Source organism: Fistularia commersonii, chromosome 34, assembly GCF_037954325.1.
Source record: "Fistularia commersonii isolate RoL2024-O1a breed Wild chromosome 34, RoL_Fcom_v1.0, whole genome shotgun sequence".
Taxonomy (NCBI): Eukaryota; Metazoa; Chordata; class Actinopteri; order Syngnathiformes; family Fistulariidae; genus Fistularia; species Fistularia commersonii.
In genome coordinates this window covers 4,541,446-4,601,991 of record NC_141317.1, presented here as the reverse complement: position 1 = coordinate 4,601,991, position 60,546 = coordinate 4,541,446, and the positions used below count along the sequence as shown (strand labels likewise).

General features: G+C 42.8%; 3 protein-coding genes across 8 annotated transcripts; 1 reads left to right on the top strand and 2 right to left on the bottom strand.

Annotated features, from left to right (window-relative positions):
- Window positions 1-1,743: 1,743 nt before the first annotated feature.
- On the bottom strand, window positions 1,744-42,086 carry wnk3 (WNK lysine deficient protein kinase 3). 5 transcript variants are annotated; one of them, XM_086141635.1, is made up of 25 exons: window positions 41,457-42,086; window positions 32,939-34,052; window positions 22,575-22,747; window positions 21,744-21,964; window positions 21,082-21,239; window positions 20,338-20,426; window positions 20,042-20,261; window positions 19,525-19,825; window positions 19,326-19,444; window positions 19,017-19,217; window positions 14,926-18,381; window positions 14,618-14,661; window positions 13,441-13,576; window positions 13,222-13,338; window positions 13,035-13,136; window positions 12,902-12,950; window positions 12,661-12,813; window positions 10,521-12,568; window positions 10,082-10,328; window positions 8,253-8,338; window positions 7,434-7,777; window positions 5,868-6,103; window positions 5,701-5,787; window positions 5,459-5,622; window positions 1,744-5,228 (listed from the first exon to the last, which is right to left on the bottom strand). In XM_086141635.1, exons 2-25 carry the CDS (start codon window positions 33,638-33,640, stop codon window positions 4,662-4,664), a joined length of 10,020 nt encoding a protein of 3,339 aa, XP_085997761.1. In that variant the 5' UTR covers window positions 33,641-34,052; window positions 41,457-42,086; the 3' UTR covers window positions 1,744-4,661. The 5 variants fall into 5 exon arrangements, with proteins under 5 accessions (XP_085997761.1, XP_085997764.1, XP_085997765.1 ...); XM_086141638.1 differs by having other exon boundaries at window positions 8,253-8,335; XM_086141639.1 differs by having other exon boundaries at window positions 10,223-10,328.
- A 2,122-nt stretch (window positions 42,087-44,208) lies between these two features.
- fam3a (FAM3 metabolism regulating signaling molecule A) lies at window positions 44,209-50,717 on the bottom strand. The gene is made up of 10 exons (XM_086141942.1): window positions 50,388-50,717; window positions 48,483-48,514; window positions 48,281-48,388; window positions 48,044-48,067; window positions 47,801-47,927; window positions 47,410-47,468; window positions 47,260-47,310; window positions 47,091-47,175; window positions 46,136-46,262; window positions 44,209-45,357 (listed from the first exon to the last, which is right to left on the bottom strand). The coding sequence occupies exons 2-10, from the start codon at window positions 48,493-48,495 to the stop codon at window positions 45,259-45,261; spliced, it is 693 nt and encodes a 230-aa protein (XP_085998068.1). The 5' UTR covers window positions 48,496-48,514; window positions 50,388-50,717; the 3' UTR covers window positions 44,209-45,258.
- Window positions 50,718-50,970: 253 nt separating this feature from the next.
- idh3g (isocitrate dehydrogenase (NAD(+)) 3 non-catalytic subunit gamma) lies at window positions 50,971-56,117 on the top strand. Of its 2 annotated transcripts, none has more exons than XM_086141947.1 (13): window positions 50,971-51,057; window positions 51,294-51,341; window positions 51,640-51,654; window positions 52,716-52,813; window positions 52,903-53,018; window positions 53,135-53,195; window positions 53,274-53,406; window positions 53,942-54,075; window positions 54,164-54,266; window positions 54,349-54,495; window positions 54,590-54,684; window positions 54,788-54,848; window positions 55,230-56,117. In XM_086141947.1, exons 1-13 carry the CDS (start codon window positions 50,977-50,979, stop codon window positions 55,329-55,331), a joined length of 1,194 nt encoding a protein of 397 aa, XP_085998073.1. In that variant the 5' UTR covers window positions 50,971-50,976; the 3' UTR covers window positions 55,332-56,117. The 2 variants fall into 2 exon arrangements, with proteins under 2 accessions (XP_085998073.1, XP_085998072.1); XM_086141946.1 differs by having other exon boundaries at window positions 51,637-51,654.
- The last annotated feature ends 4,429 nt before the right edge of the window (window positions 56,118-60,546 follow it).

The following is a 60,546-nucleotide window of genomic DNA, read 5'->3' as shown; positions in this document are numbered from 1 at the left end:
ACCATAACAGGTTGTAAACGTCGGTAATTAACCAGGGATGAAAACACGGGCACGTCCTAACACCGAGAAACCGGGCTCAATTCATGCTAAGTAACTCACCGTGATGTGGCTTCGGCAAGGCCCGCTGCTGTAATCCCTACGCAAGCCCGGGGTAGCCGCGGCCTTATTATGCAACGTATTATTTTTAAAACAATTTGCTATACTACATTATTGCTTAACAGCTACGTAATGCCTGATTATGAAACCCAGGCCAATAACCGCCCCCTGGATCCGAAAATGATTCCCCAATTTCAGCTAAAAGAGCACAATAACTACCACTGGCTGTGTACTTAGACGCACCAACGCCATTTCATAGCCAAGAGCTTTGCGGTTGCTCCGTGCTTGTCCGCTGTTGAGGGAACAATAAAGTTTGAGTCAATTGTGGTGCTGCGTTCAGGGAACGCGAAAAACGGTTTCGACAAGAAAGCATCGGCAAAGTTGACTAACTATTGATCACCGAGGCGTTTTGAAAAACTGTTTTTTCAATGATCTTATAAGCACTTTTATAAGCGCTCCTTTGCCTATGTGTTTAGCTATGGAAGATATTAAATACAGCAGTATTTTATACACTTTAAATGAAAACAATCACAATGATATGTTTGCTCCTGCTCACAAAAACATTTTTAAAATGACTGTTAATATTATTATATACTATTATTATACTGTACTTATTCGGCTTTAGAGAATTCATGTATTTCGGGAATGGCTTGCCACATCGAGAGCGATAAGCGGGGCTACTTTGTTGTAATTATTTAACAGAAAAGATGCAATATATTTTAATTGTCAGACTGCTGAGGTTTAAAAATCAAAACACTAACATCTGCTTAATATTGGAGCAGGATTGCCTGACAAAGTATTTTTGATGTCACAAATTGACGGTCAAACTCTTACAGCGCGAGAGTACAGGACTGTCTCAGAAAATCAGAATATTGTGGTAAAGTTCTTTATCTTCTGTAATGCAATTTAAAAAAAAAAAAACTTTTTCATGATATTCTAATATTTTGATATAGGATTTATGATTTTTCTTAAGATGTAGGCCATAATCAGCAATATCAAAATAATAAAAGGCTTGCGATATTTCAGTTGATTTGTCATGAATCCAGAATGTATGACATTTTTGTTTTTGTAATTGCATTACAGAAGATAAAGACCTTTATCACAATATTCTAATTTTCTGAGACAGTCCTGTATATGTATCAATACATAATTAAAAGTACCACAATAAGATATTTCCATATTTCAAACAAAATGGGAACTGCCTGGTGTTTCCATTGTGAAATGCCAACCTTGGATGGGCCCCCACACATTATCAAAAACAAATTAAAACAGTTTGTTAATATCTTTGTCATAGCGGCTTCCGTGTATGTATTTAATCCTTATCAAAACGTCGCAGAGCTGTGCAAACACTGCAGCAATCAACCTTTTCCATTGATTACAAAGATCACCATGCCATGAGCATCCCGTCGCTAAGTGTATACAGTATAAAAACACACAGTGTCACAATGATGTTTGACATCATTTATTATGATTAGTTATAAAACATAAATAAAATCAACAGTTGAATTAGTTACAATTTACAGAGGCTAAGTCACCAGCAACATACTTTATATTTCTAGGTTGCTCTGTCCAAATGTCTTTTTTTTATCAGTGGTTCTCAGTCATGCCTTTCGGGGACTCCCCAGATTTTTGTTACTCACTTGTAACTTTTTTTTCTTTCTGTCTTTCTTTTTTCTTTTTAAACTGACTTGCAGTCTATAAGTAAGGTTTGATTACACTAGTCTGTTATGACTCAGAAAAAATGCAAAGAAGGACCAAATGCTCTTTGACTTAAGTGGCCCTGGCCTGTCAGGACTTTGAGAGGTATTTTAAAGAAGGGGAGTCCCGTGTAAACAGGGATGAAAACCAGTGGTTTCTAGTTTCAAATAACCTCTGATTTATAATGATGAGAACAAAATTTTACAATTTTGTACAACCCCATTTTTAAAATACAAAAATAATCTTTATCTTTTAGATAACATTTTGGTAACACTTCAAGGACAAAGCCAGCTCCAGATCATGAAACATGATAATCAAGCTGTACTGTGCGGTCAACATGTTAGTATCAGACATGACAGCAAAGAATCTCACCTTCACTAAAAATGTACTACATCTTTGTGAAAATGTAGGTTGAAAAGCAACAAATACAGGAAACCATTGTTATATTCTAGATTATGCAGTTGCCATTTGTGAACAACCATACCCTTAAGCACCAACTATTGCTCCTTCACCATTCACCTTTTAAAGGCCTTGACTAACATATAGCAGTCTGTAAAAACCGGAACATTTTCCAGAAACACTTTTTGATTTCAGTTTTGTTTCTTTTGTGTGTTGAATGACCTGGCCATTGATGGAAAATGTGTGAGTTAATTAAAACGGAGGAATGGAGCACATTTAGTTTATGTAAAACTTCAGCGGGTGTGCATAATGATAGCACGGTATAGCCCAAAGTTGTTGTTTTTTTTTCTTAAAACACATGGATTCACACTGACAGCCTGCGGTCAGAGACTAGAAGATTTACAAATGAAATAAAGAATTTGTTCGTCATCCTCAAGGAAAAAAAAAAAAAGTCAAAATGGAAGATCTCACAGCATTGTTGGACATCAAACCGGTAATGAGTAAATGGTTAATGATTTCATTTGCTTTGTCTCTTGGGTAAACAAGCCAAAGATGTAGGCAGAGTAAACAATTTTAGCAGGGTACAATAGTATTTCAGAGGCTGTTTTAAATGAAAGAAACTGGTTTTGCAACTTAAAAATGCTATATACTGCATGACTATTACAAAGTTGTGTCAAACAGAAGAAATTTACACTCACACACTCAAAAATGCAGAATTTGCAAAAAGGCAATATGAGAATAACCCATCTGATTTCGCCAGTCCATTATCAATTAGCAATTCTTTCCAAGATATTGTTGATATGTGGTGCTTTAATCGAATGCAAATATGTCTACTTTGAGAACATATTCTACAGAAGTAGATCCATTTACGTAATACGGATGTATTAGCTTGGTAATTGAAAATGTACATCAAGTGAAAGCAGCTTGCACTTGAGGAAGTCAAGTTTATTATAAGGTCATGCTGTGTTGGGCTGAGTACAGCCAGTTATTCACTGAACGTTTACGGCATATTTCAGTTCACCAGTATATGAAGAAGTCTTTTGAATTTATATTCCATCACTCATGGTGAGTCAGGCTGTTTCTATTTCAAGAGAGTTGAACCTAAAATGATACAAACATGTACATGCTGCACTGGTGCACGACAAGGCAACATCACATTTCGCATTGTCATAATGATGCCGGCCAATGGACTGCATATAAAGATGGAGCCACCATGTCTCCGATAAGACTTGAAAATTCTGGAACACAAACGCAGGTGTCCAAGCCATGTGGGAAGCCTCTCCATCACAATTCACATGACACCATAGCAACAAAATACTGCGGTAGTACAGGAAGTAAAGTAACAGCCATGGATATGTGATCATACTCGATTCTTGAAAATATGGGTTTAAGGTGTGGGTAGTCAGAGGCTGGTAGTAAGGTACCCTATCAGCCCTTCAGACTCAAGAAAAAAGGTTATTTTCTACCTTGATTAAAATCACGTTTCACCAGATTGACATTTTTTGGGGCGTCTGACAGTGTCTCATTTGCCACTTAAGAGGCGGCGGGATTTGTAACATATTTTGCAAGCTACACAAGAATCAAGATTTTCTGTCACATCTCTCATGGTTTCACACAGTCTGTGTATTGGCCAGATTACTCTATCGTGTCATGCTCCAACTTTTGATTGTGTTCTTTCACTGCCTGTTAAAACAGCTTGTGCTGTAAGCCGAGTTTTAAAAGATCATGAAAAGATCTAAGCATCTGATTTTCATCAACGTGCTTCTACAAAAATATTTTATGACTTACAAACAAACCAATACAATACATGCTGATCAATTTAGATGATCATTACTAATTGCACTTTTAAAAATTGACAGTCCTTTCACTGTGTGGACAAATGAAAACAAATAATGCCAAAATACTGGTAAATATTTTATCCCTCTAATCTCTTCTTGGGGAGAGTTTAGGTCCAACTCCGATGATGATGAACGAAAAACACCGATGGTAATATTTGTCAAAAGAAATCAAGGATATGTACTACGAAAAAGCCATAAATACCCACCCACACTCACAAATGCAGGTTAGCGGACTCAAACACACACACTCATACAGCCACATGCGTGCGCGCGCGCGCGCACACACACACACACACACACACACACACACACACACACACACACACACATACACGTACATTAATGAACTTGTACATCTCAACACTTAAACATGGCATTATTCATAAACCTCAGGGGCGGTGTTCCTTAATACCCTCTGTCTGTACATACTAGAATCTGTCATTTCTCACATTCACTCCCCATCTCATTCAGACGTGCACTGGAATCCGTACTGAAAAATCCTCGCAGTCGGAACACTTTCACGCATACACTGAACTAACACTCCAAACGCCTCTCGTTCATTTCCTTTCTGCTATAACTTGTATTACCATTTCCTACACCTTCACGACATCCTCAGACTTCATCTTGGTCTCACTTCTGTCCAAGGGGAAGTGTAGAGGTGGGGGGTGTCGGGTGAATTTTGGCACTGGCAGGTAAAGCAGCAGTTGAGCAAGAGGAGGAGCAGGTACAAGCTGAGGAAGAACAGGAGCAAAACGTCCCCCCAGTAGCAACACTACTATCCATTGGTGCAGTTGTACCACTGCTAGTTTGCAGAGACACAGCCACAGGAGATGTGGGCAATTGGGAAGGCAGCAGCGGTTGACTTTGAGGTGGAGACTGGGGCAGCTGGGCAATGGGTTGTGTCTGTGGTAGTGATTGAGACTGTATGGGGGTTTGCACCCGGGGCTGTTGTATCTGCTGGCAAAGTGCTGACTGCTGATAGCTCATCTGCTGGAGGGGGTGAGTCTGATGGAGGTGTAAACTGGGCTGCAACTGTGGCACTTGAGCCATGTGGGATTGCGGAGGGGGTCCCGGAGAGTGCACGGTAGGCAGGCTCCCACCGCCCGAGTAATGGGAGGGGCCTGCCGCAGGCACGTTGGCAGGAGTCGAAGGTGCCTGGGGGTTCAGTGGCGTCACTGGAAACCATCCTTGTGGAGCCTGAGGGAAAACCACAATTCGCTCCTTTGGTTTTTTTGTCTTGCAAGCGAGGAACATGTAAGATTGTACGTCATTGTAGCCGTATCTTTAGCCTGGCCAATTCAAATGAGTAAGCGTAACAACGGACCGCCAACGTCACTTTGGTAACAAACCACGACTTTGCGTTTGGCTTTTATTCCATTGTTTTAAAAAGGAAAGAAAACGACGCAAGGGTTTGCGATCCCACCCACCTCCGTCGTCTGGCTCCAGCCTGCCAAGTCCTGCACTTGCTGAATCTGCTTGATTTGATTTAGCGAGGGTTTGGGTGGCGTGGATCCCACCGTCTCCTTGGTCCAATTATCAACCAGTTTGTGCAGATCATCAGTGAATGTGCTTTTTCTTATAGGACTTTGATCTGTGGAAAAAATTGGAGAGTGAATACCGGTGGCGACTAAATCCCGCCTTGAATTGTCACTTTTAGGACAAATTGTACCTCTTTTAGCAGGCAGTGTGGCGTGGTGCTCTGGGTTGCACTGTCTACTCTGTTCACTGCCTGAAAAACTACTTGACTGCTGAATTCCTATACAAGGAGTGCAATGAACAGTTTACACCAGTTCAAACAGAGCTGCGAAGGAACAGAAGGGATTACCGAAACCGTACCAGAGTGAGTGACACCGTTGTTATCCATGTGAGAGTGAGGCCGGGGTCGAAGCTTGATCTTGGCGGGCCTGGGCCGGCGAGGGGAGAGTACGGGGAGCGCTGTTGGAAGAGGAGGAGTTCGAGAAAGGGAGGCAGGCAGACTCTGCCGTTGGTCTTTGAGGGAACGGAGCTGTCTGTACAGCTCCTGCAGTTCTCTGTTCTGTTGGGCCTGAAGTGAAACCACTTCCTTGATGTGCCTGTAACCGAGAAAATTCAAAACAAAGTGAGAGGTTCTTCTTAACTCACTCACGATTGCATATGCATGACTTCATTTTATCTTAAATGCTACACAAACATAATCTTTCTGATAAGATAAGATAAGATAAGATAAGATAAGATAAGATAAGATAAGATAAGTTATAGATTGATACCACCAAAGAGCTCCACTGAACGCCACAGGAGGTCTTTCCTACCTGAGGCTATCAGACTTTTTAATTCCTCTTCCTTCAGATATTCAAATCTTTGTGCTTTTTACGACCTTAAAACACTTGATAGCCTCAACTTTGACTCTTTATATTTTATTGTATTTCTTATTCTCCTCCTTCCTACTATTATCTATTATTGTTATGTTTTACTTGAAACTCTGGCACAACAATTTCCTTCGGGATAAATAAAGTTGTTCTTTTTCTTATTCTTATAAGATAAGATAAGATAAGATAAGATAAGATAAGATAAGATAAGATAAGATAAGATAAGATAAAATAAACTTTAGTGATCCCCATAGGGGAAATTCTTTTGTCACAGCAACGTAACAGTTATAAGTCTCAATGAATATAAATATAAATAGAGAGACAATTAGAAGGAATTAGAAAAAGCAAAAGACATCCGCAAATAAATACACAACAGAGAGAACAACAACAGCAGCAACATCAAGGATAAGAATGAACAGAATGAAAAACTAAAGACAATAAGGGTGAAAACAAACAATCAAAACTAAACGGCAACTAACAAGGGTGACAATAGCAATGAAAAAATAAAATAAATAAACAAAAATAGGATAAATATAGGACAACAGAGTGAGAGCATGACATGTGAATGGGGTAGTTGAGGTAGTGAGGTTGTGGAAGCAGCACAAATGCGCCTCGGGCCGCTCAGAGTTGTGTGCCGTCCAGACTGCAGTTATACAGTCTGATGGCCGTGGCCACAAAGGAGCGTCAGTTGTGGACCGGGGTGGGGTGAACCGTCGGCTGAAAGAGCTGCCCATCAGCCACAGCTCTCCGTGCAGGGGGCGAGAAGGATCGTCCAGGATAGCTCCCAGTTTGTCCTTCACCCTCCCCACTGCCACCGATCGGAGATGGTTCAGGTTCAGTCCCACCACCGAGCGGGACTTTCCTCACTAGCTTGTTGAGCCTGTTGACCTCACCAGTCCTGGCACTGCCCCACTGGCACACGATAGCCAAGAAGAGTGCACTGGCTACCATAGACTGGTAGAAGGTCTTGAGGAGCCCGCTACAGACGCCAAACGACTTCAGTCTCCTCGGGAAGAACATCGTGCTCTGACCCTTCCAGTCGAGTGCAGTGACTTACTTTTCTCTGAGTTTGTGCAGTTCCCTTCTCAAGTCCTCATCCTCCAGCTCGCTCTCATCGCCGTCATCATCGTCACTGCTTCCAAAGGGCGAGTGGCTGTGCCCGAGACCCCGAGTCGAATGACACATGGTCGGGGTCCTCTTGCTTTCTTCCTTGTCTCCTTCTTTTGGGCGAGATCTCCTTCTCTCCCTTACCAAATCGGGCGACACCGGGGAGCTGTCGGTTAGCCTGTCCTCTTTTCTTGTTTCAGCCTGGGTTACAGAGAAACGTCCCACTTTCCTGTGAGTGCCACCGTGACCCGAGGGCGCATCCTTCGGGGGACAGGACTGGGGGACTGGGGTCACCTGTTGACATAGAGGCCATTTGCTCTGTTTCTTCTTGTCAAAACAGCAATGAAGGTTAGATTACTGATATCTAAAGGATCAGAACCTCATTGAAGGCCATCATAAAAACATCATTTTCCATTAAAATGGGGTGATTGTGCTATATGTCATAGAATATTTATATCCAGAAAATAATTTCATGTTGAATTTGTGCATTTCTCAAGTCAAGAGCCAGAGTTGTCAACTTATTATTTGCACTAAATTCCTTACATTTGCTGCTTTACCAATTTTTCATATTAGTCCTTTCAAATGGACTGCTGCGGGGTCATATTTACAAAGATGTTATCAGTTTATGATTTTGAAAACATAGAGGAAATGATGGAATCTTGGGCGCTTGTTATGGGTAGCGTTTTAGGAATTTAAGGTGGGCTGTTGCAATCTTAAGTGTCAAAGAGTTGTTAAGAGGAAAAGTTAAAACCAACACCACTCCACGTACTTGAAATCGCCCTTTACGTGACTGAGGTGGATAAACCGGGGTCGCCTCCTTCTCTTCCCTACGGGCTTGACTGCTGGAGCGTCCTTCTAAGAGAGAGACAGGGATGAAAACAGAAAGGGAAGACAAGGACCGGCAGACAAGCACACAGAGACAGAAATGTAAAAAGCACGAACATGATGATAGACGCAGAAAAGCAACAGAAACAGAAAATTCATATGACAGAGAGAAAAATGGATGCAGACAGACAGACAGACAGACAGACGGACAGACGGACGGACAGACAGACAGACATGGGGCGAAGACAAAAAAAAAGTCATCAATATCGTACATGAATTTTTTGACTTACATGGCTTGCATGCTGGTCTTTGAAATGTGAAAACGTGTATTTCTGTGGCACTTTTATCACAATAATAAATCATACAATGAAGTAAACAGATGTAGTTTGTAAGTGAAGACCATGCTTGAAATTAAGACATATTGTGGTTGTGTGGGGAGGGGTTGGAATGCATTGTATTATTGAAAGCAGTATTATTGCGGGGACAGAAAATAAAAACATAATATTGAATGAAAGTTGAATGTTGACAACAGTGTAACCCCACCCGCCCAGCCACCCACGCACCCAAACATCCACACTCTCATTCTCACAGGTCTCATCACTGTCCCACTCAACATAAACATAAAGCACAATATCACATTAATATCCGTGGTCAGATCTACAATGATATCGATGTATGATATTACTGATCACAAAGTAAACAAAGTGTGCATGCACGGTACATTCACAGCAACATGGAAAACCAAAATATATGCAGCCTACTATAGGTGGTACTTACAGATAATGATGCTCTACATGTGTGGAATAAGACAAGCATGCTCAAGCAATGTGCACTTTCAACAAAGGGATCTAATGTTACACATATTTAATCCAAGTACATGCAGGATGGCCATGGTACTGTGTTGTCAAGTTGAGCCATATGAAACGCCCAATTAAAATGCAAGAGAACCTGAAAGTAGCTTGCACTGCCTAACTGATTTCCATTGAATACAATGGGAATTAAAAGTTCCACTTAAATCTGGATATACATTACTCTGGGCAAAATCCTGTCGATTTTATGGGTATAAGAAGAAAAGGAGGTGCCATGGAGTGTTACCGCTCCCCATAAGGCAATACAAAAATCTCTATTTTATTCGCTCTGAAAATTGATATCTATCTTCTGAGTGTTGTGATGTGAGCTGCAATGTGCTGTCTACACAGAACCAGCAGGTGGAGGTGAGGTGCGATGGTTGCTGTTGACAGTGCCTGCAGACTTGGGGCAGACATGGGGGGGCGTGTCATATGCAGAGATATATCCTGGGGCACGGGAACAGGTTTTACTCCAGAGCTCATCGGCACTGGGATGGGCATCAGATTTCTGATGTCAACCTCTTCCTACAATGTGCCAATCTCCCACCCTCCTCTATTCTCCACTGTTCACGCCACTTGGGTGAGTAACCCATGCAAAAGGAAAGATTGCCAAGAAAATGGAATTTAGTACAAAGAAATTCAGGAAAAAAAACAATAATATAGGTAATGATGTAAGGATGTTAATCATGATATTACATGGATACTATACAACAGTCACATAAAATGATAGAAAAAAAACACACGCTTATTTAGCATTAAATAACAGACAAACACTTTTTACTTCTGAAAGTTCAGAAAGTTATTTTTCTATGTTATAACTAGGACTAGATATTAGATGTACGCCCATGCTCAACATTCCACAATCTCTCTCTCTCTCTCTCTCTCTCTCTCTCTCTCTCTCTCTCTCTCCCTAAAAGGACGCTACCTTGCTGGACTCTGGGCTTCTTGAACAAGCTGGCGGAGTGGCGCAGTTTGCATGCCCAGTTTTTGAATTTGCGAGTCCAGGATTTCTTGCTAACAGGATTTCTGATACTAGGACATGTCAGGTTTAGGCCAAAATATCCACCTCCTGCATTGTGGTGCTGCTGTCCGTGCCGGAGTGGGATCGGCTGCTGACCGGGGGGCCATGATGCATCTCCGGTGGTACTGATGTCAGAGTGTGACGGCAAAGCCTATAACAGTTTAGATAATTGAAAGCCGCTGAGGTAGAGGTTAGATGGGTTCCACGGATAGGCATTCAAACCTTTCAGCATATCAAATATGGCATGAGAAAAATGATATTATCGAGCGATATTTGCAAAATCTGCCAAAATATTACATTTTCTGAGATTTTTGTCAAATCCAAACCTTACAGAGCTACTCACAAGAATAGTTGGTTCTCCTGGTACAGGTGGACGGTGAGGCCCAGCTGAGTTATCTTGGTTGGGAAGTGACACGGAAGCAGGCGTGGAAGAGGTTGAGGGGACAGTTGTGTCGGGCTGCTGCTCCACCACGCCAAGCTCCACTGAGTTAGGTACTTCTGAGGAAGCTTCCTCTGGTCCTCCGTCCCGCTCAGGGTCAGAGGAGGAGGAGGAAGAACGGGAGGTGGTAGAGGAGGTTGTGGAGGACGAGGAATGGGGGGACGTATCGGAGCAGGAGGCGGGCGGGGGAAAACACGAAGGTTGGATCGACTGCGGTTCAGACGACTCGTCGCCGCCTGCTGACGTGGAGGCGGCTGATGCCGAGGTTGGGGCAGAAGCAGCTCCTCCACCCTGCGCCGCGCCGCCGCTGTACTCTTGATATAACAAGTTCCTTAGCTTTTCATCCAGCGTCTTTATCCGGTTGTCAACAAAATCTATTTTGGGAGGACCTTCGCTGTCTGACTCAGCCACAGAGGAAGGCTGAGCAGGAGATGGTGTCATTGTGTGGGAGAGAGGGGGTAAGGAGGGTTCAGTGGTAGCCAAATGAAGAGGCGGAAGGGAAGAGTCAGAGGACATCTGATATTGGACAGCATAACTGCCGGTGTCTTCCGTGACACTCGTCTCTCCCGTTGACACCTCGGACTCCGACTGTTGTAAAGAGGACTGTTTCTGCATCGGAAACTGATGTTGTTTCTGGGGCGCGTCCATCGCTTTGACTACATCCTGCTGCAATTCGGTCTGCGGCACCTGCTTTGAATGAACATTTTGTTGTGCCAATTCAGGCGGGATTTGCAGTTGTTGCGGAATCTGATGCTGCGCTAAAGAGCTAGTGCTTAGCTGAGCCTGTTGCTGAAAAAAATGTTGACTGACTGATAAGGGCAGGATTTGATTTTGATCCGGCTTAAAAGCCATAGAACCCATAAACGGCTGCGGCTGCTGTTGTTGTAACTGTAACGTCTGGGGCATATTCATTTGCTGTTGCTGTTGTTGATCAATGTGGACCGGCTGTTGGGCTACGATAGCAGCTTGGGGTGCCATAACCTGCGGCTGCAGTTGGTGTAAGTGAGACTGCTGCACAAACTGCGGCGCAAACTGCGGCGTGAACTGCGGCGTTTGTTGTTGAACAATGGGTTGTTGGGTTTGCTGTATGTGAAGTGGTGGCAAAAACTGCTGCAGAGGCAGAGACTGTTGTAATAACTCTTGTGGAGCTGGGATTTTGTTATGTATGAGCTGCTGCTGCTGCAGCTGCTGGAGAGACTGTTGCAGCTGAAGTTGTTCTTGATAGACTTGAGCTTGCGACTGCTGTTGTTGTGGCTGCATTGTTGACAGCGGTTTCTCTTCTTCCTGTTGTTCTAGCTGTGCCGCCTGTAGTTGTTGGGTTATTGAAAACTGCTGCTGCTGCAGTCCAGGTTGAAATTGTGTCTGGGACTGCAGTGGTTGCGGAGCTGGTTGGGCCACTTGGGTGATCGCATGCTGCTGCTCCATATCAACTTGATTTACTGCAGATGATGTCAATGCAGCGGCAGACGGAGGGGAATGGAAAGACAACGACTGGTCCCCCGTGGACACATATGGCTTTGGTGCAGAAATAACTGCATCCCTTACACTTTGATCTACAGCGGAGGAGCCACTGTTTCCGGGAGAAGTGATAACATCGGGCAGAATGGCAGCGGATGTGGGCGAAACAACAGCGGGAGCGGTGGGTAAAGTGGGAAGGTTGACAGCCGCCGGCATCGGTATGGATGAGGAAGTAATGGGAATCTGGTCGAAAGAAGTTGCAGCGACGACTGGCAGTTCAAGGCTGACCGACGTGGCGGTGGAGGCAGTGGATTCGAGACTCGAGACTTGTGCAAAGACGCTTTCGGGTGTCGCGGTGTGAGCAGCAGGAGCGGTGATGGCAATTGAGGCAGGAGCTGAGACGGAGGAGACAGGGGACGACATGGTAGACAGAGAGGGGCAGGGAGGAGAAAAAACTCCAGGGATGGTTTCCAGACTCTTGTATTCTTCACTTTCTACAATTGCAGAGTAGAATTCGGAGTCAGTCACTGTCATGCTGCAAGCCCAAAAAATAGTAATCATAGGAATTGCAATGTGATATAATCACCTTTTTCTGTCTTAGGTGACTGAGGAATTCTTGTCTCTACAGTGGATGGCGTTGTAGCTGCTCCCTGACTAGAAAGAGAGTCTCTGTGACGGATGGTCTGGTTGATAAAGAAGCGCCAGCGACCCACTGGGGAGGAATGTGGCACCGAGTCCCCTAACAAAATCACATAAAACACGTCATAACATACGGGTTCCATCTCGCTGCACTTCTAAGATAAGCGGAGAGGAGGCCGTAAACTCACCCGTCGAGCTGGTGGGAGTGCTCACGTGCAATTGATCAGTAGATCCCGTCTAAAAGGGAAATAAAAGACTGAAAGTCAAATGCGTAACGTGAGAGAGCAGATGAGATACATCGGGACAAACCACTCAACACACCTGTGAATGTGTTTGAAGGATTTCCTGGGCTTTCTTAACTATGGCTCTAAGCTCCTCCACAAACATTTCTTTCTCTACATCAAGAACAAAGACCTCCTCGACCTGCAAACAAAGCGCAACCAAGTTGGCACAAAAATATATATTTCCATCAAGTGATGCATATTTTGGAAATATATAAACAGTATACCATGTAGTCTGCTATATCTTCCGGTGCATCACCTTCAATGTCAAATTTAAAAGTCACCATCTTGTTGCTATGGGTCTCTAACTGACATTCCACCATATTGTCCCCACTGCCAGAAACCTGGGAAAACAGCATAAATGACAGTGAGCTGTACTGTACTGATTTTTTTTTTTTAAACGTCTTTGTGGCAGTGTTGCCTTTTTATGGCTGCTGCATGCTCACCTGGAGCATGCTCAGTTGAAACTGATGTGAAAATTTTTCAGGCTTCTGACAGGAGGGTCTCCTCTGATTCTTTAACTTTTCTAAATTCCCATTGGCCAAAAACTGAAGAGTGTCTTCCCCGTTAGTTGGAACAGACCTGTGGGTGGAAAAATAAGGGCCCTTCAGTTCATAACCTTGACTCGTAAATGAAAAAGGTATGCAATATGCATACCTATGCGCACCTTTATCGTATCCATCGTATCGTGCATCCATATCGTATGCAATAGAGAAAACACCTTTGAAACAAACAACAAACTGATGTCTTGTTCTGAAATCTAACCAGCTCTGGTGGTGGTTACTGTATTGTCTTCAGAGTATAGAGTGATAAGTAGTGAGTAATACGTGATTTGAGGAGTAAGTTCAATAAACAGAATCATATTTTCCATTTAAATGCAGAATTCCAAAACAAGGGTTTCATTTGTGGGACTACAAATGTACTAGTCTTCATTTCCAGTCTCTCGTATTGTTTGAACAGGATTTGGCCGCATACAGATAAATAATGTATGGAGATAAGCGAAACAGGCCGATCAAGTTAGTCCCTCCATCTTTCATCTGTTGACAGTTTAACTATTTGAGAAATAGGATCTGCAGTGATGCTTAATGTGAGTCAGTCCAGTTACAGATGTCGTCTCTTGAGCAAACAAGCAGTTTCTCTCGTCAAATGCAGATTAATGGAAAATGAAAAAAGACACATTGTCCTCAACTTCTCCTGGCAACATAGAACTCCTGAAACGATGCCGTTGCTCAAAGTTGTTGAAGTTTCTTAAAAATAAAAAAGCGGGCTGGGGGGGGTTGGCATATACAGTACTTCACACCCATTTTGGATTAAGCTTTATTTTTATCTCGGCTGCACACTGGTAACGTTTTGTGGCTGTCTCGAAGACCGGTTGCGCTTCAGTGGACTTGCCAAGAAAAGCTGAACCAGCAAAAACTAACCGATTTCTTGAACCGATTCATGTTACATTGCACGAAAAGACAAATATGTGAAATGGCATACAAATAGGACAAATATACATTGATAAGATTCTTTACTGTTGTCTGACATTAAGACATGTAGAATTTTACAATATGACAAACCCCATATGGCAATTGGGAAATTTTTGGTTAAAAGAGGCCTGATCCGGGGAGTCAAACGTACCCAGCGGAAGAATGATGTTCTGTACTTGACAGGTATGAACAATCCTGCAACAGAAAGCAAAACATGAATATTAACACCGATAGCCTCTCATGGACACAGAAATAAATGCAAGCAAAGCAACATAAGCTATATCAGATATTACTCTTAAAAGCAAATCTGTATTGATAAACATGTTACTCTATCAATGTAAATGTCAAAAACAAAAAGGCTTTCAAATATTTAGATTAGCTTTCTTCTCATTCATTCCGTCAGTATATCAGCAATACAAAACTAGTTTTCACGCCAGTAAACTTTCATTCTTCCTGTACCTGAGCAATGCCCAGCAGGGAAATGTCACAGTCTTGCAGCGAGGCTTGGGACAGTTTGGGGGCATGACAATCAAGCAATTCTAGTGTGGTGACAGGCGGAGGGGAGGTAGGTAAAAAGTCGGCCTGCCCTGGCAACACGACTTGGGCTGCTGGTGGAGATGTTGGAAGCTCTGGCACAGGAGTAGCAGGATGGTGGGATGTTAGGGATGGTAGTGATGATGGAGGGAATGAAGTGTGAGTGGGGCTCGGGGGTATTTGATGTGCGGGAAATACAGCTTGGGGAAGAACAGGTTGTTCGGGAATAGGTGTCTCGATGTTTGTTTGCGTGTGAGAGTGAGCTTGTGTTTGAACGTGCGTCTGTGTCTGGGTGTGTGTTTGGGCCTGAATGCTTGTTTGCGTGTGTGTGTGTGCTGGCAGCGGTTGCATGGCCTTGTGTTGCGGTGAAGGCGCTGTTCCTGCCACTGTATGGATGCAGATAGGCAAAGCTCTGCTGTGGGACTGATGATCGACAGCATTGATTTGCGCTATATGTGCAGCGGCTGGATGGGATGCAAGATTCGATGCCGGCTGACACTGTGGAGTCAGCTGAGCGTCATCGAGGGATATCAAGGTTTGCTTGACAGGTACTTGTTGCTGGATGGGGGTTGGGATGGACTGCGTGGGTAACGGTGTTTGTAAAGGCATCGGTTGCTTCGGAGGTGGCGAAGGTAGTGGCTGTTGCGCTTGCGGAGGCTGCTGTATCTGTGACTGATATTGATCCACGGACTGAGGCAAAGTGGACTGGGCAACGGGCTGAACCTGGGAAGGGTCGGCACCGCTTCCCAAGGACTGCTGCTGGACCGGAGCGCCTGTGTGTACAGCGGTCTGTCCAGGAATATTGGCTTGGCCCGTCTGCAGCACAGAATGATGGGATGTGACAAGATTTGTAGGATCTATTACAGAACTGATACTGATAGCTTTGGTTCCAACACTCCCAGCTGAGCAATTGGGTAAAATCACCTGCTGATATTGCAGCGGTTGCTGCTGCTGCTGGTTTTGTATTACATGACTTACATTCTGTTGCAAAGATGGCAGAGATTGGTGGCTAAGCTGAGGAACATATTGAGCCGTCAAAAGGCCAGCAGCCTGACCTTGCACCTGGGTGACGGGATGGCTTTGCGGTTGTTCCTGGATCCCGGGCATCGGAGTGGTCTGATGAATGGAAGTCTCAAGCTGGATCTGACTAGGATTGGATACAGTCGCGGGTGGATACTGTTTAACGGAGTAACTCGGTTGAATGTCAACAGTTGGGGCCTGGTTGTGTGTTGGCTGGAACTGACTAACTGTTGCCGGCGGGGGCTGACCCTGGATTAATGGCTGAGCGGTCACTTGGGCTGGTGCGGGAGCAGCTGGTCCAGGATAGCTCGTCTGCAACGGCACCGTTTGGATTTGAGGGGCATTTGCCTTTACTTGGATCATGTCTGCCGGATGAGTGACTTGGGCCTCGAACATAGCCTGGGGCGCCGGGGCCGCTGAGTGCTCTATGAATTGGACAGGAATCTGCTCTTGGCTCTTGGGAGGAGCATCGCCTTGCCGTTGCTGGGTGAGAATGTGAGCTGGGATAACACCAGATGTCTGGACAGGCATCTGTGCAGTCGGCATAACCATGGGAAGCTGAGCCTGTGAGAATATTTGAGCTTGGTGTTGAATCACTTCGGCGGCGGCCGGAGCTGCAATTTGGATATTCGATTCCACCGGGGGTGCTTGTTGCTGAGGCTGAGCAACGTACGCCTGTTGCTGCAGGATCAGCGCGCCTTGCTGCTGTTGCTCTTGCCCTGCGAGGGGATTATGATGTATAATTTGCGCCGCGTTTAATTGAGGGATGCAGGCGTTCTTTATATCGGTGACCTTCTGCTGAATTTGCTGCTCACCGCTACTTTGCGGAACGGGGGCAGTCTCTTGCTTCTCCAATTGCTGGAGTTGAATGACGGCCGCTTGTTGTTGTTGCTGTTCTTGAATTTGTTGTTGCAGGAAAGCCTGTTGCTGTAACCTCTCTGCTTGTTGTTGTTGCAACAGAATCTCTTGCTGTCTCTGTTGCTCCAGTTGTTGTTTCAACAGAGCTTTCTGCTGCTCTATCTGCTGCTGGAGTTTCACTTGTTGCTCCTCTTGTTGTTGTAGCTGAGCTTTCTGCTGTAGCTGCTGCTGTTGTAATATTGCCTGCTGTTGCAGATGCTGTTGTAAAAGGGCCTGCTGGTGTTCTACATGATGTAGCAGAGCCTGCTGCTGTTCTACATGGTGGAGCAGGGCTTGCTGCTGTTCTACGTGTTGCAGTAGGGCTTGCTGCTGTAGCTGGTGTTCCATCTGCTGTTGATTCTGCTGAGGCTGCTGATGCAGCACAAGTTGCGGCTGCTGTTGTCCAATCTGCTGTTGCTTCAGTGGTTCATTTTGTATTCCAGCTTGGGGTTGTTCCATTTGTTGATACAACTGTTGTTGTTGCTGTTTCTGAAAGGAATGCTGCTGCTGATGTTGCTCTAACTGATGCTGTAATCCCGACGGCTGCGGCTGATTTTGATGCACGAGAGCTTGTTGCTGCTGATCTTGCTGCTGTTGAATATGAGCTTGCTGTTGCTGCTGATCCAACAATTGCTTGTGCACATGCGCTTGCTGCTGTTCCAAATGATGCTGTTGTAGTTGAGCCTGCTGTTGCTGCTGCTGAAGCAGGTTCGTCTGCTGCTGCTTGTCGAGCTGCTTCTGGATATATGTACCGTGCTGGTCAATGAGTAAAGCTTGCTGTTGCTGATGCAACAAAGTTTGCTGAAGCTGCTGTTGCAGTTGCTGCGGTTGTATCACAGTCTGCTCGCGCGGATCCACTGTTGGTTGCTGATTGTAAGTTTGAGACTGTTCCCCCGGCTGTTGTAGCGACATCGCTAGCTGCTCCATACCCGTTTGTGTCGCTAACACTTGCCGCTGGGGAGTTGGCTGGACAGGTGGAACGGGCTGCGGTACATAGATCTGCTGCTGATGCTCATTGTGTGTTTTCAGGACAGCTGTGGCTGAAAGGCTCTGTTGATGCTGTTCAATTGGAGGCTGAGTCGCGGTAACTTGTTGTTCTTGCAGAGTGGCCTGGGCGTCCATTTGCTGTTGTGGCTGCTGCTGCTGCGGGGTGGAGGACTGGGAATCCATCCCGATCTGTTGTTGTTGAACAATAGCCTGCTGAGGGATCATGGCAGGTTGTGTTTGATGGGGTGCTGCCTGGGGAATGATGTCAGTGAACTGCATGGGAGTGGCAGGGGGCTGGGGCTGCTGAGTGAGGGACACAATGGTACCCGCTAGTCCAGCAGGATCACTGACTGACATGGATGTAGTGAGAATATTAATAGGTGCTTGTGGAGAAACATGCGGCATGTATGACTGTGAGGAGGCTATTGACCCCATGGGAGTGGCTGTCTGAAATGCATCTGATGGGAATGTTTGTGACTACTCAGTGATAAGAATGATAATTGGTGTTGAAAGAAGAGAAAAAAGAAAGTAGCAAAAAATTAGGTAAGAATAAGCTTTGGCAACACATACAACACATTTTATGTTTTTACAGTAGGATTTCCCACAGTGATTTATAGTATGCATAGACCGCGCCACTGAAACAGGCCGTCCCACCCTGATTTTGCAAAAGCAATACGCTTTCAATACGAAAATATAAAAAATTAAAATTTTAAAATGTTATGTTTTTACAGTAGGATTTCCCAAAGTGATTAATAGTATGAATAGGCCGCGACAGTGAAACAGGCCGTCCCACCCTTATTTTGCAAAAGCGATACGTTTTCAATACGAAAATATTAAAAATTAGCGCTGGTCATTTAAAACGAGTGACGCTATTTGACGATCATACCAATTTCTGGAGGAAACCCTACGCAACAAACGTCAGTCAGATGGACAGTTTCAGATGGTTACAAGAATAATTTGGATTTGGGTAAATAGTTAATTAAGAGGAAAAAAGAAACTAAAATGTTAAAAGCTAGAGGCATTTCCATTCAAAAGTAACAGTAACAATTGGATGGCTTATTTAAACAAAAAAAAAACTATCGTTTCATTATTAATGTTTTCAACCTTTTCACCTGAAAATATTGTTGAGGTATGCTTCGTGATACCTGAGGAACCACGGTACTGGGCTGAAGAAAAGTCTGACCAACTGGTGCCCCTCCACTTTGGCCAACGGACATGCTGGACATACTAACACTCTGGCCAACAGGCACGTTGGAAACATTTCCACTCTCACCAATGGGAGGCATTTGAGGATGAGTCGATGAGCCGGTGCTCTGTTGTCGAAAACAAAACAAAAGCGATGAGGGTCACATGTATGCATTTGGAACGGCAGTTACCTTGGAATCATGCATGCAGGAAACGAAGACACCACAAGGACGTACAGATGTGGTAGGAGGGAGAGAAGCCTGCGACTGGGTATAGGATTCCCCTTGCTGGGAGTAGGCCTGACTCTGTCCGCTCGCACAAGATTCACAACTTGCAGAGCCCATGCTCTCCCCTTCTGAGTGAGAGACAAATTTAGAAATGAGAAGGAGCCATTTTAAATACCATGCGCAAACACCGTAAGGGTAAATACTTTACCAGGCAGACTGAGAATATGTTGTTGCCTGACGTGCTGGTCCACCTCGGGCAGCTCTTCAGACTCTTGAGTTCCTTCTCCTCCCGTTGGTCCGGCTGCTCCTGGCCCCTGAGAGGACGGACAGGATGGATGGGGAAAGTTGTAGGAGGCGAGAGTGGAGTCTCGCCTTTCTTCGAAGCCCTGCTGCTGCTGGAGCAGTTGCTGCTGTCTTCGCTCCCGTGACTTTTTTATTAGATTGACTCTGTCCCGGATGGATTTTCCCACCACCTTGGCATCGCTCTCATGAAAGAAGCCCGACTTTACCTTTAATAAGAGTGAGACAGAGAGCAAGAAAGAGGGCGGTGATTAATAATTATCTGGAAGCGGGCTGAGCCAATATGTGTCCGGGCTGCAACACAATGAATGTCCTTCCTCCCCACTGATCTAACTTTAACATATAAAGCAGCAAATCTGCTCAGTCCTGTTCTATCCTCAGACCTGATGCCCAGTGAACCCCTGAGAGGTGCCGCCATTCCTTACCATTTCTAGAGCCACTTCTTCGGCGCTATCATTTTCCAGATCGTAGGTAAATTCAATAGCCTCATTGTCTTTGTGTTTCCCCTTTAGCTTTTTGGGGTCTTCGACCCAAATTCGAAGAGCCAGACAGTCCTGGACGCCCGTGTCCTCCTCCGCCAGCTCCACTCGGACTCCCGTGTCCTCCCCGAAGAACGCGTGGTTAAGGAGATCTCGGATCGAGAGTCTGTTCGAGGGACAGATGGTGAGAACAGGAGATAAAATGTCCGATGTTTCGTGTCCCACAAGTCAGATTTACTTGCCTTTGGCTCTTGTTCTGACGAATGCAGCCCTCAATGATCTCCTTTATCTCTGGATCATTCACTTTATCAAAGCTGGCTGGTTTGATACCCTAAAGAACAAGAAATGCTGAATTATTTCACGAGTAAATTTGTTTTTATATTCCGTACAGTCATTCAATAACTCGGTGACCGTCGGTTCAAATTCAAATACACTACCGTTAAATGAATCAAACTACTTCATCAAAACAGAATTTACTGAAACTGTATGTCGATAGTGTAAATCAGGGATGGCCAAACTACGGCCCGCGGGCCACATCCGGCCCGTTGGTCTTTTTAATCCGGCCCGCTAAAGATTGGTACAGAATTCATACTTGATGAGAATGATTGGATCAATGAATGTGGGAGCTCAAACAGGAGAATATTTCATTTTTGAAGCTACTTGAGAACACTTGAGAATTTTCCTGAGCTGAATGACACAGGTTGGCTTTGTGATTTAGCCTTTACTGTGGACATACTGACACATATGTATGAGCTGGATGTGAAGCTAAAAGGGAAAAAATGGTTTGTGCATGAAATGCAAGCAAACATTGTTTTTATTTTCAAAGCAAATGTCAGAGGAGTCTGATATGTACTGTTAACAAATGTTTTTTTTTTTTTATGTATCGCATCTTGTGCTGACCCGGCCCGTTTATCAAATTTTAAAAGTCAATGCGGCCCCTGACCCAAAAAGTTTGCCCACCCTTGGTGTAAATAAAGGTGACTCACACTTGTGACTTTACGGTAAATTTGAGCAGCATTTTGGCACTCAGAGTAGGGGTATTCTGAGGTAGCCATCTCCAGCATGCACATTCCAAAGGCGTACACATCCACCGACTCATCGTAGTGCTCTTCATACATCTCCGGAGCCATGAACTCAGGGGTTCCTGTGAAGAGCAGATGATGACCCCAAATCGATAACAAGCGGCGAAGTTGTGTGTAACTTCAATTGTACCGGTGTATTTCCACTCATAAGTCAAGCCAATTCAATTTATATAGACCATTAAACCCCGTGAGCATTGTGTCCTCTATTGTAAGATTCTAAAACATAACGCTGACACCGTTACTAAAGTGTCACTGAAGGAAACTAAAATCAGCTGAAACTCTAATTAGGTTTTCACAACCCGTGCTTGAGGAATGACACTTCATTCTTTAATGTATGGCACTTCACGGTTCACTAAATTTGCTCTCAGTGGCAATATACTGCATAACAGGGTCTTCAATGTACTATGTGTTATTCTGAGCACACTAACATTTTCAAGTCAGTGCATCAACACTAACCCTGTATTCTGGTTATTTTAGATACTCTGCTATTTTTTAAGAGCAGGCTAAATGCTGTGGAAAATATTTGCTGATGCAAACCGAGTTTGCTGAGTTACCCATAACCCTACCTATCACACTCTTGGCAAAAGAGGTTCTCATCAGAGTTGCCAATCCCAGATCCCCTATCTTGACTGATCCCGTGGGGCCTGTTATGAAGATGTTGTCACACTTGAGGTCCCGGTGCACGATTGGAGGAGTCCTGGTGTGGAGGAAGTGAAGGCCCTTCAAGATTTGCCTGCACCAGCTCCTGAGTACCTTGGGCTTCATCACCTTAAAACGCTTCAGGTAACTGCGCAGGGGGGGAAAAGGCAGGATACAAGATCAACAAAGTGTATCCATCAATACTTCTATGTAAACATCAATGTGTGTATATGAACGCAATCTGCATGCAAATGTAGTGTGAGTCGAGTCAAGTCAAGTCTCGACTTGAATCACGACTTCTAGTGTACTTACAGGATTTAAGAGCATTCCATTATGATTGAGTTATATTTTGGATAGAAGGAAAGTGTTTGTTGTACAGATTGTATAAAGTATTGCCCAAAATCCCTTATCTTAATTGCTATTTCTTTTTTCCTTAATAAAGCTCTGAGTCATGTTATTTTTTGCTGAGCAATGATCAGCAAACTTCATCAAATGTGGATACAATCAAGAAAGGTCCATCAAAATGTATCGGTCAATACATTAGCAGTAGGCATTTACATTCGTTCATGTAAATATATGATTTATATTTGTTGTAAGTTTCATCTGTAATGTGCTTACTGCCATGTAAATTTAGTATCAAGTATTTATTAACCATCTGAATAAATACGAATGACGAAACCTCACAACAGAAAGTGGCACATGACCATTGCATGTCATGACTGAAATAATAATAAGAAAGCCAAAGAGGCCGCACTAACGTTTTGAGTGTTCCTGAGGTCATGAGTTCAGTGACTAGTACGATGCACTTCTTGCTGCGGACCACAGATTCCCAGGAATCATAGAAGCGGACAATGTTTGGGTGCTGGAGTCCTTTCAGCATCTCCGCCTCCTCCTTGAAGCGCTGCTGCTCGGCCTTGGTCAGCTTGCGGTCCTGAGATGATTATACAAATATGAATCGACGGGCAGGCATGTGTTTCAGGCATCTGTTTCCCAAAGGTCAGCTTGGAAGACCGAAGGGCTTCAAACGCAAGCTACTCGTCTCCATAAGTCATCCGTGAACGCGGCCACACGTTCTCGACCCGCCGAACAGCATGACTACCTGGAACGACGCTCACACCTATGCACGTGTTCTAACACCTACTGCCACTAGATGGTAGTAGCCAAACAGTGATGCAAAAGTGTTGAGACAACACCCAAGACTTTGCTTTATAAAACACATTTCTGCTGCATCCGCCACACATCCCCAGTATGGCGGACAGACTGGATATGGCAGAAATCCAATTCTCTCACACGGACAAAATCCTCTTAGGAACAGCGATCGCCAATAACGGATCACTCCATGAAACACTGGGTGCAAAATCTGATGTTACTACCACATACACTCGTATTTGTTCTTACTGGAATGTTCCCTTTGCATAATGATAAGTATTTCGTGTGCAATGATGTGTTTTAGTTATTCAATTATCCAAAACAAGTGTTAACAGCCTCTACTGTATTTAAAAAAAATCTTATGTTAACATTTATAAGTGAATATGAGATTAATGTGATGCTATTATGATATTTCCGCGTAATCTAACGCTGCTGGCAAACAAACCTTTTTACATCGGAGACAATCCAGTGTCGGCGACAATAATTAAGAATGTATTTTTAGACTTGTCACGAGCAACTGTTGTCTGCTATTTCCATGCCTACAAATAACAGAGCCTGTCAGGATCTGTAGTCTTATGACCTCTGCTGACCTTGGACTTGCCAGGTATGCTTTTTTTTTTTTTTTTTTTACGATGGCACTGAATATTCGGAGTAAGAAATAGCCTGGTAACAGGACAGTTTGTGATTCTTTAGTAAGATGAATGGCATTGCTGTCACATATGAACGGACTTTGCTGTAAATAACAGCCAAAACTACACTGGCTTTCCGTGAAGCCACTCTTGACATTGGGTCTATCAAATTGACAAAGTAATGCAAATAAACAGCAGTTTTCAATTCAATGCAGCCATCGGTCTCCCTGCTCCTATCTAAATTCATCATTGTTTTTTTAATTCAACCAAAGCTCTCACCATCTTCTGCTCTGCGTATCTGCGTTACATCACTTTCAATGTCTTTCACACCGCGTCTATACTGGTGTCCTTTTCTGGAAGTGCTGGTACATGCGTGGTCACCTCCCCCTCCCCTGCCCCTCTTAAGAAAGTCACATCAACAAAAAAGGGTGCACCTCGCTGCTCTGCTTTGGCTAAGAATACATTTTACTGCAGAGGCTTGTCCTTGTGCTTTCATTCTTCTAATACCAACCTCCTGGTGATTGTTTACCTGAATATTTTCCAGTGCGACCGCTTAGGGTGCCACTGCTACCTGTCTCTTTTCCCCCTACCTATACTTATATGCATTCCTTTTTGCGCTGTATTCTGTCAGACCTTCCGTTTGGGTGTCTCTGTTCGGTGTCTCACTTGTCAATCACAGTGTGATCCTAGCTTAGCGTCTCGCGCCGTGAGACAGGACTCCGGCCTACGTGTCCCTGTCTGCTGCCTCCTCAGCATCTATTGTGTCTCCCTCTGAGTGTTGCATCAGACAGCCTTTGGGTCAGCAAAGTTCATCCAGAGTTCAGTCAGTAAAATTCTGTCTAGACAGACTCACACAAACCCCACTCCCCAGCTGTGCAAAAAAAAAAAAAACAAAAAAAAAAAAACCCAAACATGTCCTTCACCTCTTTTCAGAGGTGGTAACCGCCACCAAAATTGTTATATTCACATTAAATAAACCCTTGAAAGAACACAGTATCTAAATATTTCACCATTGTCAGGAAAATGACATATCTGTTTCGTTATATAATTTTACAAATAACAGCAGCAGCAATATCTTGAAACTTTCACTGAGATAAAGATGAGCGACAGGACTCGATTTCATTACTAAAAGGCACACAAGACATGCTGGCACAGTAGATTTTCACAGTAGATGGGATTCCTGAGCCTTTCTTGCTTTTATCTTAATAGCTCGGCTGGCTTTGTCATATGATAATACAGAGGAAAAAAGAAAGGTATGAAAGCCAAATATTGATGTAAAAATGTAAGACATCTTTCAACCCTGCTTCCCCTCTGATGATGATGATGGCATTGGTCTGCTTGCTGTCTGACCCATTAGTCACAACGCATTTGACACTATGTGATTTGAGTAAAGAGTGGCACCATTCAGGGAGTAATATAATACTTTGTAATCTCAAAGTAAAAAAAAAAAACATGAATCGTGACATTAGTATGGTCATACAATGTCAGCCGACATTAGTTAAGCCATTCTCGCCCAATGCGGCCCTCACTGTCGCCCTGTAATGATTTCTCATGGATCCACACAAATCCACTGTGCTGTACAAAACTTTGGCTATTTTTAAGCTGTGGGACAATAGTTAGCTTAGAGGAAAATTTATATTCTGATTAAAATATGCATTCAAACCATTGTACCATTGTTTTGTACGTCTGGGATACAGTTGATCGTCAGTCTGCCATCAAATGGCATATAAATGCTAATTGATCTGAAAACATTCAAACTTTGTCAGAATCCCAAATTAATACAAAAACATTCAAACATTGTTATAATCCTTGTTTCATGAAAGACAAATGACTTTGCAAAATACAGAGATGTAAATGATTTTTGGCTAAAAATATGGAAAAACCTGATAACTACTAGCATCATTATTTCTTAAAATTGCTCAGTAAACCGTTCACAATTCTACTAGTAGACCAAAATGTATCTCCCTTACAGCATTCACTCAAGGCAATATGTATTATTCACGTGTCTCATTAACCCACTGTGCAAAACCTCAATAATGCGATTGAGATTCCATACAAAACATAGAGGCGCTAATCTCACATTGCATTTATAACATTAATGTATAAAACATTGCTTGAAAAAAAACAAAAAACAAAACCAACCAAATTTCGACAAACAAACCGGACCCTTGCCACTACAGGATTAAAACCTGAAACAACAGTCTGGTCCCACCATCAGATAAGAGAAATTGGGAAATGACAGAGAATAAGATAAAGAAAATAGGGGGGGGGGGAGTGAGGGGGATAAGGTGCACAAGAGCCCAAGGAAAACACCAACTGTGATTATCCTGGTCTTTTTTCCACTCAGTCAGTCCCATTGTTCTTAACTTAACACTCCTCAAGACTAATCGAGAAAATAGACACGTTTTCACAAAGCTCGTGAGGTTCTGCGGACTCAAATTGACCTTCACCTTCATCAACTAAGCTCTTTTAAGTGTCACTGTAGAGTCAGGGTGTCTATCTTGCACCAAAATTTGAACAAATTATCCACAGCGGACCTGCAGACAGATGAAATAGTGGGCTGCATGTAAATTTTCCTTCTTTTAATTTTTCAGAGGCATTTTTTAAATTACTTATTCATTAATATATTCATTTTACAGTTTTTTCAGCTGGAATCATCAACCGCAGTCCTTGGCTTCTCAGCCTGAGAGTGAGGTATGTTCTCTGGTGTGAGCTGCTTGTCACGCTGCAGTTTGCAGGGTTTTGACAGGTGGCGTAAAGACGCCACTGGACGGAGTTCAACCAGACATCTGGACTCTAATCGCTGCATTTTTTTTTTTTTTGCAAAGGTTTCCTCAGGTTGGTGACAGTGGGTTGGATTAGCCAGAATAGCTTGCTAAGCCTCACTGTTGCTTATTAATTTTCAAAGTCAGCTTTTTTTCATTCAAAGTCAGCTTTTAATTTAAATATATGGTTGTGACAGTAATAAATACCATACTTCCATGCTGGCAGGGAGGCTAAGAATTCTTTACATGTATGCGCGATTTAAAGAATTAAATACTATGTTACATTTTCCTTAGTTAGTTTATGACAGAGGCTGTCAGGTAACTTGGTAAACAGAGTTTTTTAAGACCTGGTTGTGCACCTGAAGATTTTTTTTTGGGATCAGACATCTGCTCGAGCAGAAGGTCAGGCTTCAAGTTAAGCAGCCTCATAAAATACAAGGGGGAAAAGTAGAGGATAGGTCTTACAAGTCACATTGGGCGGTGTGTGTGTGTGTGTGAGTGGGGGGGCAGGCAACATGAACGTCAGCACATGTGAGCCCTAAAACATCTATTTCAGTAAACACTTAATGACTATCATATATCAGTAGCTGGAAAAGGACTGGCTTCCATGGTTACATTCTTCTCTGCTGCTTGGAAACTAAGAAAAGAAGCGCTAGGATACTAGCCCACCAAAAAGAAAAACTCCGCTATTTCCGAGAGTGGATACTATCATAGTTACAGGTGTAGATACTGCGTATAACCTTGAACTGAGCGAGTAGGTGCTCGGCGTTCGAAAATCCGAGGTGGCGGGTGGTTGGGATTAGATTACTGTAAGCTACAACAGCTCAGAGTAACAGGATAGATTGCTGGAAAAGGGCTGTCCCACACGTTGGATTAGAACGCCAGTGGCCAGTGGGCCAAGTTCACTGACCCTTATAGATCCCGCTCGGGAAGACCCCGCGCTCGTCATGTCATTGTGGATGACCAAATGTCAGTGGGAGGATTTAGTAGTTCTGTGTTTCACATGGACGGTAAGTCTGATGTCTCCGGTATTGGAGGCAGGATTACTGCCATTCTTGATTGGTGAGTTGGCTGAACGGACAATTCGAGCAGCTGTTTAAATACATACGATCAGGAAATGCATCCCTACCACCGACACGGTCAATATTAAACGAGTGCGTTTTGATGTGTTCAAGTCATCTGCCTTCAAATATGATAGATTTGCCCGAGCCCCATGTCAGTTATGTGAAAATGTCACCATTTTTGTTAGGCCCTACATCCATCAAGTCGCTTGATAGAGGCACATTCCCAAAAGCTACCTTTGACAAATTGTCTCTGAATTTGTGCTACATCCCTCTGTCAAGTCCTGTCCTGAGTTCAAAATTCACACAATATTTAATTTCATGTTTTAACAAGTCTATTCTCCAAACAAAATGGGATTTAAGGCCTACTTTCAATTGACACCGATCAAAAATGTAAATCTGGCATGGGGTTTCAGTGTTTGTCACTGCATTATCTACAAAAATAATCACATTTTGTAATATGATCATAATGGATTCAGGCTCATTGAACATTACTCATTCATGCATGCATTAATAATATATACCATTTATCCTGCTTACTGAAACTGTATATGCTATTTGTGTGTGGTGATTACAAATAACATGTTGATCCTCTTGATGGTTAGGTAATGAATATTGTTGAAGGGAGGAAATAACCCAAGGGACATTTGCAGGCTGTTAGTGTCCTAATTGAAAATGTTTCTCTTCAGCCTGACCGGATCGAATCCAGGCGGGTGCAGTCAGGTCAGCACCAGTCCATTGGACTTGGCCTCTAATTTAAGGTTTCGATCAATACCGTGTCACTGCATTCCCTGTTGTAACAGAAATGACATGGCTAGCCTGCCGGGTCCACCTTCAAATATATTTTTTCTGACCTTATAAACTGTTTTTACAAAATATTACTGTCAACTTTTCAAAGAGCAATCATTAAAGCTGTGGAGAAAAAAAAATATCGTTTTTTCCTTTTTTTGACGTGCAAAAATCATGACTAAAAGTGCATTGGTAGGACTACTTTTCACGTCACCATGAAAGTCCGCATTAATTAATCGCATTACAGTCATTCTACAACAGACTTTGTATCTGCTGTCACACAGCCAGAGGTCTGTCAACATACATTTTGAAATGTGGATATTTTAGATGGTAATTTGCATTAAAAGTAGCTTTCACCGCAGCACTCTGGCCGCAGGTCCGGTGCTGATAGTCGTGTGAGAGCGGAGGGCCTGAGCTGGACTGAGCTGGACCAGTCTGGGATGACTGGGTTGAACCAGTCTGGTTTCTGCTGTCCGAGTTGTGCTGTCTGTGCAGGGTTTTTGTTCCAGCTTGACAGGCACCCCCCTGTAATTAACTCCCTGGATCACCCTGTATGCTCACTCACACAGACAAAAAGTGATGGAGGGTGAAAGAGCAGGAGAGAAAAGAGTGATCGACAGATCGAGTGGCATATGTTGCCGCAGATGGGACAGAATGCAACAGTTTTTACGCAGCTATGTAAGCCGTGTAGAAGACACGTTCCCCTTAGGAATGGGAACAAAATATATGACTGCAGTAATTGCAAGGGGGATATATGGCTCTGACTGTAAGCCTGTGAGGGTCCAAGAGGAAAGGAAAGGAAAGAAGAGAGATGTTATCCGTACTGTATTCTTTAATTACCCACTCTTTCAAGCGGCATTTGGACAGCTAATCTCCTGGCATCTCTTTTTTTCCTTTTTTTTTTCTCTTTTTTGGCCAAGAGGGGCTAGGTACTCCCATAATGCTGTCTCACAGGATATTGGAAATAGCATTAAATGAAGCGGTAGCTTGTCATATAAAAGCATATTTGCCTACTGAAATAAAGCCCCAATGTTCTTTATTGAGATCTTGTGGCATTATAAAAAAATGAAATTATTATTACCTTGTGTAATTACTGGGAGCAAGCTTTTCCATGAAAGATTCAAGGCTAAAATGGTGTGAATGTATAGCGTCTGCTCACACAAAATACATTGTAAATTAAATCACTAACCCTAAAAGAAAGCAAAAAAACAAAAAAAAACAAATACTATATTACGTTATGATGTTATTATTGAAATTTTTACTATTATTAATGAAGTTTCTTCTGTCCACTGTTCAAATGACATTTTTGAAATGGCAAAGAGCATGCCAAAGGTGGAATACCGCAGATCTTTTTATCCATGTGACTAGAACGTTGCGGTGAAGCGGCACCGGATCCGTCAGCAGAGGCGTTGACAGGTGACCAGGGCAACGTCTTTGTCCATGTGTCTCCTTGCATGTGCTTTCTTAGCTTTAACCGACCAACTGTTCTCCGGGAGACATGCCAAAGGTTTGCTCCTCCCCTACTCTGTCTATCCAGTAATCCATTGTTGCGTGTGAATATATATACACTATATATAAACACACACGTATGTAAGTACAAATGCATGTTTGTATGTATGTATGCATGCATGTAAAACATACATATATAAGTGTGTGTGATTCAATCACCTGCATCTGCTGTATCATAAATATGAGTATTTCTGAAAACAAAATCAAGCGGAATTTTAGATGTCAACATGTAAAACTATTAATAACATGGATGAATAAATCCAAGTTATCATATTTAAACATATCAGATATGCTCCCCAAAGGTTAAAAGAAATTTCAACTTTGGAATTTAGTCTCATTATTCATGATTCCATCATGTGAGGTCAAGATAGTAGCTATTCTTTAACATACCTGGTTCATGTGTGCAAATTTGGGAAGTGTGTCCCTCTTATCGGCAATACACAGGGATTTAATACACTTATATTGCTAGTAATGCAACAGGATTGTTTATCTGTGGAAAATCCACTGTTGGCTCATTTAGGACCTTTGGCTTAGACAGTTATCTTGTTTGCATATAGGCTATTTCACATCCATATACATGGTTTGAGAATATGTTCAACAGACACTGGATGTGATATTTTCCATAATCTAACAACTAATAAGATGAATCAATAAGAAGCTTATTAGGGATATACAAAGATATATCTTTATATATCAGTCTTTAAATACAACCAGGATTTTAAACCTTGTATAAAAAGCAGCACGTAATTTACAATCATTTTGAGTTTGCTGTACTGTACCATTGCTTTGGAGCATTTCAGAATTGATTTATCTTGCTGATGGACAAGAGGTAGCTTGCAATGGTGAAATGGGGCCATTAGTGCAGAACATGACCAGGAAGTCACCCAGGAAGTTACCCGGGTCACACTCGAAGGCCCCTGACACACTGATTTTTTTTATCAAATAAATTAAGTAGTTTGAAGAATAATGGATGTGCTCAGGTTGTGATGCTTGATGAGAATCTATCACGTTTTCCTCACTGTTGACAAAGGTACAACTGTGCGTGGTGTAAAATCAGGTTATCCCTAAACGGCAATTCAGAATCTATTTGAGGAATCCGGAAGTTTGCATTGATTGCCATGGTGAGGATGATGCTGGAAAATGTTTCTTTTAAGGTTCACTAGACAAGAAATCCTAATGCCTAAAGCAGGTTGAAAGGAGACACATGAAGCTAACAGCATGTACTGGAAACAAGATAAAAAATAAAAAAAACTTTTAACATAAGGGATTTGTATGCAAAACTGGACTTGGTAATTTCCCTTTCAGGACGCCTACAATATCCTGTTTGTCTTTTTAATGCCGTGCAATTATACGTCTTTCTTCTGAATTCAGATGCTCATTTTAGATAAAAAAAACTCAACAAATTACAATGAGGTATTTTTTTCTTTAATTGCTGATAGAACACACCTAAAGGTTGTTATGCCAGACATTCTCAGATTGATATTAAAAGGAAGAGTGTCGTTTTGTTGTTGAGCACTGGTTGTGGGACTATGTTTTGCAAAGACTGACCAACTTTTAGGTGCAGCAGCAGGGTCGCCATCACACTGGGGTAGGATTGAGAGATCACGGTTGTAAATCTTATTGTAACACCGAATCCATTATAATCACATTACTATGAAAATTCCACTGACACTAATACACACTTAATTACAACTTCATTTTGTGGCAAATAATCCTCAAAAAGAGGTGAATTTTGGTGAGGAAATGACACTAGTACGTCAATTATTTTGTATTTTCACGCTGGTTTGTCACTCCTACACATTCACATTAATGTCAGTTTAAATGTATATGAAACTGACTGGGATGAATTTGAAAAAAAACCAAACAAACAAAGATTTGTTTGATATTTAAACCATAAAAAAGAACCAAAACAATGAAATGAAAAAAAAATGACAACATGTTATCTGAGACATTTATCAGAGTAGAAAATGTTTTTAGCGCAACAATACAGAAAAGGGTCCGAGCAGGAGGCGGTGATAGTATGATACATAAAGGGATATAAACCAGTCCTGGTTTGGGATCGATTCTGTAAGTGTCGAAGGAAAACACCAAAGAAAAGGTGATCGTGGCACACCTGCAGCTTGTTAGTCCACAGACAGAGCCTGATCTCAAGGATTAGTCAATGCTCTTGTTTTGGAATTAGCTCCAAACCAAACACATGACTGACTTTTCTCGCACAAAGCCAGCAGTCAAATCGGAGGGCTTACCATAACACTGCTTTCTATTGTGGGGCCAACAGTTAGAGGGGTACATTTCTTCTCTCCTCCACAAGTATCTCTCCCACTACACGTTGAATTAACAACATATCACAATGTGGCGCATTACGGCTAATCTACAGCATAAAGCACGCGATTGGGTATACTACTAATTCAATGAATTTACAATTTTCCGCCCACGGCAACAAACTAATGTACAACAAAGAAACAGCTTTGTCCGCAATTACAACATTTTCTATGGTTCTGTCATTGGCTCGGCGGTCACAAAATTCAAATTGCTCAAAGAATCCCTTTCACGGAGCCATCTCATTCAACACTTTGCGTCACCTCGACAATAACACGTAGGGGACGAAAGTTGAAAACTAAACCAATTTCCGATATTAAAGCGGCCTCATGGTCTTTCAAGGCACGTCCTCGAGCAATATCTCCTCCGGCTTACACTGTTTACAATATGAGGGCATTAATGGAATACATAAGACCTCATACATCCCTTGATATGATTGGATTCAAATGATCCTGCGTCTTGGAGGAAGTGCTGCTTCCTGTAAGACACCCCCTTTTCAGCATTGAGAGAAACTCTGACGGCCCACAATTCTATAATTCATAGGAGTCCTTGGAAAAAACAGAGCCTCCGCTTCCCATTTGTACTGTCGCTCAACTACAAGGGATGCTCCTCTTTTTCACCCTCCTACTCCACTTAACTGCAGTCTCACAGCATGAATAGAAAACACACAACGGGCTGAGATTTCTGGAGGAGGGGCTCCTGGGAGAACCATGATGCAAATCATTTGAAAACACAAACTATACGGGGCTTAAAGCCGTCTCGGGCACACTAATTGGGAGCACGTTTCCCGATGTTGAACATGTTCTGAGTTATTTGTACACACAAATCATTGTGAATTGTATGTTGCAGCTAACCGTGTCTGCTCATTTGGCCACATGGCAGGAAAAAAGAAACTTCTTACCTGAAGTTCACACCAAGCCACCTCCACCCAGGTTTCCGTGTCCAGACCTTTGTAGACGGTCTTGAAGGCTCCTCGGCCCAGTTCTATGTCAAACTTGAGGAACCTGCCTCCGGGAGACGTGGCCACGGCTTTCATTTCGGCCTCCTCCTCCTGCTCTCGATCCCTTTCCTTCCCCCGTTGGGTGGGCGAAGAAGAAGGGCCACCCTTGCCGGGCCCCTGGCCGGAGCCGGGACAGGATGGGTCATGGCCGAGGGCGGCGCGGGATGCGGACCCCGGTTGCTGGGCGGCGCTGTTCAAGACTGAATCGAAGGAGCACAGCTCCAGGTGCGGTGCGCTGTGGGGCGCCTCGGGGGGAACCTCCACCTCGTCTTCCTCCTCGCAAATCTCCACGCTCTTCCTGAAGAAACGCTTTTCCCTCCTCAGACATTTCTGACCGGTATCAACTGGCAGAGTGGGTTTGGATAAGGAAATGGGCCTGACTGACGTGTCCACAGCATCCTGGCTGCTCTCCCCTCCTCCTCCATCCTCTCCTCCCGTTCTCCTCTCCTGGGTTTGGGAGGAGGGGAAGTCCGAGGGGGCGATGCCTGTCCTCTCCCTCTGAGGGTTGGCCCTGCCCTCCTGGTCCGCGTCCTCCTCCCTCTGTCCATCAGGTTTGTCCGAGGAGTCCTCGGTGCCCGTGGGCTCTCCCGGGTCAGTAGCCATGGGCGATGGCTTCTCCCACTCCTCCCGGACCTCCCCCTCCTCCTCCAAACCCTTTCTCCTCTGTCAGACCCCGTCTCTCTCTCCTTCTGTGATCACCTCCTCACCTTCTCTAGTCCGATAAACTCCAAGTGTCCGGGAGGATAACCAAGCTCAGATAATCGACGCCCCTCCTTCCTCCGCCTCGTTGTCTACCTCTTCTTCTTGGATGCGTCACCGTTGCGCTTAAGGACGAGGCCGCAGAGGAATAGTTTAGGTCCTGACTTTCCTTCCCGATACCTGGTACATCACTGAGCGAAACCAGCGGCACCTCTTTCAGCTCATTGAATCAAACTGAACTTGTACTCTTTAAACCCTTTTCGGGAGCGTCGCAGACTGTTTTTCAAGCTGCTGCGTGAATATCTTCAAGAGAACCCTGCAAGACAAAGAACAAAAACACAACAGCTCATTAATTTTTAGACAGAATGCCATGTTGTTGCCACATTTTTTTAGACTTTTTTTGTTTACAACAAATGCTAATGGGAGATTTATTTGTAAAATGCAACTGAAAAGGAAAGGAAAGGGGTCCTCTGAAGTTTGGAGGTACTGAAAACACCATCATTGGAGAACCAGGATGGTGATGACAAAGCAGCGGGATGTTCATTGAAATGAATAAAATGCTAAAACCACAGGAAGTGATTCGTTTGCTGCATCTTATTACGGCAACCAAGCCAGACTTTACCTCGGCGAGTAAAAGAACACCCTATGTAGAGAGAAACCTGTCTTAAAGAGTTATACGGGGCGATTGGGAATTCCTCCATATTTTGCAAAAATGCATCCAGCCACCAGATGGGGGTTTAGTTTTTTGAAAATAAATATCATCAAATTACACTACAGAAATTACCTCCTTTTTTTTTTTTTTTTTTAAGTAAAGCGGCCTATGGTAGTGATGATTACAGGTGGGGAGAGAAATACAGCGACCACAAACACGCCTGTATCTTGTGAGAATATTGCAGAATTAATAACGCGATGCAGTGATTAAGTAGGCTTAGTCTTTTCGACAAAAGCATTATCGTTCATCCCATTTTTTTTTTTTTTCATTAACTGCATGATTGATCAAAAATCACATTTGGTTTTATCAGTCATCCGGAGCGTGTTCATCACTCATATTGTAACAAGTCTTGTTCAGCCACTCTATTAGACACGTGAAAGCTGCAGTTTGGCGTACGTGATCTCGAGCATTAAATATAGATGATGAACTATGGACTGGTTCAATGTGAATAATTCATTTGATTCGGTTGGATTTTTGAATTGTACGGCAAGCGCGCACGGAAACGCTACTCACGAGTGCGATAATCGCAAGCGTTGAATCAGCTCATGGAATCACTGTTTGACATAAGGTTACCTTTTACGTGACAATATCCCCCACATGTTGCAACTCCTTCACTACCCCCTATGTGGGTTTGTTTGTGTTTGTCTGTGAAGCCGCTGAGTATTATTCTTATGATGTCTTTATCTTAATTGCCCTCTCCATCTGTCCCTTGGTGTAATATCTGCTCAAATGTGTTGGCCTACACCGAACCTGGCAACGGCCAGTATCACAAAATACTTGGAAGTATATAGATAAACGCCAGACAGGTTAGACATTATATTTGCAGTTAATCAAATTTTATAACCTAAGGAAAGAACCTAAGCTCGTGGATATTGACAAGAGCGGCACTGTAAAAAAAAAAGTAGACGACCGCTGTTTAATGGTGCAGTAAAAAAAAAAAAAAAAAAAAAAAAAAGCACAGTCCAGCTCAAGGTATTTACTTATTTTGCATATTAGTTTACAGCTGAGCACGTATTACATTACAGCTAAATGTGTGGGTCTGTCGGGGGGCACTAGGCCATTTCATGCCCCTATCTCGGGTTCCAGCACAGGAACACATGCAGTCGTGTCTTTGGCCCTTCAGGAGTGCTCTTCATTTCCAGACAGGCCCAGTCAAAGTCACAGCGGCAAGTCTGGACTTTTTCTTTAGTTTTAATGAGCAAAGCCCACTGTGATCACCAGGAGCTTGTCTTGTGGCTCACCAGAGCCATTATCTCTTTTATTGAGCGGTCATTAACACTCACATCAAACCCGTTGCCTCTCCAAACTCAAAGCGAAGGAGTCCGACGTGCAATGTCAGGAGCTGTCAGTCAAATTAAATTCACAATAGGTTGATATTAGACCAACTGCTGGGACGCTCCCGATGAAGAAGAGCAAATTCAAGTTTCGCAACATTCCTAAGGCACAGATGCATGTTTTCAGACCGTACAAACCACACACCCACATACAGAATGGCAACCAGAGAAAGACTGGAATTCCAACCAATCAACAAGCGTGTCAGTAGTATATTTACTTATTGCGATATTGGCTATTTGCACGAAGTAGTCTTCAATTGACGCCTATGACTTGATGCAACTTAAAATAATTTCAATCACACATTGTTCAAGTTGTAAGTATCATAACAGTTTTTTCATGATTATTAAGTGCACATCGGGAAATAGTGAAAAGACCCCTGGGTTTTTGCTTCAGATGTCAGATGACCGGACAACTCTGTTTAAATGCATCTTGCACCAAAAACATGCATATTTACTCTTTTGCTGGACCAATATTTTCTTTTAGACCGATGCCAATATTTATTTCCGAAATGGAAAAAAAAAAAAAAATCAATAATAAACAATATGACAGACAATGTGGCTAATTTAAAGCCAAAATGAAAAAAGACCTACATAGGCTGTGGAGACTTTTTGCGACATTGGACAGGCACTTCAGAACAAATACCTTAACTCAAGAGTACCATAATAACCGGACTCTAAGCCGCTACTTTTTTCACACGCTTTGAACACTGCGGCTTAAACAACGATGCGGCTAATTTATGGACTTTTTGGGGCTAACGAGCTCAACGCCGCCAAAACATTTAGCCTCGTCACATCAGACCAATGAAATGACCGTGAAATTCTGAGGCTGTTCGATTCCGACACGTAAGATGACGACTTTGATGGTTTTAGTGCACAAGAAGGAGACCAAGGTAGCGATCAGCCGGAGTAGGACACAGCAGGGATAAAAAAATGGATGGATGGACTTTTCCTTGTGTTATTTATTATTAATCTTTTTCATCAGCCGTGTTGCAGGCAATGGAAAAAAAAAACATTCCCAGTCCGTATTTGTTGATGTCACTAATATGTATTTCATTTGACGTTAAAAAAAATATCTCATGTTACGACGTGGACACCTGCAGTTAATAGACAAGTGCAGCCAAAGCGCTTTACAGATTTATGTGAAATAAACGGTCAACAGTCTCAAGCCACCAACAACTCATTTGCTGGGAAACATTCTCAAGTAAAGCGAAATAGCTTTACTGTCTGAATTCCCTGAAAAATTCAAGTAAAGAAAAGGAAAAGAGAGCGATCCGAAAGCTATAAGGCACGTTGTTCTGTATTTCACAAACTTGTAAATGACAGCAATAAATGACAAGTACATACAGTGACTGTCTGATTAGCTAGTATGTGATGGAAAAAGCAATTGGTCTAAAATTACAAGCACATTGGTACCCATATGATAAGAGTAGGCCCAAATATCCATCAGGAAAACCTATTTGTGGATATTGACCTGACCTATTTTCATTTGTTCATAAAAATGAACATCGGGGGTATCTGTGTTGCGTATGAGAGACCGGCCGGACACTTCATACATGTCAACCGCACCGGCGTTAAAATGGTCGGAGGGAAAACGGCGTGCACTATGAGGCCGAAGAGGTAAAGACTAACAGGATATGGGAAACATAAAGGCAGAAAACAACAGGCTATAAAGACAGGGAAGTTGCCCTTTAAACAGGAGCTTATTCGCCTATGTCCCCAGGGCAAGGAGTTCCCATGTAAGCCACATACCGGACAGAGTTATCACAGTACATCAAACACGTTCAACCCCATCACTTTTTTCTCACACCCACCCACTCTCCCTTCCAGATACACACATGGATGTATATGTATATGTAGATATAAGGGCCACAGCAACATCCAAGAACAAACTCTGAGCTCCAATCCCTGGGCCCCTTTATCCTTTTAATCCATCTTTGATACCCAAACAAAACCAGTCGCACAGATACACACGTGAAATGCAAAACTCTCACTTGCATCCAAACCTCACGTGCCTTTTCAGTGGAAGAATGCCGAAAGGAATTTCCTGACAGCGGCCAAATGACCAAGCAACTGCGCATGTGGGCAACTGTGGTAAAATTAAAAAAAAAAAAAAAAAAGTTGAAGATAACCGTCGACATCTCGCCTCATGACTCAGCCCTGTCGTGTACGTCCATTTTAAATGTCGCTATTATTGTCTCTTCATTTTTTCCTCCGGTAAGAGGGTGGGGTGGAGGGGGGTTCATGAGAACTTCACATCTGATGTGCTGCACTCTTCCTGCCCTCCGGGCTTTGGCGAGGCTCCGGCGTGGGGTGGCGGGGGAACACCTGCAGCTGCCCTAATCGTTTTTGAAATGTGCAGCGAAAATCATTGTGACACCTTTTGCTTCATGACTTTCGGAGATGCGATTTTCTATTGTGTCCCGCAAATCCTGCCGGTGATCACGTTTGTTTTTCGCCGAATTTTAATAACCGTTGGAGGCCCGATTCCACTCGGACAAAGTCGGGCGAAAGAGCGGGCCCGCGAGTGCAACATCTTCTGCACAAACAAACAAATCAGGAATCTCTCCTGTAATTTTTTTTTTTTTTTTTTTTTTTTTTTGGAATCCCTTACACGCATTAATCCCCCTGAAACCAAAATGCTGCTGGAAAATTAGGCAGGCAGACAAAGGAAGAGCCAGGGGACTGTGTGTGCAGGGACATGTAGATGAAAAGAGAGAATAAAAAGTGGCGAGGGGGACAGGAAGGGATTGTAGTTGGAGGGAGAGAGCGGGCGGCAGAGTTTGAAACGGGAGAGAGAGAAAGAGAGAGAGAAAGAGAGAGAAGGAGAGATGCAGTGAGGGGGCCGGCTGGTAGAAGGGGTGGGAAAAATGTGTGTGTGAATAAGAACAAGAGAGAGAGATAAAGAGAGGGGGGTGGCACAGACAAAAAGAGGGCTGGGGGGATTTTGCCTGATAAAATATGTGCCAATGTTTGTGTGAATGAAAGCAGTGACTATAGCTAAATTTCTGCCAGAACAAAAGCAGCTACAGTTGTGCGAGAGGAGAGGGGAGGAGAGGAGGGGGGGGGGATAGGGGAAAGGATGGAAGGGAGGAGAGGTAAAGAAAAGGGGGGAGAGGAAAGAAGAGGAGGAATGCTTTTAGAGCTTGGATAACAGAAGAGGTGGTTTCATTAGCATGGGAATAGTTTCCAGTGGTGTGGCCAGTGTCACTTTGAGACAGGGAGGAGTTTTGTTGTTTTATTTTCTATTTCGGACCTGTTGCGTCCCATTAATACACTCCCGCACATTCCACAATGCAGAGTATGAACTTTAGTGATATTGCGACACGTTCTAACTCCCAAGCCTGCGTCTTAAACCGACGCATTGGACGCTTCTTCTCGCCATTTTTTGACAAAACCTGGAGAAGCGGCTATTTCGTGCGGCGGCAGTGGAGGAACGCGATTTCTCATTTCAAACAGAAACACGTGGAAGATGCAAAAATCTGCTTTAGATATTGATACTGATGTTGATGCAGACATGACGCGCCACGATTTGTCAAAAAATGACAGGAAAGGGAAAATTCTCTGTTCGATACTCATGTCAATTCAGTTAAAAGTGAAGTTGTCAAATATAAAAAAAAACAAAACAAAGTAAAACCATTCCACCCATCATCTTTTGCACTTATCTTGTTTTTTTTTTTTTTGGTCATCAGTCAAATTTATGGAAGAAAAACAGCTGTGAGGCTTCTTGAAACCCAGAAAAGTAACAGATACGGGTTAAAAAAAAAAAAAAAAAAAAATGTATCCTTGGGTTCATGGAAACAACAATGCATTTGAGCCTCTTCTGACCAATTCCAAAAATATCAGTCATTTGAAAACATTGGTGATGAGGGCCTGAAGAAAAGACCATAAAGCACCTTAACGCTGTCTGAGCTGACTGACGACACATTTCTGGTATTTTTCCGGTTGTCTGTGAACCCAAGCCCAAATGCAAAACATATTAAGACACAAAAACATATGCAAAACTCGAATCTAAGCACCCCTTTCCCCCTATTTTCAGCCTACTGGCTGAGCGACAGGCCCCGTTGGCCCCGGCGGTCCCTGCAGCTCCGTGGCGCCAGGTAAAAAAACCAAGGCGATGTTTGCTCCGCGAGCAAAGAACGCTCCGCCATGCCATCCGTTACCCCAGGTGACACGACTGTGAGTGGCAGGTGTAAAGCTTCAAAAAGCTCACTTTATCTGCACTGTTGTCAACGCTGTAGTTGTGCGGCACATTTTGTGCCCCTCACAATGGAGGGGACGCGGATTCTACAAACGGACATTTATTTCCATCAACTCAAAGAAGGAAAAAAGGTGTGCCCGGCGTTTGTTTGCGGCGTGACGCTTCTCTGATCATCCCTGCAGCATTTTCAAATCTGACGACGAAATATCAAACACCGGCGGCGACGAAAATTCAAACAAACACACACGCACACACATCGGTTGTTCTCGTCACATTAGGGGCAAAACTCCGGGGCTGAAAACACAACAAGGACTTTTGTCCGATCCAGGTCAAGCATGGGGGAGAGTGAGAGTGTAGGTAGCACACACAGCATACTGTTCAGAGACAGAGAGTGAGGGAAAGAGAAGAGAGTGTGTGTGCGTTATCTAACCACCCCTCTCTGTTCCCTGTTTCCCCTCGGCGCGCAGAACCATCCTTCAGTAAGGAACCCTTCTGATCCAGGTGAGAGAGAGAGAGAGAGAGAGCGATGGAGAGAGGATCCTTAATAAGCCAGTGATGCACCAGGATTACATGCTATTAACGTGGCTTACACCTCCCGTGCTCATATCAACAAAGGGAGCCTCTCTTACGGCCAGAAATGCTCCCTGAACTCTTATGGATGTCATTAATGTGTGGATTCCAGCAGCTCTGCAGCCTCTTTCCTGACTGCCTGCCTTTTCTAGAGGAGTGTGTGTGTGTGTGTTGGGGGGGGGCTTCCCATCACAGTGTCTCCCAGAGGACCTGTCGGATGTAATATTTGGAATAAATATTGATTATACATGAGAGAGAGGGGGGTGGGTTGAGAAAGATGGAGGGGGTGAAGGGGGTCCATAACACACACATGAAACACACTCCGGGGAGCCATGGGATGCTGGCAACTTCCGCGAGGACCACCGGTTGGCTCAGGAGGGAGAGGGGAGGAGGGGGTTAAAAAAATGCAGTCTATTCCGCGTTATTTAGTCTCCGGACTAACACATAGAGCTCCGGCGTGCGCGTACGAGCGCAGCCATTGGCCCGCCGGTTCGCTCAGCTGACTTGACTCCGGCGACAGAGAGAAACACAAAATACGATCACCGAGCACGACAGCGGCAGTGACCGTGTGCGTGTGTGTGCATGTGTGCGTGCGTGTGTGTGTGTGTGTTTGTGTGTGTGTGACACTGCCACGAATCAAAATCCCTAAAACCTTCTGGCCTTTAATGGCCGGAGCAAATCATCCTAATGATGCGTCCGACGGCCTGCATTGGGTCTGGACCCAACCTGCCTGCTTGTTTGTCATTTATTTATCCATTTTAGACACATTTACGACTATTTTCTATTTTATTTAGAATTTCCCCGTGTCTCTCTAACACATAATTAACAGACACGGAACGTGCTCGTCAACTCTTCCATAGGTCGTCACAGGATCGACTTATTTGCAATGAAATGAACGTTACTTACCCGAACGCAACATCGCGTCCCGTCGCTCCTGCGTTGCATTTATTTAGAAAAAAATATACAAAAATAATAATAATAAAAGAGAAACCAAAACGAGCTGCCGGGAACTCGGTGTAATTTCACAAGGGGGGGTGTTTATATCACCCACCGCTATTTACAAACGTCGCTGTGTGTGCGGAGGGGGGAGGATTTACAATTTCGCTCCCCCTTGTTTACAGCCCGGTGAGAAATAACAAAGAATAATAAATGTACAAAAAAAAATATTCTTTACAAAACGCGCGTCCGTGCTCGTCTTCACGTCATCCGCGGTGCTTAGAAAAAATCCCCCCCTCCGGCGGAGTCGTCGAAATTCTCCGCACTTGGTCGACGAGCTCCGGCGTCGAGACGCGTCTCGCCGGCGGTTCAGCAGGTTTCCCGTTCGGCCTGTCAGCTCCCGCTCGTCCCGCACGGCCGTCCCCGCACGACTCCGAGTCACATCAGTCCATTATGTACAGAATATACAACGCACGACTCTAGCGGCCTTTCGCTGGTTCTCGCGTGTACTGAGCGCGCCGCCTGCCCGCGTTCACTTGCCACAGGGCTCGTCATCATCATCATCATCATCATCATCATCATCCCGAGCGTGAACAAAAAGCGTGCAATGTGTCGCTTCCGCCGCTAGGGGGCGCCAGAGCGACGTGTTGACGCTGCCGCCTCTGTAACCTGACTGGAATGGTGCGTTCGCGGTTCGCGTGGCGCTCGGGAAAAAATAATAAGCCCCACGCAACCGCTTTTCACTCAGGTAGGATTGTGTTTCTTAAAAGAAATAAATCAATAAATAAATAAAATAAAAAATAAAAAAAAAATAAAAAGATTGTGTTTCTTTTGCTACCTTCATTGGGCAATTATTTTGGCTGGTGGGCCACATTTCTTATTTAATTTTTATGCGTGGGCCAAATTGTTATCATGAACAAAATGAAATTTGCAATTTAAATATTGAAATATTATATTAGTGGTCATTTAAATGTAACAACATTATTTTGTATGTGATCATCCATACAAAATGAAACAAAAGGAAAAAATAAGGATCTTTTTAAAATTCAAATTCATTGAAAATAAATACTTTATTTAAAATACTTCGATGGCCCGGATGAAAAGGCAAAACGGGCCCAATGTGGCCCACGGGCTGTAAAATGCTCAGGTCTGCTCTAGCTTATCCTATGAACATCACATTCCCACACTAATATTACAACCCTCTAGAGGCGTGTAACAAATGAAACTTTACTTCTCCGTGGGTGCAACATCAAGTGGATCACATCTTGAGCCGTGAATGCACCGCACATAAAACAAGCTGCACTGTGGATCTCATCTCAGGGAATGATAGGATGAATCATTTTTTATGCAAGAAAAAAAGGAAAAAAAAGAGAAAAAAACAAACCTTGACTTTGAACGCACCACAAGGCTAGACAGGTTGAGTCCACACGAGTAATTTGAATAATTGGTACAACAATACCAACTGCGGAGGAAGTGCTCTATATATCTCAACGCAACAATAACGTCATGGATTGGTCGCTGCAGATTTTTTTGATTATCTGTGATCCTCCAGAGAACAAGATGTTCTGTCACAGATCTGAGAGGTTCACTGCTTGTCTCCTTGTTCAAGACTCTGACATGTTCACAGTGAATGTAACGCTCCAAACTGAAATTACCCGGTGCAACTTTGACTTTTGTCACCATCTAGCGAGATTTCTTTATCAGTGTCTTGAGGAAAGTGAAATATTTAACTGTTTAACGCGTTTTCCTCACTTTATCTATGAGTTGTTATCACTAACTTCTCTCCCACGGCAGTATCGCCTCCCATAAGGACGACAACATCATCCTACGGTTTACGGACGATGCCGTAGCGATCGGACGCATCAGCGGCACACACCAAATGGCCTACAGGACGGAGGTGGCCAGTCTGGTGTTACTGATATGAAGATAACAACCTCACCCTGCACAAAGTCAAGATAAAGGAGATGATAGTTCACATGAGGGAGGAGAGGAAACCTCCTCAGCCACTGCTCATCCAAGAGCTTGAAGTAGAGGTTGAGGAGTTTCCACATCAGTGAGGATTTCACCTGTTACGCTCAACACCAAAAAATCAAGAAGGCGCAGCAGCGGCTTTTCTGCCTTATGAAGAAATTTGGCTTGGATCCTTGGATCCTCAGCAACTTCTGCAGCTGCAAAGTTGAGAGCATAGCAAGCCGATTTAGACCTCTACCCTCGGGCTGAAGGGGAGGACCGAAGAACTTTCTATCCCACTGCCATCAGACTCTCTCCCCACTGACTGGAGCTGGCGGTCATGGTCTACCTCTGAACTATCAGCTGTTCACACCTCAACTTGCACTTTTCCAATTTGCACATATTTAATTTGCACTCATTTGTGCCGTCGCACAAGTGGTCAAACAGCCAAGAACTGTCTCTCATGGAATATTCATGTGCTCCCTGCACAAGACACCGCCGTGTTAAATTGCAAAGTTTACATTTCTACTGCATCTCTAGCACACTGCCCTTGTTTGTGCTGTTATGTATTCAAATATATGATTTTCCAACACAGCGAGCGCTTCCACCTCACAGCAAGGAGGATCCTGGTTGGATTTCCAAAAGGGGGAAATGCATCTGATAATTAGCACTTTGACTCTTGGAAATGACACCTTGTAATGTTTCGCATAGAGATCGTGTCACTTGAGGTAAGGTGTTCGGATCACTAAAATCTAAAATAGGCCTCTAACCGTACATATCAAATAATTTTATTTCAAAACGTCACACATTTCAAACATGAAGTCTGTCAGAAAACACGGAAAATACATTCAACCTTTAAAAAAAAAAAAAGGTAATGAACACAACGACGATAGAGGTTACGTTTTAGACCACGGGAGAGTACGTTTATCTGCAGGCGTGAGATGTTAAAACCTTTACGATGAACATACGATTTACTGGGCAGTGATTTTAAAGTTGATAACGGTATCAAATAAATAGCTTCACCAAATGTAAACGTCACAGGCCAAATTTGTCAAACTGTCTATATAAAAGCTGCTGTGCATCAAGTTCTAGGAAAAGACACCAACAACAATGGCAGGCGATATACTGGATTATCATAGAATTGATATATATTTTACAGAAATTAAATATATTAAGTTAGTTAAATATAAGGTCTGAGTCTTAGTACAACAGGTAAATTGGAGTACTTCTCTTTCTCATGCTGAGATAATGTACCTTTCCTTTTGTCTTTGAATGAAACTGTAAGATGCCTTTTGCCTGCAGGACACTGGATGCAGCACAAGTACTCATTTCTTAAAAAATACCCTGCCACGTACTTGCCGAGAGGATTTATGCGAAACCCGATGGCGGCTCCGTAAGGTCTACCCCAGTCATGCTCATTCACTTGGTATTCTTCTGGTCAGTCGTCTGATCATGCAACACTTGGAGTGGGAAGAATTCTCTTGCATTCACACGAACATGTTCCTTGTTTGCTTTGCTCAGAAATGGTTTACAAGGCTAAATTTATCCTATAAAAAAAAAATCCAATAAAAAAAAAAAAAAAAAAAATCACTAGAAGTTCCAGCTCTTTAAGGAGTATCAAGTCCAAACTCGATCTTTGCAGACAACTTGTGCCTTTGTGCCTTCCCCATGGATAAGGGAAAACGGATGCATTATTTATGGTCCATAGCCACAATGGTCTCATCCATCAGTTCCTTGGCTTTCTAAAAGTCAATCGAGCCACTTCAGCTTCTTCTGCTGCTACCGCAGGTGTCAGTGTGTTCCCGAGGAGGACTTGGGAAAATTAAGCCTCCAGCGGGGGCCGCAGGGGAATACAACCATCCATTTCCAGAGACTCGGGCCAACCTTCGTACTTGTTGCTGCTTTTACTGTTCTTCATACGCTGATGGGAATAACCACAGGCACATGTCAACAAGACGCGAGGGATGAGCCCATGACATAGGTCCTATTTTGATATGAGACGACACACAGCTGCAATCACACGGCTATTTCAAAATGTAGAGGAAACTGAGCTTGGATATTAAAATTGCACTTTACTGCCTTCGGCCCGACAGCTGTCTTGTGTGCGGGACATAATACTGGACAATCACAGGGATATTTTAATATAAATGCTAATAGTTTTTTTAAATTCAGACATATAGCAAAGTGACGAGATGTTTGTTGAACTCCATTTGCAAAAATTTGTATAAATGCATTTCCTACGCATTTATACGCATGCATTTGCGTAAGAGAAATCGGGAAACCGAACTAGACAAATAAAGGTTTGTGCTCTTTTTTTTTTTTTACCAAAGTAACAGCTTATGAATATCTTGTTGATGTTCTGCTAATTTGCTGTTCACTTCCATGGGATTTCGACCCCATTTTGAGCTAATGGCTCATTTGCGAATTTCTTGGTACTTGTAACTCCTAATTTCTTACAATCATAATTTCTGTATTGTAAAAGACACTTTTTAATCCTTTTTTTTCCCCATTACCTTGAAAACTATTAGAATGTTGCAAAAACAAATCCAAACAAAAAAACAAAAAGAGACCATTTGCTGGACAATGCCTATTTTTTGTCATGTATACAACATCTGCAGTCAACCGCAGCGTAAGGAGTGTCTGTATGACATCATAGGAACAGATGAATTCTTCTACTATTACTAAGAGTCATAAAGTACCTGCTCAAACGGGCTCTTGTTCTCGATGCCCTTGGCTCCAACAAACACCCAGCTGTCTCGAAACGCCAGGTCCTTCACCACCGTGCTGCCGAGCTCCTCAAAGAGTCGCCGGGCCTCAACATTCAACCTGTCGCAAGATGCGGGATTAGCAAAGTGGTTGTCTTTCCTCACGGAGCTCTCATTGGTTAAAACATAAGTCTAAAAGCAACAGTTTATGCTAAAGCTGTAACAAGTTGCTGGGGCAGAAACTAACATGCAGTGTCAACACAACACCGATACTCAAACATTGAACAACCTGACATTTTATGCAAAAATGGTTTGGGGAGGTGAGTAAGGGATGCATTACTACGCTCGCTCTTTTTCTCTACCGATGCCATCAAGCAGTTATGGAATAAACTGCTTTGAAACAAATTGTATAAATTATCAGAGGGAGATGGACAACAATGTGAGAAATGCACTTCCATGTGAAGGCTATCAGCCCATCATTTCAGTTTTATCCCAATCCAACATGAAAATGTTGAGGACAGACCGTTTTATTGCGATTCAAAGTTCAAGCCACTACATCTTTAAAGCGGGACTTTATAGATGTTTGTGTATTGAAGCACTTTTCGGTAAAATCAGGCGGAAAAGTGTTGTGAAATTATTTATAGCGGGGAACTGGGAATAACAGCGCGTATATCTGTGGACCCTAATACCTAGAGAATTATACTGTTTTGCTAAATCACACAGTCTACGGTACAAGACTGGTTGGATATGAGAAGATTTCTGATCTTTGACCGAGCTACTCTCTCAGCAACAGGACTATATTTTATAAATTCTATAAGCGAGCATCCATCTTTCACATGAAAATACTAATGCCCTGAGCAGACTTGACTCTGTGCGTTAGTTGGAAGAGCATCTAATAGGGGAAAACAAGATGTTGGACTGCATCCCACGACATATTGTGGATTCTTACTTTGTAGCTGGATCATCAAAGGAGGCAACAAACACAAGCGTTCCCTCATGGAGCGGACGCAGAAACTTCAACAGGTGGGAAACATCTGGATACAAGCATCAAATGGAGAACTGGGAGTCATCACATGTTTTGCATTTGACATATATGCCATACATCAGACTTTTATTACCTCCTGCCCACATATCAAAGGTCTTTGTCTCTAAAAGGTCTCCTGTAACTCCTGGGGTGAAGACAGACAGAAAAAAAAGATCATGTAGATGTTTAAACGACGCATTTTAAGAGGGACGTCACATTTTACTTGAGCATGCATTAAACGTACCGTTCACCAAAGCTACGTTCAACCCTCTGCCGACATTGTTCTTCACGCTGCTCACTAACCTGTAAGACAAAAATAATGGGAAGAAATAAGCGATGCCGTTTGTTTGTCTGCTTCACGAAACATGACGACGGGTATTTGGTGAGAACAGAAACACAAAGGGATCAAAACTCAAGGAAAATACAAGGGCATCGGTGACAGACTAAGAGTACTTGCATTCAACTTCCAAGATGGAGGGCCTGGTTATGACAGCACAAGGAAAAGAAGAGTAATGTAAAGCAGACAAGAAAAAACAAATTGGAAAAAAAGAGAATGGTGGCGAGACGGAGGAGGGGGATAAAAAGAAAAACAAAGCAACAGGTAAACAGAGTAAATAGTAGAGACTGAAACTCACATTTTATCCTCCACACAGATTTTGGGCCCAATGACATTGGCGGCACCAGACACCAATCGAAAAGCCAAATGTTTTGGGGGACAGGGAGCCGAGAGACCACATTTATACCTACGGGGTCGTGTTTCGACTAAAACAGAGGACATCAGCAATTGGTAATGAGGAACATAATGAATAGGCCACTTTGTGAAAATGATACTTAAAGGGTAAGAACAACACAATGTTGTAGATACTCTTTCTTCTTACCGGGTGTCGGTTCCACACTCGCACCTGAAAAACGAACGAATATTCACACTCAAATCATCACACACAAGGAATTCTCTAACTATTTCAGGTACAAACCCTTAATCGAGGGCATCTGAATGATAATTTTCTAAAATATAACAAGGTAACGAGGAACTCTGACAATTAAGCACCCGGGACGAAGAGCTCATCCGATATTTCATTTTCTTTACTCGACATTTTCAGGGGTATTTCTCTTACTGCTGAAAAACTGCCGCACGGATGAACCACTTTCCCCTCCGAACAAGGTATTTGCTAGCAGCCAGGTGACTCCAACTAACAGCAGCAGGGCCAAGGCTCGCAAGGGGACTGCCGAGAGAAACAGGACAGACAAGTTAAGGCAAAATTCTCAAAAATTCCGCTGGGACCAATGTTACTGAAGGGGAAGAAGATAAAAACCAACCTGTAAGTCTCATTGTTTGGTTACTTGCGGACCTGGAAGAAAGAAAAAAAGAGATAGAAATGAAAACGGGGGGAAATATTCCTCAGCGGAGACTAACCGTACCGTAACACCACCTGTCAGTTGTACTTGCAACAGGTGTGGCATCATTCCACCAGAAAGCGGAAATAAAACAAAATCCTCCGCTTAGTCATTTTCTCCCTCACCACTTCTACTGCACAGGCAGAAATGTTAAGATAACAACATAACCTTGTTTATATCTAAAAAATCAGATAAATGAATGAAACATCCAAGGGTGAGAGCAGCGGGGATGAAAACAATTTAACAACAATTATATAATCAATCATAATATACAAATGAAATACTTGGAAATTTTTGAAAATTGTTTTTTGATGTCATCATAATATGTGATATATTATTTTTGACTTTCTAGATATTTTCAGCATAACAGCTCACTGAATTCTTGATGACTTTAGGACATTTCTTTCTAGACCTTTTGAATATGAATGCTCTCTTTGGATGACAAATGAGCACATTCATTTTTGCTCATAAAAATGCCACATTCCTGTGGTTAATTAATAAACCGGTGCAATTGATGCCAAGGAACCTGTTGGATCAGTCAACCTGTTGTGAACATTTGAGCGCATTGCACTGGCGGGATAAAATGTGGTAGTGCCTCGCTCATCTAATCATTTTCAGAATTGCGCAACATTTCACTTAGTGAATAGTAATCTAATAGTATCGTACATTAAAAATTGAAGGTAGCTTTTTGGAGGCACTGTCCCCTGTAACCATTTATGGGCAATCATGTCTGTGATTGCTAAAGAAATATTTTTTCTAGGATTTTCCTTAACTGGGCATCAACCTGGATGTATCGCATTGACAGCCTTGATGACGACTCATCAAAATCAGCTACAATCCTGTCTACCACATGCTCACTTCATCATGTGATGCACCACATCGCCCCTGACACACTGGATTGGCTTTGGCTGCACTGCCGAGGGTCATTTCCCACTGTTGGCTCTCATCAGAAGCTTTTCTAGCGTGTTGAGCGCGCTGAATTTCTCGCGGCGGCCATCAATGCAAGAAATCACTCTGATCGGCTGATAAAACATAATGATTCTCTGCACAAATGGCAAAAAGCGGTCATCTTCGCATACGTCATCACTATTTCATCTGATAATGTCGGACAACTGCGGTAGTTTTTATCACTGCATCAGATGTAATTCTCCATTCGTGCATGGCATCACCTAGAAATTATGTTTACTATTTGCGGTCTGTGGGCTAAGGTTTTTTGCTTTTTGAAAGCAGAATATCACAACAATGCATTTCACCTGCCAGTTATCTCATGGGTGCAGGGGACACATCAGGATCACCTGGAAAATGTGTTGAAGTGCAACATTTCTGTGCAGTTAATGCAAAAAAGTTACCAATGAACAGAAAAAGAGGAAGGCTTACAACCTATGGGTAAAAAAAAGAAGTGAAACTGGTTAATTTACCCAAAATAAATCACCATATGCTACCCTGCATATCTAGTGCTTACATATTGAATATAGTCCCTTGAGCAACGTTAACCACAGCTATTAGAACACAAAGTACTGCACAAAGAGGAGGCAAAAAACATTTCATTATGCATATTTTGTTTCTCATTTTAAGTATAGGGGAGAAGGTTTGTGCAGTGTTTAATAGAGCCACCCCAAATGAGAAATGTTTCATTCTAACTTCTGTGTTATTCAATCGGGAACAGAAATACTTTTTTATTTTCTCGTGTCCCTGAGGACTGTTGCCATCTATCCATCTAAGATGGCCCTGGCTTGCAGGAGCATCGCGGTGACAGAGCAACGAAGCGCAAACCATCAAACGGTATTATTTGTGCTCACTTTCAGAATAAGACATTTCAGAGTATACCTCCCGTGTCCAGGCTTGAGGTGGGAGCTGCTGTTTCTTGTCTCCCTTTCTGGGACGAAACGAACGGCGGCAAAGTCAGAAGAGCTGTTGCTCTTGCGATCCGGGACTTTTGACTACTTTTTGTGCTGGCTCTTCATGAGTCCGCCTCGCTGCTCGCTGGATGTCAGCTTTCAGGTTAATTATTGGAACATGGAGGCTCGGGGAACACGTTGACATTTATAGTGAGACAATCGTTTCACGCTGGTTTCGACAAGCATGGATAAGGGAGTGATGGACGCATCAGGTTTGTCAAGTCCGTCTTCCGGAAATATTGCCAACCCCCACTTCGGGAGCACTGAGTCTGCGCGGAGATGATCATGTGACCATATAAAAATGATTTTTTTTTTTTTTTTTTTTAAAATTGTCAAATACTATGTTTTCACCCAAATTACCTAAAAGATGGAGGCACAGAAAATGAATATGGATAATAATTAAATAGAATAAAAACACACGTATCACAATAGTAATTGCAAAAAAATAGCAAAAAATAAATATATAAATTTACAAACGTTAAGGAGAGCGCCCCCCTCTTCCCTGATTTACTTTCAACATGGCGGCCCGCAGCGCCTTCCTCTCCGTGTCCAATATCATCAGTCCCCGTTGGGGCGGACAGTTGGGAAAAACACTCAAAGTAAGACAAATGAAATAAGCATGTCATGGCACTTTGAAATCTTTTGTCCGCTTGGTAAAGCGAAGTTAATTTCCTTTTTCTGCCACACACACAAGGTCAAACGAGAAAAGCAGTATTGACTAGCACGCTAGCTGGCATCTCCCATACACCCATCTGTAGATGTTCCACCTCTGTCTAACTGTAACAATTTTGAAATTCATTTTAACTTTTGTGTTCTTTTAATTTGAATTCTTTAGGTGTTTGGAACAACGGTGACAAGTCACAGGAATAAAGCTTCGATCAGTGTGAGTATCGTCACTGGCTTTGTGAATAATTGTGTCCTTACGCATTAGTCTCGCATTATTTACATCGACTTACATAGACTGTGTTAGATATGCCGTCAAACTTCTTTATCTTATTTATTTTCTTTCCGTGATTTTTGGGTTAAAGCTGACAGGGCATCTTTCATACCACTTTTTCCAGTGTCTTGTAGTTAGAGATTTTTTCTAAATTACTTTTTCCCATATGTTGTCAGTTTGGATGTAACATTTTCTTCTGCTGTCGCCCTGACTTTTGTCTCTTTCCTTTCCTGGCCATCAGAAGAGGGGAGAAATCATTGTAAGTACCGGACACCAACATGGGCGTAAACTTATTACAAAAAAAAAATCACATTAGTCATAATTTAAGGACATTTATTTTACAGTTTCCTGTACTGTGCCAGATAAAAGCAGAAAAAAAATCTCACTTGCATTCCCTCAATGAACTTGCGGTGACAAGAATAAAGTTGAATTTTCTGCATTTGCAAGGACAGTATTTTTCTCTTAGTACACAAGTTTCAGTAATTATAAAGATAACCAAAATTGTAGGTTCGTTCCTTTCTGCAAATGGAAACATTGGAATGGACAGGTGCCAGGTAGAAATAGTTACAGTGCAAGCAGCTCAAAGAGCTGAATCTCAAGATTCAATGATTGAGCAGATAGAACTCAGATTACTCAGATGCAGAGATTAGCGCACAGTCTGAAATAATCATTACTGCAGAAAAGATCCCAGTGTACTATACCGTATCCATTGGTGGATTTTTTTTGCCACATGTGATGAATGAATGAATGGACAGTGAACCACAAGAATACTTAATGACTTCCATACATATCAACTGTTTTGTCAGTATTTTATCTTTGTTATGGAAATTTAAATTTGAATAATATTCCTTCTCAGTTTCATCCTTTGTTCCTGGACTTCTCAGTGCTTTCTAGTTAGTTGCATGGAAAACTGACATGTAAAATGCTCAAAACTTTAACATATACACACCATATATCTCTTGATGGACATTTTAAATAGGAATGCAGAAACCCTTAGTGATGTATGTGATTTTTTTTTTTTTTATTTAATGATTTACTCACTAGGGATTGTAAAATAACTTTTCAGCATGTAATTAAATTAAGATTACACCAGATAACTTTAAAATGTGATAGGAACTACATAACTGGCAAAATCATTGAGGTATCAAAATAGTTCTTTAATTGAATCAATATGAAGACAAATGGAGAGGAATGTTTTGTAGATCAAGATATAATTGATGTACCATAACAAATGATGCAATTAGATGACATATTTGGAAGTTACAGACATTGCATTAGCAATTCTTATCATGTATATCATTAAAAATACCCTATTCCCAGCCACCTCCGGCTAAGTATGGAGGAAGACACACTGTGACCCTCATACCTGGAGATGGGATTGGTCCAGAGCTCCTCAACCATGTCAGAGAAGTTTTCAGGTTGGTTCCACAGTTTCTTGCTTAGTATTTCTGGCCAAAGATAAAACAGAACAGGCCGCCTTACTTTGAGGTTTGTTGCCATTCCATAGGTTCAGCTGCGTACCCGTGGACTTTGAGGTGGTGCATGTCAACTCTGCCTTGGAGACAGAGGATGATATCAGTAACGCTATCACTGCCATTCGTCGTAATGGAGTTGCCCTCAAAGGTACGTCCAGCCCTTTTTATTTCCATGTCACAAATCCAGGATGAATTGACAAACTTGTTTTTAAATCGACCTCGACTTTATTACTCAGCTGTGACAATGCTTTACTGTCGTGATAGGCAACATAGAAACCAAACATACCCTGCCTCCGTCTGTCAAGTCCAGAAATAATGTCCTCCGGTAAGTTTGAGGGAATCAATGACCACCATCACTGCTCTTCCTCAGGGGAAAGTTCTCATTCCACTTATGTCTCGGCAGCACCAGCTTGGACCTGTATGCGAACGTGATGCACTGTCAGTCACTCCCTGGAGTTCAGACTCGACACAAGAACATTGACATCATAATCATCAGGGAGAACACAGAGGGGGAGTACAGCAGTCTGGAGCACGAGGTCAGAAGAAATGACGACAGTGATTTAAGTCTGTTTGTCTACTTCTGATAAAGGTCTCTGGGGTCTATGTTGTTGTCCACTCGTACTCATTTTCACTGTACTTTTGTTTTTTTAAGCAGATATTTTAATTCACTCCAAACACTCAGAATAGATATCAAGTGGTCATCACCTGTCTGTCCACTTGCAATCCAGTCGGTTATTTGGAATTGACTCCCCTGTAATAAAACAAATCAGCATTACATGTAGTCGAAAATTGTGTAACCTGCCAAACGAGACAGGCCTCGCGAATAATCGTCTGCTGCCCTGGTAAAATTCATATTTGACTTCTTCCTTTTCGCATTTGCTCCTTCTGAATCTTTACATTTTTTGAGAATGCACTGAGAAGAGCTTATCAGTTACCGCAAAAGCATCCAGATACACTTTGGCTTGCTTCTTGACTCATTCTCTGTCTTATCTAGCCTTCCATGCTCTTAAGATTTAGCATCATTAATTTTTCCTTAATTATTCATAACCTCCTCTCTCTCCCATCTTTAAGAGTGTGTCAGGTGTTGTGGAATCCCTGAAAATCATCACCAGGAACAATTCTCTCCGGATCGCTGACTATGCCTTCAAACTGGCCAGGGAGAAAGGACGGCGCAGGGTCACGGCCGTTCACAAGGCTAACATCATGTGAGCCGCTCTGTTGCGAGTGTATCGTCTGAGTGCGATGCTCTACATCCAGTTAATGAGTGCTTCATGCGTTGCCTGTGGCCGACAGGAAACTAGGGGATGGCCTGTTCCTTCAGTGCTGCCGAGAAGTGGCCTCGGGATACCCCGACATCACGTTCGACAGCATGATCGTGGATAACACCACCATGCAGGTGAAGGCCGATTAAAATAGTAAAGCGTCGAAAGTAATGCCGTAAAAGTAAGTTTTATTTATTGGCCGTATGTTGTTTTTAGCTCGTGTCGAAGCCGCAGCAGTTCGATGTGATGGTGATGCCCAATCTTTATGGTAACGTGGTGAGCAATGTGTGCGCTGGCCTCGTGGGAGGGCCTGGCCTCGTGCCTGGTGCCAATTACGGCCGTGACTACGCGGTTTTTGAAACGGTTAGTGTTCAGCAACCCGTGATGAGAAGTTTGACTGCAAGATAATTACTATCTCAGATTTAGTCTGTAACTTGCCCCCACCCTTTATTTCCAGGCCACGAGGAACACGGGCAAAAGTATCGCGGACAGGAACATCGCTAACCCCACAGCAATGCTGCTAGCCAGCTGCATGATGCTGGATCATCTAAAGTAAGTTCTTGACGTGGAAAAGTTTTTCAGTACGTTCCCTCCCCTCCTGTTTCTACCCAAGATGGAAATCCTTTGACTGTGCTGGTCTTTTGTTCGCCTCTAGGCTTTATGATTATGCAAGCTCGATACGGAGTGCAATCCTCACCACAATGAATGAAACCAGGGTGAGTCTTCTTATGAGCATAACCCCCGTCTTCCTCACCATAATCGTTGTTGTAAAACTCAGAAATCATTGTGTTCTTATAGAACATCCAGGCTATAAGATATTTTTGCATTGCTCTGCACGGTTTTCATTTTGTCCTTGATTTGCTCATCATCCAAGACAGCTAATTATCGGGGGTTTTGAAAGCTTTCTGTAAGCTGGTGTGATTTTAATTTAATGTTCCCTCAGCAGGAAACGGTTTGCAAAAGTAGACAACACCCACACTAATGTGGCATGTGACTGGGTACCGACATCAAAATGCTTCATTTCCATGGCGCGTGGTGCAGTTTAACCAAACGCCGTCTATCGTTCATCGTGCTTGTCATCCTTTCTGTAATTGCAGTTGCACACGGCTGATATCGGAGGTCAGGGTACCACGTCTGAGGTGGTGCAGTCCATTATGAGAATCATCCAGAGTAAAGGTCAGCTCACTGCTGAGATGTAAACCACCGCTGGGGGCGACGCACGGCAAACAGTCTGCGGGAGAGCTAATGTGCGTGTCTACCGGGTACGGATGAAAAGTTCGAGTGAGGATATCCATGCATGTCTTACTGTTGACATTTTCTTTGTCTTTTTTTTCTTCCATACATCTCAGTGGCCTGTTCTTTGTACCAAATGTGCTTGTTAAAATGATAAGGTTGAGCTTATGGCTCAGTCTTTTGGTTGTTACTTGATAAAAATAGCTGAAAGGATGGGTACACTATGTTAACACCATGTAAAAATCCAAATACTGTTCCAATAAGTTTGGACAACCAAAAAGGCCTCTCACTCTATGTAATTCACCAAACACACATGAGGACAGAAGTGTATAGATGCCTAAAATAGGGCATTTACCTGATCAGCATCTAAAAGTTGTTTTACTCAGTGGAGATGTTTATAGTATTTCAGAACTAGAATTAACCAATTTTAATTGAAGTGGAATTGTATTCCACTTTAACTTAAATATAATGTTACTGTGCTGTGTTCCATCTGTTCACGTCAGATTAGCACTTCTTTAGAACCACTGACTTTGTGACTTATCATGAATCAAATAACTGTCGTACATGCTGTGCACGTGCCATGTTAATGCTGTTATTGAAGTCATCAAATCACATGGATACTCGGTTGTCGGGGAAAAAAAAAATCTTACGCCGGCAGACTTCCTTTAGCCGAATATAAAAAAGATTGGGTTTGGCTGGGTATGTAATCTGTATAACGTAAATGATATCAATAAAGAAAAGGCTCCCTTTTATTATTGTTGTTGTTGTCGTTACTTATATAATTTTCATTGTATGAAAAAGTCAGTGCTCAAGGTGTATTGTAGATTTGTCAAAATCGTAAACCTGCAGAGATTTTGTGAAATGTCAAAAAGTGTTGATCAATCAACTGTAAAAAATCATCACATCACACCTAGACATTTTTTCTAAATGATCCAATCTGATCACAGATGTAATCTAGGACGACTTTCAAATTTGCTGTAAAATGTCTCATAAATCTCGCAGCCCGTAAGCATCTTGGTTACCTCAGACTTAAACTGCCCAGTTTTAGATTTTCACCACTAGAGAGCAACACTTCTCCGGAATCTGCCTGTTATCGGAGTGCACTGAGCCCCCGTCGCATGCATGTGTGCTTCATCACGCAGTCACACTCGGAGAACTGTACACAAGATTTGCAATAGTCACTGTGGATCGCCACGTGTGCGGGTGTGCTTTAGATTCCGGAGAACGGGGATGCAAGAATCCTTGGCAAACACGTTCTTCCAAATAATTGAGATCATTCTTGTTCTATTAAATTAATTTCTAGGAATCGGTCCCCCTGGCCTGAGCTCGCTCGCTTCTCAGGCTTACATGACAGATCTTGGCCGTGTTCTTGGTCGAAAATATCTCAGTATAGCATAAAGTAAAACTGCGTGTCGCAATTTCCCCTGGTCGGACCAAACTATATCGTTTTTTTTAAATAGTCTGATCACGCTGACGTATGTGACTGTGGAGAGAACATGGCCTTCTGAGCCAGCAGAGATAGGCAGGAGCAAATAGATGTCATAATGCCGCCACGCTGTACTCTGACTTCAGTGATATTTAACACAAAACCATTCATATGTATAATTGAATATGGATTTTTTTTTCATCATGATTAAAGTGTGGTCCTTGGCGTCTTCCAATTGGCTGTCTATAACCTTTAATTCTCTGCATCTATGACAGTTATTGCATCTGTGGAGACAATAAGTTGGCTTTTCCGTTTATTTCACTTGGACACATCATTTCTTGTTATTTCTCTGTAAGAGGTTCCCCCACTTTGGGTCAGCTTTTTCTCATCGTCCCCCCCTCACCTCCCAGAGTTTACCTCACATCACTTCTTATCACATGCAGCTAAAAAGTCTTTCCCATGTCACGTCTCACCTCGCCTGATCCCGTCTCCAGAGGTCTGTCTCCTCTGAGTCTCCGCTGGACAAAGATCATGAGGCAGATGGTCAAACATTTGTGCAGAGTGGGAGATGTTGCGACACACTGCATTCAGTTTTTCTACAAACCTGTAAAAATCTTGTTCAATTGGACTGCAGATTAAAATAGAGTTGTTGTTTAATCATGTAATTTAACCGAGCACTGACGCAACCGTTACCATGCTTGCGGATGCCCAGCGAACACATTGATTAATGTAACACTTGAGAATAAAATCATTTTATGTGCGCCTGGAACGCATTTTTTTAACTTAACAAATGATCCATCATTTGCAATCTTATCTAGACATTTTTCTTTAAAAATAGTAGTTATAAGCACAACTGCAACACTCATTGAGAAACTGGGACAGTTAATATGATCTTTTTATAGAGAGCATCTACTATCTACTATGTAGAATTAATGAGATTTTCTTTTTTTTCTTTCTTATTCTCTTATTCTCCTCTAGATGACCTCTGCTTTTTTTCCCAGGAACAGTCTAACTGACCCAATGATCCAAATTTCCTCGCAGATGCTTTGGTTTAACCTTTAATTCCATACATCCATTAAATCACTACAGTTGGGGTCCAGAAAATAACAAATTTCTAAATATGTATTCGTCAACAACAAAGATCGGCTCAATCCCAAATAACAGAAGATGAATCATATTACCACGAAGCATTATAATGGGGCACAAGCAACAACAGTAAGTTCGACTGATCCAATGCCATGGCAACTCCAGTTGGTTTCTGGCCAAAAACAAAATTCCAAATCTGTTCGTCATACCAGCGTACCCGTACCCGTCATACCAATATCCCCAACAGATTCTCTGTTCATGTTCAGGGTGCCCAAACAAAACATTGAAAAAAAAAAATCGACTAAAACTAAATTTAGTTAGCGGAGTACATACTGTAAACAGCTCCTGGATGATGGCTCCAAATTGTTCTCCGAAAGCACCATTATGTTCAGCGCTGATGTATGTACATATGGAAACAGTAAAAAAAATACCAAAAAAAGGCATTATTTCTAAGGGCTGTTTACCTCGCCAGACGGTCCCTACCCTCAATTAAATCCATGCACAACCAACATGTTCCGGAACAGTCAGAAAAAAGACAATCTCAGACCTCTCCCATCCTGCAAACCATTTCTTTTTTAGTATCTCCCATCCGGGAGGCATCAAAGGTCACTTGCCACAAAATCCACCCGTTTAAAAATAGCTTTTTTCCCACAGCAATAAGAAGACTTATTTCTTCTGTCAACTATCCATAAGGGCTGACTGCAGCTTAATTGTGAACATGTGGTTTTCATATTTTGCTATATCACTTGTCAGCCGATCCTTGTTTTGTCATTTTAAAACACTAGATCTGTCACAATTTATGTGCTCTAAACGGACTCGATGCACTAAATCTCTTAAATATGTTAAGCGATTTGTCATGTTTGTGTTGATGTAACCAGGCAGCGGTGCCTTTACATGATGTCCAGAGCCCAGTTACAACTGAGCCTGATGGCGAGGAAATTCAATTTCCATTCCTTATGTTTTCAGCTTCCAGATGCGAGGAGCACAACCTGGCAATATGATATTGATCTGAAAGTGACAGCGCAGTAACACACAAGCGCACAATATCACCGGGGTTTGCACCAACATGGTTTGGATCATCTCCGGCAGTGCCTCCTGTGTGACCTCATTAGCCCGACTCGCCTTGTTACCATGACGCTGCGATGTGTGACAAATCCGAAGGGTTTAGAAATCCTCTTGCTCACCCTGTTGTAAAGCAATACTAGAGAAGTAATCGTAGCTTTTAATCAGACTTTCAATGCAAGGCGGGTAATGGAGGTGCATTAAAACGGCCGCAAGGATACGGCGTTCACATTTTTTGTTTGCTTCCAAATTGCGTCGCTATATGAATCAATGCACAGGATTTAGAGTTGCATTTTTAGACTATAATTCTTTAGATTACGGGTAATAATAAGTCGGTGCGGGAGAAGCAGAGAACGGGGTGATTCTCTGTGACATAATAAGTATCGCTATCGCCTGTTTTACACTTGAGTTAAATCACGAGCCGTTTGACCGAACCTTTATCGTGACAAATTTGCGGATAATTGTGAAAAATGGTGCGTTGGGCCGTTTGAAGTCTTGGGATATTGTTGCTAATGCATAGCACAAGCTCGTGGTTTCCAAAATACATTGATCATAGTTGATTGACCGTGACTGCGGGGCTTATTCACTAATTTTGGTATGTTTTTACACCAAGCCTCTAAAATATCTCTCGTTTCTTTCATTGCCTTTTATACTTTTATACTTTCTACACGCAGCTCCGCTCAGACCTGCGAACCCCTAAAGACAATCATACACCCTCCACCTCCTATTCACTGGAACGCGCACTAATACCATTCTGCTGCAATCATCTTTTTTTATTCATTTTCCCCCAAATTTCTCTTTGCTCGCTTGATGACAATAAAAACTCTCAAGTCTTCAGTCTTGAATACATGTATAAGCGCAGTTTTACAGAAAAAAATACTGCGCTGAGAGCAAACATACGCCGTATGATTTGCCATAATTCTGCCCCAGCACACTCCTGACAATTTCCAGAGCCGTCCTTCCCTCATTCTTTCTCTCAAACACACGCACTATTAGTCAAACGTAATCCAGTATCCAATGGATAATTTCCACTTATGAACATGCTATTTCTCCGGCGCTGATCGGTTGTACCGCAGGTGACCGTCATCAATCAACTTGCCTCCGATCGGCCCCCGGCGAGCACAGCTGCGTCGTGTCTGCCTGCTCCGCTTTCTTAATAGGACCTTTTTTTCCAGCCTAAAGCTATGGCTTAGCTACATTTAAACACGTCAGCGGTCAGCTATTCACTATCACTTTGGCTTATTTGTGCGCATATGGAGTTCTCCGTCCAGCGTCTTCCTTCTTGGTGACAGGCCTTAATCAGACAAGACTAATGATCCCCTCATAATTCTTTTCGCCACAAAGATAACACAAAAAATGGCGCAATGTTTACTCGGCTGAAATTGATGTTGAAGTTCGGTGAAGGAGGACGGCATGTGGAAGAATAAATGTGAAAGTTTGTAAATGGTAGGGGGGAGACTCGGTTGATGGCGTGAATTAGGTGGGGATAGGATGGAGAGATTTTGTTTTGCTGAAAGGGAGTGAAATGAAAACTATAACAAGTGTATTTAAAGATCAGCAAGTTCACTGGCAAGTGAGCTGATTAAATGTTTCATCGCTACTTTATC

Bases quoted from the DNA above. Each gene is read 5' to 3' on its own strand.
- wnk3 (XM_086141635.1), bottom strand. From the start codon at position 33,640: ATGGCTACTGACCCGGGAGAGCCCACGGGCACCGAGGACTCCTCGGAC. The intron at 19,445-19,524 runs GTAAAGTATTTA...TCTCTCACTCAG, and splicing joins ACATATTCTCAGTCTGCCTG to AAGGGGAGAGCATGGGCTCT. The intron at 12,814-12,901 runs GTGAGTTTACGG...TGATTTTGTTAG, and splicing joins CACTCCCACCAGCTCGACGG to GGGACTCGGTGCCACATTCC.
- fam3a (XM_086141942.1), bottom strand. The intron at 47,311-47,409 runs GTACGTTTAATG...TCTTCACCCCAG, and splicing joins GAACGTAGCTTTGGTGAACG to GAGTTACAGGAGACCTTTTA. The intron at 46,263-47,090 runs GTAAGAATCCAC...ATCTTGCGACAG, and splicing joins TTTGATGATCCAGCTACAAA to GTTGAATGTTGAGGCCCGGC.
- idh3g (XM_086141946.1), top strand. From the start codon at position 50,977: ATGGCGGCCCGCAGCGCCTTCCTCTCCGTGTCCAATATCATCAGTCCC. The intron at 52,814-52,902 runs GTTGGTTCCACA...GCCATTCCATAG, and splicing joins CATGTCAGAGAAGTTTTCAG to GTTCAGCTGCGTACCCGTGG. The intron at 53,407-53,941 runs GTCAGAAGAAAT...CCCATCTTTAAG, and splicing joins ACAGCAGTCTGGAGCACGAG to AGTGTGTCAGGTGTTGTGGA.